Source organism: Zea mays, chromosome 9 (genome assembly GCF_902167145.1).
Source record: "Zea mays cultivar B73 chromosome 9, Zm-B73-REFERENCE-NAM-5.0, whole genome shotgun sequence".
Classification (NCBI taxonomy): Eukaryota; Viridiplantae; Streptophyta; class Magnoliopsida; order Poales; family Poaceae; genus Zea; species Zea mays.
Genome location: NC_050104.1, coordinates 117412439 through 117484527, shown reverse-complemented (window position 1 = coordinate 117484527; position 72089 = coordinate 117412439). Strand labels below are relative to the sequence as shown.

Here is a 72089-nt window from a genome sequence, read left to right as displayed (position 1 = left end):
TCTTCTTCCCCATTTCTTGTTCTCATCACCTTTGTAATCAAAGCAAGAGACACCAAGTTGTGGTGGTCCTTGTGTGGTCTAAGTGACCCATTTGATTGAGGAGAAAAGCTCGTCGGTCTTTGTGATCGGTGGAGAGAGGGAAAGGGTTGAAAGAGACTCGGTCTTTATGACCACCTCAACGGGGAGTAGGTTTGCAAGAACCGAACCTCGGTAAAACAAATCACCGTGTCATCCGCTCTATTTCTTTGGTTGATTTGTTTTCACCCTCTTTTTCAGACTCGACTTTATTTCTAACGCTAACCCCGGCTTATAGTTGTGCTTAAAGTTTATAAATTTCAGATTTGCCTATTCACCCCCTTTAGGCGACTTTCAATTGGTATCAGAGCCGGTACTTCATTAGAGCCTAACCGCTCGAAGTAATGTCGGGAGCTCAAGCCAAGAAGGAGATGGTGACCGGCGAGAAACCCGCCACAAGCCACAGGAAAGCTCCATCGGGAGAGTCCGGCAACAAGATGAAGGGATCCCCTTCACACAACAAGTCGCATCGGAGTGGCGAGAAGAAAAAGAAAATGAAGAAGGTGGTCTACTACTGTTGGGGACTTGTTCTCAAATGCTAGGAATTAAGAACAAGGCAACATAAAAAGTGTTAAGTGTTAAAGTCCTTCGTCCTTCGAAGCATTATGTCCCTTCGGGAAATAATGAGTTTCGGACGAAGGTCCTAAGAGACATACCTTCGTAAACATAACAAGTAATGACGAAGGATTCATATAAAGCATAAAATATAATATAAGCATCATCATAGAATCATTTCTATTTTATTAACATGGAAAAATAGAAATGATTTCAAATTACAAATGTACCTTCGGTCCTGAGAGAAGATAAAAAGTACAAGCGTGACGCAAAAGCAAATGCCAAGTCAGCCTGAACAGTACGGGAGTACTGTTCATCTATTTATAGACGCGGGACGCAGCCCACGTAAAATTACATTTATGTCCATTACATTTGTCAATGACTTATGGAAACCTGACAAGGTCCACGTAGTCTTTTCATCTTTAAGTCGGTTCCCCTCTCTGCTATCGCGCCGAAGCTTCCCTGCGCACAGCTTCGGCTGTGCACCATTCTTCGTGGAGCTTTGGTAATCAGCCCGTCCTTCGTCTGGTTCAGGCTTCGTCCTGACCGCACTTCATGTTCGTAATTCTGAGTCCGAAGGTACCTGTTCACATAATCCACTTGGAAAACATTGTCAAATCATGTTTTTGAGGACCTTCGGAGGACGAAGGCCCCCAACAGTAGCCCCTCGCAATATTAATTTGTTTGAAATAATAAATTCAGATTGCGATATGAACGAAGGCTTTATGCCGAAGGTCCGAAAAAACACCTTCCCTTTGCTAGAATAGCAACATTCAATGACAAGTGGGGTCTTTCAACTTTCAACGCATCAAGCGTATAAATACGGCCATACCGCAAACTTATTTTGCACGCTTTCTGGCCAACCACTCTTGCTCACTCATTTTTTAGCTCTTGTGCACTGTGATCTGCTAAGCTTTTAGCTTTGAAGCTTCGGCTTTGAAAACAGTTTTTTAGTGTTTCCGAAGATGTCTGAAGCTGCTAAGAAGGCTGCTGCTGAAATGAAGCTGAGTCTTGATGAAGAGAAGAACTTAGGGTTTCTTATAGCAATGTCGAAGACCAACACAGAAAAGATCACCAGGGAAATTCTGGAAGGGCTGTCTGAAGATACTGGTGACAGTGAAAGTTATGACGTGGACAGCGGTGGCGAAGACTCCGAAGATCGCCCCTGGCGACCAAGCCATTCAGTTTATGGTAAATCAACTATCAAAGAGAATCATCTTGTTAATATGAGAGGAAGGTATTTCCGGGATCTGTCCATTGTGAGGGCGGACGAAGGGGAAAAGACTTGTCCACACCCTGAAGAAAATGAAGTTGTGGTGTACCGAAGCTTTTTGAAAGCCGGATTGCGATTCCCCTTGAGCAGCTTCGTCGTGGAGGTGTTGAAAATCTTCGAAGTCTATCTTCATCAACTTACTCCAGAGGCTATTATAAGGCTAAATATCTTCGTGTGGGCCACGAGAAGCCAAGGTCTGAAGCCTGACGCAAGAAGCTTCTGTAATGTTCATGAATTATTATATGAAACAAAACCTTGGGGCAAAGAACAGTACCATAACAACTTTGGCTGCTACAACTTCGTCTCTCGGTCCGGGGCAAGCTGTCCCGTACCAACCTTTCGGAAGAGATGGCCCGGGGATTGGATGACAGAATGGTTTTATGTGAAGAATGACTTATCAGCACGAGAAGACATCAAAGGTATAATTATGCGTCCTATTTGGCAAAGCTTCGGCCTACGGAGGCCGAAGGTTGAAATGAACGAAGCCGCCGAAGAGTGCCAAAGAGCCTTCGGCGTTGTCTGCTCTTTTATAGGAACAAGGGACTTAGTACAAGAGCATATTGCCTTCAGGGTGTGGCCGCTTGCGGAGAAATGGGAAATGCCACAAGAAATCGTTAAAAAGGCCGACGAAGGTGGACTCGTCAGGTTTAAGTACACTTTTAAATTTGAAGATAAATTTATTGAGCCAGACGATGAGTGGTTGAAAAGCATTGACAATTTAAGTGATGAGCTGCTTGGGACATACTCGAAGGCCGAAGATACTGCAATGTCAGCAGCCTTCGGAGGCCGAAAAAAGAAAAGGCTGAATCGGGTATTTGATGCCATCGGGTTTGTCTACCCTGACTATTGCTACCCCATTCGAAGGCAGAAGAGAAAAAATACAACCTCTGCAAAAGAAGAAACTGCAGCTGCTCCTAGCGAGCCAGAACCGAAAAGGAAGAAGATAAAGGTTCTTACTTATCGACCGCGTTATATTGAACCAGCTTCGGTGCCTGAGTTTACCGGAGAGACTTCTTCGGCCACCGAAGCTGAAAAACCAGCCGAGCCAACTTTGCTGCCAGAAGTCACAGAAACAGCCGAAATACCAACGAAGACAAAATTGGAGCAATCAAAAATTTTGTTATCAGAAACGAAAGAGAAGGCCGAAGCGCCATTCACAGAAAAAATGGAAGAGGTAAAGGAAGCAACCGAGGACTCCAAAACATCAGAAGTTTTGAGTCCTGTGGCAAACATTGAAACAGTAAGTAATCAAAAAGTGCCAGCAGTGACTCCGAAAAGAAGGAGAATGGCTAATGTGCTAGATGTGCTGGAAACGATCAAATCTTCAAGCACCCCTCCGAAGAAGGCTGCCGTCACTCCTGAAACAACAGTCGAAACTTCGGGTTCTAAAGCTCCAGAGCAAGATACTGAAGCCGAAGCTGGGCCCTCAGAGCCCTCAAAGGCAAAGACCTTGGAAAGTGAGGCAGAAAAAATAACAAAGCCAACTTTTGCTGAAGGAACTGGTGTTGTTACCCCCGAAGCATCCAAAATTCGTGATTATATTTTTCGTCATGCTTCGGGGAAAAAATTAACAGAAAAAGAAGAACAAGAGGCCCAACACTATGCCCAAAAGTTGAAATATCCAAAGGGGGCGTTGATATTTAATGGCAGTGGAGAAGAAGATTTCTTGTATTGCCTCCCCGACAGCAAGGAAATTTCTGTCTGTCGGGAGATGAGCAGAAGCTTCGGATTTCCAACTTTAGAAGACGGACTTTCGGTGCTGTCAAAGAACGATCTGGCTGACAGCCTAGCTTACAACAGTTTAAAGGTGCGACAAATGGAATTCTTATATTTTTGTTGAATTCAAAATTTTTCGTTTGTTTAAAACTATTAACACAGACATATTCCTGTCTGCAGGGCCTGATACTCAGCAATGCCCTCAGAGCACAGAAAGATGCTGAGGACGAAGGATGTACTATGGCCCTGAGCAACCTTCGTTCCGAAGTAATTGAACTGAGGAACGAAGGTCTCGAAAAAGACAAAATATTGCATTCCTTAATAAATAAAATGAAAGAAGACGAAGCTATTTTCAAAGGTCAGGCCGAAGCTCAGAAGTGTGAAATTGAAAATGTAACACCCGGATTTTAGGGATCCAAAACCCGGGGTTAACATAAACACCAGGTATGCTGGGACCAAGTCTCATACATATGATGTATAGTGGCACAGGATCGAATGTCACATCTTTATATATAACAGGAATTCTATACAAAATAAACAATTACATTATAAGGAGACAACGGTCCAGCAACCCAAAGTTGACTGGGAGACGACGACCTAGACCTCTCACGAACTCACCGCAGCATCCTCCATGAGCATCATCCTGCAGTACCTGGTCTTGACCTGTGGTGTATGTGAGACAGCAAGAGTGAGCTCACATACGTTCATCGCTCAACAAGTTGTGGGGAATAATGTGCATGAACTCGCCAAAGGTGGGAGCTCACGGGAAGTGTAAGGCTTACCAAAGAAGATGGTTAGAGCTGAGCATTGCTTTTAAAGTTGGTCAAAATTTTATTAGCAGTTACTAAGTATAAGTAAATACCAAACCCAATTAAGTAGTAGAACAAAAATAACAACTTCACCCGCGATGCAATGCATATGACAAATTGAATTTAGTTCCATAATTTAATCATCAGAGAGTCCTGAGCTGCTCATGACCGTGAGCTCGGCTAGTATACCAGTTTTACACTCTGCAGAGGTGGTACCCTTTACCCACAAGTCATGTTACCCATCTGCCAAGGGATCACGACTTCCCATACACCTCTACCGAGGAGGCGAGGCAGGGTAACACTACGAGGCCTTTACAAAATTCCACTAGCTTCAGAAAACCCGCTACAGTTTATAGGAAGCTCCAATGCAGGAATCCCTTGCAGGACCGCCATCGCAGCAAAATCCTCCCGAGGGCCTCCCTACACTGACCACTCCCCTACTGCCCTTGCCCCTTTCGGGTAAGGTAGTCCTCCACTAGCTTTCCTAATTAGTCAGCCAAGGGCGTCCCATTAAACCCTTGTGGTGGCACGTGGTTCTCAAGTTAAGCTCTATGTTCCAATTAACATTTAATGATCTTGTCATGAACATAAATAAAATAACAACATAATTGGAACATAGATGTAATGAAATATTAACCCAAAACCATATAAAGCAGTAGCAGAACTACCCAAGTGATTCAGGGGTAAACAAGGTATTCAGGACGAACAAACTAGGGTGACCTATTGGGTCCCATCAAAATTAACCTATGCAGATCATTATGATTAATCAGAACAGGAGTGGGTAAAAGAAGTGATCAAGGGCACAACTTGCCTGGGACTTGAGAATCCAGGTACCAGGATGATCTTCAGGTGACACGTGACCTCGCTCTAGTCGTAGCAATACAAACAAACATTGTATAGGCAAAATTAACATTACACCAAACATAAGTACAAACTGAATAATAATAATCTACGCGTTGCTACGAGGTCGTAGGAACAAGAATCACTAAATTCGGAGTTACAGTTAGAAAGTTATGGATTTCTGAAGTTATTTAGCACATAGAACAGATTAATTCAAATGAACAATTTTAATTCAAGTTTCATAGCTAAACAGTGTTACTAGTTGATATACAATATTAAAACAAAATTATAGAAACTGGAACGGGTCAATTCGGAGTTAGAATGAATTAAATACGGATTAAACAAGTTTATGGATTTATTTTTATACTAAAAACCTATTTTCTAATCCATTTATTCAATTTATCCTATCACTGGACTGCGCCTTAATTAAACAGAAGCGCAGGGGGCTCGGGGATAAAATTCCTAAGACTCAGTGTACACCGTCAGAGGACGGCGGGTTGATTACACAAAACCCCGAGGGCTCTTTAGCAACTCGGCTGGCTGAAGGGGTATCTCAAGATCTCGGCCGCCCGATCTAGAGTGAACGGCTTTGATTAGATTCTGCCCCCACGCTAACTGGTACGCAGCAGAACCGTTGGATCCCAGATCTTCGATCAGAAATCCACGTGACTACCAAGCCGTACGTAAGAGGATCGACGATCAGGATTGAATCGTGAAGGGGGTATCCCGGGTTTCAATCCCAACCGTCCAGAACCCCATCCACGGCCGCGGGTGTTTCATCTCTCCCTAACCAGGCCGACGGCGGCGCCAGAGTGTATGTCGCGGCGGCGGACATCGCTGGAGCAACCGCAGTTCCCACCAGACAGTCTAGTTCGATCCCCGCGCGGTGCACAACGAAGAGGAGGAGGTGGTAAACACTAGGAGAGAGGCCATACCGCCGATGGCGCATTGGAGACCCCCCAGCCGCGGCGACCGGTGGATACGCGGAGGAGTTCGTACTCCGACGAGGAATTGCGGCGCCGCCTGCCCACAACCGTGCCCGGAACGACCCGGTACACCACCAGTGCGACACTCCGAAGCTTCCAGGCCCAAATCTGAGGCCTCGTCGATGGAGCACCCGTGGTTCTACGTCGGCGGCATTCTCATCTCCTTGGTGCGTGGCGAAGCTAGGCGATGGCGCCCTCGGCTGTGGTTTGGGTACCGAGGAAAGGCATAGGTCTTATAGGAGGCGGGTCCGGGTTTGGTTGCGCTCGGCCTGCGGGAATCGCGCGCGAGCGGAGCTCGTACGTTAGTTGGGGAAGAAGACGACGACGCTGACGACCCGGGCGATACGGACGATTCTGTTGAAGAAGGGACGACTGACCGCATGGGCCCACACGGCAGTGAACTGCAGAGCGCGAGCGCGAGCGAAACAAACTGGCAGCTGGGGCCCGCCGAACGGTGACAGACAGGGCTCCACGCGTGGCTGAGTGAAGGAGTCTGGGTGGCTGACAGGTGGCCCCGGCCTGTCGGCGCGAAGTGGAGATGGTATTGGGCTGCGCGGTCTGGGAAACTAGATGGGCCAGAAATGGGGTCAGCCGGCCCAAACAGGATTTCTTCTTTTTTCTTTTTTTTTCTCTCTCTTTTCAAATTCAAGTTGTGTTCAAATTTTAATTCAAACCCTTGTGACCAAATATTCTCAGATGATATTGCGCCAGAAACAGAACTACTTTGAAGATATATTATTATTTATATTATTTTTATATCTTTTCTCTTTTTGGTTTCACTTCTAGAATTTCTTTTCCAAACTCTAGAATTTCTTTTAGGATTTAATTTCCCCATTGGGGTATTAACATAATTATTATTATTTTTTTGTTTACCATATTTTTATATCATCACAAAATGCACACAAAGTAAGATCCAGCATGATGCACAGGTTGTTTATGTGCCACTTGTTAATTATTCACTTTTCAATGTGGTTATTCACATGTACCAATGAGTAGTGGCAACACATATAGGGAGAATAATCTTAGTTCTTATGCTTTTACAAATTTGGGTATTACAAATCCTACCCCCCTTAAAAATAATCTCGTCCTCGAGATTAGTAAGAAAAGGGATATAGAAAGAATGGTTTGCAATTGAGATTTTAGGTTCAAAATTTAAGAGTCTTTTTTAGTCTTTAATACTGATTAGTATGTGATTAGAAAAGCATTAGCATCTTTTATTTCTGGCCATCTAGTAGACAAGATTTGGTTAGAGCAAGGATAGGTTGAGGCAATAAAGGCAGGGCAAGCAAAGACTTCATCTTGGATGGTGGATCTTGATCCATCTGAAGTTCTGATTCAATACATATCCTTCCTTGTCGAGGTTGACCTTCTTCTTTCCTTCGGTCTTGGCGTGATCATCTGAGTTAGGAACATATTGTTAAGATATATGTGGGTAGGATGGATTACATGGCGTAGGTAGGTCAGAATCTCTGTTGGGTTAAAACAGAGGGGTTATGCAACCATCGGATGGTCAGGTAGTTGTGTATGGTCAAGTTAGTCCAATGCACCAATTTATCTTAGGACATATTTATAGGAGTATGGTCTAATCTATTTCATCACTATGAACTTGCTAAGTAGCTGACCTTAAATTAGCTCAACTTAAGGTTAGACTTCGTTAGCTTAGATGGATCTATCACACAAGATTGAATCTAGGTTAGATTGGTATGACTAGTTTGACTAAATAAGATCTAATTAATCTGCATTAGATCATGGTTGTTAAACTAGGGTGGATAAGTATGCTTATTAGGATAAGATGAAATAGAATCTTTTGAGATTAGTTAGATCTATTAAGATGAGATAAGATCTTTTTAAGATAAGATGAATCTATTAAGATAAGAGAGAATCTTATTAAGATAAGATGAATTGGTTAGAATGAGATCTTTTAGGATATGATAAATCTCTTAGGCTAGATATATTCCAATGGGAATAATCTAGGTTGTCTAGTTATTTTATAAATATATTTCATACCTATGTGTAGAGGGTTCAATAGCTATATGCAAGATGGAATTAGTTGTGTAACCTGTTTTGTAGGTCAAGTTTGTTGGATAGGGTCGAGTTGATCTAAGATCTCAAACTTTTTTATAGAAGCAGGGTCTAATGTATTCCACCAGAATTGACTATTTTGCTAGGTAACTCATTTTAGATTGGATCATAATAGGTTAGATGAAGTCTAGATTAGATTGATATCACCAGTTTAGACAAAAACAATATCTAATTACTTTAGATTAGATCATGGTTGCTACTAGTGTGGGGTAAATATGCTTATTAGGGCAAGATGAATTCATAAGGACAAGGTAGAATCTTTTGAGGCCAGTTAGATTTATTAGGATAGGATAGAATCTTTTCAAGACAAGATGAATCTATTAATAGTAATAGAGTATCTTTTAAGATAAGATGGATCTATTAAGATAAGTTAAGACCTTTTTGAGATAAGATAGATCTATGAGTGTAGGATAGAATCTCTTGAGATGAGATGAATCTATTAAGATGAGGGAGAATTTCTTTTAAGATAAGATGGGTATTGTTAGGCTAGTTACTTTATTGAAAGATAATTTAGTTTGTCTAGTTATTTTATATATATATTCTTATACCTATATGTATATGCAGATGCAATTGTGGACATTATTCCACAACCCATCACACTCAATCAAAGATCCAAATCAGACAAGTATCATAAGAACAAACATTTAATCACATAGATAAAAATAGTTTTGTCTTTGTTCCTAAGAGTAGGTCTCCTATTCCTAAAGGTCACTTTAGGCACAGGATTTCAAAGTGTGAAATCCACATTTGTCTTTAGAAAGAAAAGGTAAGAATAATCAGAGCAAAGCGGAAATAGATGAGAAAAGATTAAGAAAAGTTTCGAAAGAATCAGAGTAGCAAAGGTAAGTAGACAATGGTTGTCCAGTTCTATCTAGGTTTCGTCCTACAGTCAACATTCCTCTGATACCACTTCTGTAACACCCGGATTTTAGGGATCCAAAACCCGGGGTTAACATAAACACCAGGTATGCTGGGACCAAGTCTCATACATATGATGTATAGTGGCACAGGATCGAATGTCACATCTTTATATATAACAGGAATTCTATACAAAATAAACAATTACATTATAAGGAGACAACGGTCCAGCAACCCAAAGTTGACTGGGAGACGACGACCTAGACCTCTCACGAACTCACCGCAGCATCCTCCATGAGCATCATCCTGCAGTACCTGGTCTTGACCTGTGGTGTATGTGAGACAGCAAGAGTGAGCTCACATACGTTCATCGCTCAACAAGTTGTGGGGAATAATGTGCATGAACTCGCCAAAGGTGGGAGCTCACGGGAAGTGTAAGGCTTACCAAAGAAGATGGTTAGAGCTGAGCATTGCTTTTAAAGTTGGTCAAAATTTTATTAGCAGTTACTAAGTATAAGTAAATACCAAACCCAATTAAGTAGTAGAACAAAAATAACAACTTCACCCGCGATGCAATGCATATGACAAATTGAATTTAGTTCCATAATTTAATCATCAGAGAGTCCTGAGCTGCTCATGACCGTGAGCTCGGCTAGTATACCAGTTTTACACTCTGCAGAGGTGGTACCCTTTACCCACAAGTCATGTTACCCATCTGCCAAGGGATCGCGACTTCCCATACACCTCTACCGAGGAGGCGAGGCAGGGTAACACTACGAGGCCTTTACAAAGTTCCACTAGCTTCAGAAAACCCGCTACAGTTTATAGGAAGCTCCAATGCAGGAATCCCTTGCAGGACCGCCATCGCAGCAAAATCCTCCCGAGGGCCTCCCTACACTGACCACTCCCCTACTGCCCTTGCCCCTTTCGGGTAAGGTAGTCCTCCACTAGCTTTCCTAATTAGTCAGCCAAGGGCGTCCCATTAAACCCTTGTGGTGGCACGTGGTTCTCAAGTTAAGCTCTATGTTCCAATTAACATTTAATGATCTTGTCATGAACATAAATAAAATAACAACATAATTGGAACATAGATGTAATGAAATATTAACCCAAAACCATATAAAGCAGTAGCAGAACTACCCAAGTGATTCAGGGGTAAACAAGGTATTCAGGACGAACAAACTAGGGTGACCTATTGGGTCCCATCAAAATTAACCTATGCAGATCATTATGATTAATCAGAACATGAGTGGGTAAAAGAAGTGATCAAGGGCACAACTTGCCTGGGACTTGAGAATCCAGGTACCAGGATGATCTTCAGGTGACACGTGACCTCGCTCTAGTCGTAGCAATACAAACAAACATTGTATAGGCAAAATTAACATTACACCAAACATAAGTACAAACTGAATAATAATAATCTACGCGTTGCTACGAGGTCGTAGGAACAAGAATCACTAAATTCGGAGTTACAGTTAGAAAGTTATGGATTTCTGAAGTTATTTAGCACATAGAACAGATTAATTCAAATGAACAATTTTAATTCAAGTTTCATAGCTAAACAGTGTTACTAGTTGATATACAATATTAAAACAAAATTATAGAAACTGGAACGGGTCAATTCGGAGTTAGAATGAATTAAATACGGATTAAACAAGTTTATGGATTTATTTTTATACTAAAAACCTATTTTCTAATCCATTTATTCAATTTATCCTATCACTGGACTGCGCCTTAATTAAACAGAAGCGCAGGGGGCTCGGGGATAAAATTCCTAAGACTCAGTGTACACCGTCAGAGGACGGCGGGTTGATTACACAAAACCCCGAGGGCTCTTTAGCAACTCGGCTGGCTGAAGGGGTATCTCAAGATCTCGGCCGCCCGATCTAGAGTGAACGGCTTTGATTAGATTCTGCCCCCACGCTAACTGGTACGCAGCAGAACCGTTGGATCCCAGATCTTCGATCAGAAATCCACGTGACTACCAAGCCGTACGTAAGAGGATCGACGATCAGGATTGAATCGTGAAGGGGGTATCCCGGGTTTCAATCCCAACCGTCCAGAACCCCATCCACGGCCGCGGGTGTTTCATCTCTCCCTAACCAGGCCGACGGCGGCGCCAGAGTGTATGTCGCGGCGGCGGACATCGCTGGAGCAACCGCAGTTCCCACCAGACAGTCTAGTTCGATCCCCGCGCGGTGCACAACGAAGAGGAGGAGGTGGTAAACACTAGGAGAGAGGCCATACCGCCGATGGCGCATTGGAGACCCCCCAGCCGCGGCGACCGGTGGATACGCGGAGGAGTTCGTACTCCGACGAGGAATTGCGGCGCCGCCTGCCCACAACCGTGCCCGGAACGACCCGGTACACCACCAGTGCGACACTCCGAAGCTTCCAGGCCCAAATCTGAGGCCTCGTCGATGGAGCACCCGTGGTTCTACGTCGGCGGCATTCTCATCTCCTTGGTGCGTGGCGAAGCTAGGCGATGGCGCCCTCGGCTGTGGTTTGGGTACCGAGGAAAGGCATAGGTCTTATAGGAGGCGGGTCCGGGTTTGGTTGCGCTCGGCCTGCGGGAATCGCGCGCGAGCGGAGCTCGTACGTTAGTTGGGGAAGAAGACGACGACGCTGACGACCCGGGCGATACGGACGATTCTGTTGAAGAAGGGACGACTGACCGCATGGGCCCACACGGCAGTGAACTGCAGAGCGCGAGCGCGAGCGAAACAAACTGGCAGCTGGGGCCCGCCGAACGGTGACAGACAGGGCTCCACGCGTGGCTGAGTGAAGGAGTCTGGGTGGCTGACAGGTGGCCCCGGCCTGTCGGCGCGAAGTGGAGATGGTATTGGGCTGCGCGGTCTGGGAAACTAGATGGGCCAGAAATGGGGTCAGCCGGCCCAAACAGGATTTCTTCTTTTTTCTTTTTTTTTCTCTCTCTTTTCAAATTCAAGTTGTGTTCAAATTTTAATTCAAACCCTTGTGACCAAATATTCTCAGATGATATTGCGCCAGAAACAGAACTACTTTGAAGATATATTATTATTTATATTATTTTTATATCTTTTCTCTTTTTGGTTTCACTTCTAGAATTTCTTTTCCAAACTCTAGAATTTCTTTTAGGATTTAATTTCCCCATTGGGGTATTAACATAATTATTATTATTTTTTTGTTTACCATATTTTTATATCATCACAAAATGCACACAAAGTAAGATCCAGCATGATGCACAGGTTGTTTATGTGCCACTTGTTAATTATTCACTTTTCAATGTGGTTATTCACATGTACCAATGAGTAGTGGCAACACATATAGGGAGAATAATCTTAGTTCTTATGCTTTTACAAATTTGGGTATTACAGAAAACCTTCGTAAACAATTAGCCAGAGCTAAAGAGGAATGCATACTTGAAGAAACAAGGCGAGAACTCAGCGACCAATGGGCAAATCATTTAGAAGAAACTGTTAAAGAGCTTCGGTCAGCCAAGAAGAAATGCTTCGACAAATCTATAGAGTGTGTCAAGCAAATAAAAACTAGCTTCGCCAGCGTTGGCGCATTTTCGCAAGAAGAAAACTTTATAAGAGGTAACCCCGAAGGTCCCCTGGAATGGATCAATCATGAGGCGGAGGCCTTCGAGGAAATCCTGAGTAGCCGCGGTGACATCTGCGCTTTTTCTGGTGCCAGAGGGATTGCCACTATTTTGGAGGGGAAAGGATGTGAACATGTAAAGATTTTATCGCAGTCCGAAGCCACCTTGTCCACTGAAGATATAAAAGATCCTTCAGCCGAAGCTAGCGCGGTTGGGGGAAAATTTTTCACCGACATCTGGGACAACGGTGGTAGAAAAATGGCCCAAGAAATCATTCAGAAAAGCGAGAAAGGGATTCATGAGGCTAGAAAAGTAGCCGAGGCTGCTGAGAAAAACGCAGAGCCCGAAGGGCAAATAGGTACTAGCGAATAGTTTTCATTGCATTATAACTTTTAATTTTATAGTTCGTTCGCGATCTGTAATAATGATGTAATAGTATCCCGTCCTCACTCAGATCCTACTAAAGCATCTTCGGGCCCTCAGCCTAAAGATGACGACGAAATTAAAAAGATGGCCGAAGCTATCATGGATCAGGTTGTCGATCGACTGCTGAACGAAGCTGCAGAGATAGTACTTAGAGAAGACTAAGTGCTATTGCAAAAAACATTTGATATATGATTTGTGTAATATTCTGTAGTCCTGTATGTAATATACTTGTTTTATGATTCAATTCTTTACGATGCATGAAACTTTAAACACGTACCATTTTTGAGTCTTCGACGAAAAAACACCTTCCCTTCTTTTCATGCTTCGTGAAGAAGAATTTATCATTTATCACGACAATATCCATAGTGTTCTGATAAGAAATATCCAAGCTTCGTAAAAATAATCTCCGAAGCTATACCTCGAAAATCAATATTGTTTCTCCCTGTAACTTGGCATGATTTGCCCTTTTTCAAAGCATTTTCCGAAGATCGATAACATGCCCCCTTCTTGTGCCACATGCAGCATGATGTATGATGATTATGCTATGCAAAATGATGTGATGATGTTATGTTATGCAAAATGATATTTTGTGCCGAAGATACGCACATTCCTGCAATGGGGCACAATCTTTTGTATCAATACTGACTTTTTCATTATAAGCCTCCCTTAGGAGCTTCTTCGCCTTTTACTTCAGCGGAATCAGCGTTTATTTTTCGCTGTAAGTTCTGCATCCCCTTAGGAACGTCTTTGGAACTTCTTCGCCTTTTACTTAGGCGGTATAAGCTCTGCATTCCCTTAGGAACGTCTTTGGAGCTTCTTCGCCTTTTACTTAGGCGGTATCAGCGTTGACTTTTCGCTGTATGCTCTGCATTCCTTTTGGAACGACTTTGGAGCAGAAAACTTACACTGCGCTCCCTTCGGAACGACTTTTTGTGACTTCGTCAGACTTACTCTGCGTTCCTTAGAACGACTTTTTGTTGCTTCGAAGGATTTTCGATAGTCCGAAGGTCCTTTTTATTATCACAAACCTGTGAAGAAAACATATTTTTCTTGTAGGAATCAACGAAACTAATTACATGAAATTTAAACAATGTCCTTTATTACAAAAAATAAAACTGAATGAAAAAGATTGCTATTAAGGTAGGATATTTGTCAATAGATGTGTTTTGACTCTGGCACGGTGCTGTTGACCGTGCGAGCTTCGGACTGTTCTCTGAAGTCCCTTTGATGTGGAGCATATTGGCTCCCTTCTGGCTGCTGGCCTTGTTGCAACGGAGGTGGAGGCGGGGGCTGTTGCCAGGAAGCTGAAGGCTGACTTGCCGAAGCAGCAGAGAGTGCAGGATGGTTGCCCACATATTCTGGGATGTAGGGCGAATGATACGAAGCAGTGTGCATGACCTGCTTCGGCTGAGCCTGTTGCGCGGCAGCTTCGGCTATCTCTTTTTGCTTCTGAATGGTAACATGACACATCCTGGTAGTATGACCTTTGTTTTCACCACAGAATAAGCAAAATATTCTTCTGGGTTGATCCCCGAATCTTCCGCCGAAGCCCCTGGCGCCTCTGCCTCTTGGAGCTGGTGGTCGGAAGGAGCTTTGCTGTTGCCCCGAAGCCTGTGAGGAGCACTGCGGTCTGTTCTGCTGACTCCCCTTATCATCATTCTGAGTGGAGTTGTGGATGGACCTGACATGCCTCGGATAGGATCTTCCTCCGAAGCCCCTGGTCATTTCGGAAAATCTGAAGGCCTCCTCCCTTCTTTGGCGAAAGTCATTGTCAGCACGAATGTACTCGTCCATCTTTTGGAGCAGCTTCTCCAGGGTCTGAGGAGGCTTCCTAGCAAAGTATTGAGCAGCAGGTCCAGGACGAAGCCCCTTGATCATGGCTTCGGTGACAATTTCATTGGGCACCGTTGGTGCCTGCGCCCTCAAACGCAAGAACCTTCTGACATACGCCTGAAGGTATTCTTCATGATCCTGAGTGCACTGGAACAAGGCTTGAGCAGTGACCGGCTTCGTCTGAAATCCTTGAAAGCTGGTCAATAACATATCCTTCAGCTTCTGCCATGAAGTGATCGTTCCTGGCCGAAGGGAGGAATACCAGGTCTGAGCAACACTCCTGACGGCCATAACGAAAGACTTTGCCATTACTGCAGCATTGCCACCATACGAAGACACTGTTGCTTCGTAACTCATCAAGAACTGCTTCGGGTCCGAATGGCCATCGAACATGGGAAGCTGGGGTGGCTTATAGGACGAAGGCCAAGGTGTAGCCTGCAGCTCAGCGGACAGAGGAGAAGCATCGTCGAAAACAAAATTTCCATGATGAAAATTATCATACCAGTCATCTTCATTGAAGAAGCCCTCCTGATGAAGGTCTTTTTGTTGAGGCCTTCGGTTCTGCTCATCGTGGGTAAGATGACGGACTTCTTCAGAAGCTTCGTCTATCTGCCTCTGCAGCTCAGCTAGCCTGGCCATCTTCTCCTTCTTCCTCTGCACCTGTTGATGTAGCATCTCCATGTCCCTGATCTCTTGGTCTAGTTCATCCTCCTGAATCGTCGGGCTGACAGCCTTCCTCTTCTGGTTTCGGGCCTCCCGGAGAGAGACGGTCTCCTGGTTGGGGTCCAGCGGTTGCAGTGCTGCAGCCCCAGTCGCTGAAGCTTTCTTCGGTGCCATAGCGAGGGTCTATAGCTTCCGAAGGTGTTCAAAAAACTCGAAGTGGAAGTGAGTTCACCGGAGGTGGGCGCCAATGTTGGGGACTTGTTCTCAAATGCTAGGAATTAAGAACAAGGCAACATAAAAAGTGTTAAGTGTTAAAGTCCTTCGTCCTTCGAAGCATTATGTCCCTTCGGGAAATAATGAGTTTCGGACGAAGGTCCTAAGAGACATACCTTCGTAAACATAACAAGTAATGACGAAGGATTCATATAAAGCATAAAATATAATATAAGCATCATCATAGAATCATTTCTATTTTATTAACATGGAAAAATAGAAATGATTTCAAATTACAAATGTACCTTCGGTCCTGAGAGAAGATAAAAAGTACAAGCGTGACGCAAAAGCAAATGCCAAGTCAGCCTGAACAGTACGGGAGTACTGTTCATCTATTTATAGACGCGGGACGCAGCCCACGTAAAATTACATTTATGTCCATTACATTTGTCAATGACTTATGGAAACCTGACAAGGTCCACGTAGTCTTTTCATCTTTAAGTCGGTTCCCCTCTCTGCTATCGCGCCGAAGCTTCCCTGCGCACAGCTTCGGCTGTGCACCATTCTTCGTGGAGCTTTGGTAATCAGCCCGTCCTTCGTCTGGTTCAGGCTTCGTCCTGACCGCACTTCATGTTCGTAATTCTGAGTCCGAAGGTACCTGTTCACATAATCCACTTGGAAAACATTGTCAAATCATGTTTTTGAGGACCTTCGGAGGACGAAGGCCCCCAACAACTACGAGACCGATTCTTCATCACCTTCTACATCCGACTCCGACACGCCGTCCGTCACTTCTAAGCGCCATGAGCGCAAGAAGTTTAGTAAGATCCCCCTACGCTACCCTCGCATTTCTAAACATACTCCTTTACTTTCCGTCCCATTAAGCAAACCACCAGTTTTTGATGGTGAAGATTATAGTAGGTGGAGTGAAATGATGAAGTATCATCTAACCTCACTCCACACAAGCATATGGGACATTGTTGAACTTGGAGCACAGGTACCATCCGCAGGGGATGAAGATTATGATGCGGATGAAGTCGCCCAAACCTGGCACTTCAATTCCCAAGCAACTACTATACTCGTCACCTCTCTAAGTCGAGAGGAGTATAATAAGGTGCAAAGGTTGAAGAGTGCCAAAGAAATTTGGGACGTACTCAAGACCACGCACGAAGGATACGAGGTGACCAAAATCACTAAGCGGGAAACGATCGATGGGGAGCTCGGTCGGTTCATGCTCAACCAAGGAGAGGAGCCACAAGCCATGTACAACCGGCTCAAGACCTTGGTGAACCAAGTGCGCAACCTCGGGAGCACAAAATGGGATGACCATGAAATGGTCAAGGTTATTCTAAGATTACTTGTTTTTCTTAATCCTACACAAGTACAATTAATTCGTGATGATCCTAGATATAAGCTAATGTCTCCCGAGGAAGTTATAGGAAAGTTTGTGAGCTTTGAATTGATGACCAAAGGCTCCAAACAAATCATCGAGCGAGGCGCCACCTCCACACCCGAGGTGCAACCCGTCGCATTCAAAGCGACGGAGGAGAAGAAAGAAGAGTCTACACCAAGTAGACTCCCCATCGACGCCTCCAAGCTCGACAACGAGGAGATGGCGCTCATCATCAAGAGCTTCCGCCAAATACTCAAGCAAAGGAGGGGGAAGGATTACAAGCCCCGCTCTAAGAAAGTTTGTTACAAGTGTGGTAAGCCCGATCATTTTATTGCTAAATGTCCATTATCTAGTGATAGTGACAGGGACAACGACAAGAAGGGAAAGAGGAGGGAAAAGAAGAGATACTACAAAAAGAAGGGCGGCGATGCACATGTATGCCGGGAGTGGGACTCCGATGAGAGCTCCACCGACTCCTCCTCCTCCTCCGACGCCGCAAACATCGCCGTCAACAAGGGTCTCCTCTTCCCCAACGTTGGCAACAAGTGCCTCATGGCAAAGGACAGCAAAAAGAAGGTAAAATCTAGAGCCTCCACTAAATATGCAACATCTAGTGATGAGGATAACTCTAGTGATGATGAAGATAATTTGCTTGCTCTTTTTGCCAACCTAAACATGCAACAAAAAGAAAAAAATTAAATGAATTAATAGGTGCTATTCATGAGAAGGATGAACTCTTGTATAGCCAAGAGGACTTCCTTATTAAGGAAAATAAGAAGCATGTTAAGGTTAAAAATGCTTATGCTCAGAAAGTAGAAAAATGTGAAAAATTAACTAGTGAGCTAAGAACTTGCCATGATACTATTTCCAACCTTAGAAATGAGAATGCTAAATTAATTGCTAAGATTGAGAAATTAAATGATTGTGATGATTCTCTTGTCAAACTTAAAAATGATAATGCTAATTTGATTACTAAGATTGACAAGTTGAATGAATCAATTGCTATCCTTAAGATAGAAAATGATAAATTGATTACTAAGGCTAAGAATTTAAATGTTTGCAATGATATTGTTTCCAATCTAAGAAATGAAAATGTCATGTTACATGCTAAGATTGATGAATTAAATGTTTGCAAACCCTCTACATCCACCATTGAGCATGTTACTATTTGTACTAGATGTAGAGACATTAATGTTGACGCTATCCATGATCACCTAGCTTTAATTAAACAACAAAATGATCACATAGGTCAACTTAGTGCTAAAATTAATGAGCATGACTTAGAAAATGAAAAATTTAAGTTTGCTAGAAGTATGCTCTATAGTGGGAGACGCCCTGCATTAAGGATGGCATTGGCTTCCAACAGGGAGGCAATGTTAAACTTAATGCCCCCAAGAAATTATCTAATTTTGTTAAGGGTAAGGCTCTCATGGTTCAGGATAACGAGGGATACATTTTATATCCTGTTGGTTATCCCGAACACAAGATTAGGAGAATTCATTCTAGGAAGTCTCACTCTGGCTCTCATCATGCTTTTATGTATAAGAGTGAGTCATCTAGTTCTAGGCAATCCACTCATGTTAAATTGCCTAAAAAGAAATCTCCTATTGCATCAAATGAACCCAATGTTTCATTTAAAACTTTTGATGTTTCTTATGTGCTTACTAACAAATCAGGCAAAGTAGTTGCCAAATATGTTGGGGACAAACACAAGGGCTCCAAAACTTGTGTTTGGGTATCCAAGGTGCTTGTTTCTAATGTCAAAGGACCCAAAACCGTTTGGGTACCTAAGAACAAGGCCTAAACTTGTTTTGTAGGTTTATGCATCCGGGGGCTCAAGTTGGATCATTGATAGCGGGTGCACAAACCACATGACAGGGGAGAAAAGGATGTTCTCCTCCTACGAGAAAAACGATGATCCCCAAAGAGCTATTACATTCGATGATGGAAATCAAGGTTTGGTGACTTTGGTCAAAGGACTTGGTAAAATTGCTATATCACATGACCATTCTATTTCCAATGTTTTTCTTGTAGATTCTTTAGATTACATCTTGCTTTCAGTTTCTCAATTATGCAAAATGGGCTACAATTGTCTTTTTACAGATACATGTGTTACTGTCTTTAGAAGAAGTGGTGATTCAGTAGCATTTAAGGGAGTATTAGAGGGTCAGCTATACTTAGTTGATTTTAATAGAGTTGAACTCGATACTTGCTTAATTGCTAAGACTAATATGGGTTGGCTCTGGCATCGCCGACTAGCCCATGTTGGGATGAAGAATCTCCACAAGCTTCTAAAGGGAGAACACATTTTGGGACTAACCAATGTTCATTTTGAGAAAGATAGGGTTTGTAGCGCATGTTAAGCAGGGAAGCAAGTTGGTGTTCATCATCCACACAAGAACATCATGACGACCGACATGCCGCTTGAACTACTCCACATGGATCTATTCAGCCCGATAGCTTACATAAGCATCGGCGGGAGTAAGTACTGTCTAGTTATTGTGGATGATTATTCTCACTTCACTTGGGTGTTCTTTTTGCAGGAAAAAACACAAACCCAAGAGACCTTAAAGGGATTCTTGAGATGGGCTCAAAATGAGTTCGGCTTAAGGATCAAAAAGATTAGAAGCGATAATGGGATGGAGTTCAAGAACTCTCAAATTGAAGGCTTTCTTGAGGATGAGGGCATCAAGCATGAGTTCTCTTCTCCCTACACACCACAACAAAATGGTGTAGTGGAGAGGAAGAATAGAACTCTACTTGACATGGCGAGGACCATGCTTGATGAGTACAAGACTTCAGACCAGTTTTGGGCGGAAGCAATCAACACTGCTTGCTATGCCATCAACCGACTCTACCTTCACCGAATCCTCAAGAAGACATCCTATGAACTCCTCACCGGTAAAAAGCCCAATATTTCATATTTTAGAGTCTTTGGTAGAAAATGTTTTATTCTTATTAAAAGAGGTAGAAAATCTAAATTTGCTCCTAAGGCTGTAGAAGGCTTTTTACTTGGTTATGACTCAAACACAAAAGCATATAGAGTCTTTAACAAGCCCACTGGACTAGTTGAAGTTTCTTGTGACATTGTGTTTGATGAGACTAACGGCTCTCGTGTAGAGCAAGTTGATCTTGATGAGCTAGATGATGAAGAGGCTCTGTGTGTCGCGCTAAGGAACATGTCCATTAGGGATGTGTGTCCTAAGGAATCCGAAGAGCCTCCACAAGCACAAGATCAACCATCATCTTCCATGCAAGCATCTCCACCAACTCAAGATGAGGATTAAGCTCAAGATGATGAAACTGAAGATCAAGAAGAGCCACCTCAAGAGGAGGACAATGATCAAGGGGGAGATGCCAATGATCAAGACAAGGAAGATGATCAGGGTCCAAGACCGCCACACCCAAGAGTCCACCAAGCGATACAACGAGATCACCCCATGAACTCCATCCTAGGCGACATTCATAAGGGGGTAACCACTTGATCTCGTGTTGCTCACTTTTGTGAACATTACTCTTTTGTGTCTACTATTGAGACATACAGGGTGGAAGATGCATTAAGAGATTCGGATTAGGTGTTGGCAATGCAAGAGGAACTCAACAACTTCACGAGGAATGAGGTATGACATCTTGTTCCACGTCCTAATCAAAATGTTGTAGGAACCAAGTGGGTCTTCTGCAACAAGCAAAATGAGCATGGTGTGGTGACAAGGAACAAAGTCCGACTTGTGGCCAAGGGATATTCACAAGTCGAAGGTTTGGATTTCGGTGAAACCTATGCATCCGTAGCTAGGCTTGAGTCAATTCGCATATTACTTGCCTATGCTACTTACCATGGCTTTAAGCTTTATCAAATGGACGTGAAAAGTGCCTTCCTCAATGGACCAATCAAGGAAGAGGTCTATGTTGAGCAACCTCCCGGCTTTGAAGATAGTGAGTATCCTAACCATGTGTATAAACTCTCTAAGGCGCTTTATGGGCTCAAGCAAGCCCCAAGAGCATGGTATGAATGTCTAAGAGATTTTCTTATCACTAATGGCTCCAAAGTGGGCAAAGTCGATCCTACTCTCTTTACTAAAACTATTGCAAATGATTTGTTTGTATGCCAAATTTATATTGATGATATCATATTTGGGTCTACTAACAAATCTACTTGTGAAGAGTTTAGTAGGATAATGATTCAAAAGTTCGAGATGTCGATGATGGGGGAGTTGAAGTATTTTCTAGGATTTCAAGTGAAGCAACTCCAAGAGGGCACCTTCATCAGCCAAACCAAGTACACTCAAGATATACTCACCAAGTTTGGAATGAAGGATGCTAAGCCCATCAAGACACCCATGGGAACCAATGGGCATCTCGACCTCGACACGAGAGGTAAATCCATAGATCAAAAGGTATACCGGTCGATGATAGGATGTCTACTCTATTTATGTGCATCTCGACCGGATATTATGCTTTCTGTATGCATGTGTGCAAGATTCCAAGCCGATCCTAAGGAAGTTCACCTTAGGGCCGTGAAACGAATCTTGAGATATTTAGTTCATACACCTAAGTTTGGTATTTGGTACCCCAAGGGATCCACCTTTGATTTAATAGGTTATTCAGATGCTGATTCGGCAGGGTGTAAAATTGATAGAAAGAGCACATCGGGGACTTGTCAGTTCTTGGGAAGATCCATGGTGTCTAGGGCTTCAAAGAAACAAAACTCAGTAGCTCTTTCAACCGCCGAAGCCGAGTATATTGCCACAGGCCATTGTTGCGCGCAATTGCTTTGGATGAGGCAAACCCTCAGGGACTATGGCTACAAATGAACCAAAGTCCCTCTCCTATGTGATAATGAGAGTGCAATCCGCATGGCGGATAATCCCGTTGAGCACAGCCGCACTAAGCACATAGCCATTCGGTATCACTTTTTGAGGGATCACCAACAAAGGGGGGGTATCGAGATTGCTTATGTTAGCACCAAAGAACAATTAGCCGATATCTTTACCAAACCATTAGATGAGAAAACCTTTACCAAACTTAGGCATGAGCTTAACATTCTTGATTCTCGGAATTTTGATTGATACTTTGCACACATAGCTCATTCATATACCTTTGACCATATCTCTTTCATGTGCTATGACTAATGTGGTTTTCAAGTGTATTTCATGCTAAGTCATAGATTAAAAGGGAAATGGAGTCTTCGGCGAAGACAAGGCTTCCACTCCACTCTACCGATATTATTTTCCCTTTGCCGTCACTCCGCTTCGCTCTCCACACTGGTATAATTCTTCACTCATATATTGTTTGCCAAAGGGGAGAGAATTTCAAAGTGCTCTAAAGACTCCGTTTTTGGCGATTAATGCCAAAGGGGGAGAGAGTATCAGCCCAAAGCAAAAGGACCGCACCACCATGCCAATTTCAAATCTTTCGAAACAAGTTTAAGTTTTTAAATGTTTTTCAATTAGTATCTTTGAAATTAGTTTTCCTCTAAGAAATTCTATCTCAATTGGTAAAACCCTCTTGAACACTAAGAGGAGAATTTCATTAAAGGGGAGTTTTGTTTAGTCAAAGGAAAAGCATTTGAAACAGGGGGAGAAAATTTCAAATCTTGAAAATGCTTCTCAAAATCCTATTTATATACCTTTGACTATTTGCAAAAAAGACTTTGAAAAGAATTTCCAAAAGAATTTGCAAAAACAAAACAAGTGGTGCAAGTGTGGTCCAAAATGTTAAATAAGAAGAAAACAATCCATGCATATCTTATGAATGTTTATATTGGTTTAATTCCAAGCAACCTTTACACTTACCTTATGCAAACTAGTTCAATATTGCACTTATATATTTGCTTTGGTTTGTGTTGGCATCAATCACCAAAAAGGGGGAGATTGAAAGGGAAATAGGGTCAAACCTTTTCCTAAATGATTTTGGTGGTTGAATTGCCCAACACAAATAATTGGACTAACTAGTTTGCTCTAGATTATAAGTTCTACAGGTGCCAAAGGTTCAACACAAACCAATAAAAAGTCCAAGATTGGGTTTAAAAGAAAGGAGCAAAAGACAACCGAAGGTTGCCCTGGTCTGGCGCACCGGATTGTCCGGTGTGCCACCGGACAGTGTCCGGTGCATCAGGGAGATCCACTCTGAACTGCTCAGCTTCGGGTTTTTGGGGAGCCACTCTGCTATAATTCACCGGACTGTCCGGTGTAGCCCCAGACTGTCCGGTGTGGCATGCGGAGCAACGGCTAACAGCGCCAACGGTCGTCTGCAAAAGTGAACAGTGCGTGAACAGTGCGCGGACAGCGCGCGCAGAGTTAGAGCAGGCGCCAGAAGGCGCACGGGACAGTGAATAGTGCCTATCCGGTGCACCACCGGACTGTCCGGTGGACCCACCTGTCAGAGCTCCAACGGTCAAACCCTAACGACTTTTAGTTGTGCTTAAAGTTTATAAATTTCAGATTTGCCTATTCACCCCCCTCTAGGCGACTTTCATATGGTATGTCACATCTATGGGCATTGGGCCTCTGTCATTCAGTATGATGTAGTTGGTAGCCGGTGGTTTGACACTGCTTTTAAACATACCCGTTTGTGAGACACTCGAGGGAGAAGCGTTATGTGATCTAGGGAGCGGCTCCGACAAAAATTCCTCCAACAAAGTGGACAATGGATGATGGCTACGAGGACTTCGGTCTCAAAACCCATGCTCCCTAGCATAGCAATCAACATGAATAATCAATATAATCTGGATAAAGTTATAAACATAGAATGCAACTGTAACGAAGGCGAGTACCATCGAAATGCACATTGACTTCGGTCCAATCTATTGTCGATCCCTAGCCTTCCTAGGACTGCTTTACTGCCTCCTTGACCACCCTACGCCATTGTCCCCTCCATGATGAAATAAGAACGACGTTGAGATTCGAGGAGAACAGATGAAACCATAGAATGATCCACTACCTACCTCTCGGTCTGGGAATAGAGCTGTATCGACCCATTCGAAGGCGTTGCGGAGGTTATTGGCGCGACGGGGCGAGTGCCATTTGTCTCTAGAGATGAGCAGCATTAGACAACGTGCCTCCGCCTCCTTCCCCTCCCAATTGATGCCACGACTCTACCCCGCGACCTCGTGAAGAGGCGCGCGGGTGCAGACGACACAGAAGTCGCGCTGCCGCACCCGTGCACCCACACGGCTGACGATGGCAGCTGAGACCCACCACCATCCTTATCATCTCTCACGCGCCCACTCCTGCCACAACTTTAGTCGTATGAATTTTTCTCATTGCGTCTCTGCTTCAACCACTAGCTAGAGGGTGGCGGTAATTCCAGCAGCGAGACGAGCGTGCGACGTGATGCACGAGCGGCACGAGGGACGTGGATGGCGGGCGGGCAGGCGATAGTTGCGAGTGAGGCGAGCGGGCGGCGGTGTGACACACGTCACATGGGAATGGGGGCCAATGCACGAACAATGGGGGGGGCACAATTGTTGACCCTTGAAACTGCTGCATTATAATAGTAGAGAAAAGAAAAGAAATGTTGTACCATGCAAAAGTTCTAATGGCATGTTTACATAAATCTATGTAACCTATCACATGTTTTAGGGTTTAGAAAACGACAGATTCCTTCCGACGCGATAACTTGGCAGATTCTACATTGACGTTGATTTGGATGTTTTTTCACATAAATGATTCTTACATATACAAGCCGAAAAGTGAAATATTTGCTAGAAGCTGATTCTGACATCCAGAATCCGGTCAGAAGTGAAACAAACATGACCATAGAGCATTGGTGTGACATGACGAACTCAGCCGTTCGGACGCTTCTTATCGCTGTATTTGAGTATGAGTTTATCTCTAGTAGCCCTCTCGTAAATAGTGATGTCTTAAAAAATATTGTTTTAGACACTCGTATAGACGATCTACGATCTGCTGGACAGGGACAGACAGGCCGGCGATGTAGGCTGCGTCACTGCGTGTGGATCGTGCTGTTCTGACGGCATGTGAACGTGAACCCTTTGCATGCACCAGCGGTACGGCGAGGCGGGCCGCCGAGACGCGCCCCTGACCGATTTGCGAAGGAAGGAGAACCGACCCAACCCATCCAGCATCCCGGCTGCCGCGTCCGGGCTGAGGCCTGAGGTTCATAAGTCATGCGCCATGCCACATCGCGTCCAGCGTGTATAAGCGAGGACGCCCTCCGCCGCCGCCTCGACTTCTCGCTCTCCTCCTCCGCCGCCGCTCCAGACTCCAGTGCGCGTCGCGTCGCGTCGCGTCGCGCTGCACTTGTAGCTGGATTGCATGATCCACCACAGCAATCTTCTTCCCCTCGTCTAAACCCTCGCGCCCCGCCCTGTCCTCAAAACCCCTCATTAGTCGGTCGATGGCAGACGAGGATGCCGCCGAGACCGTCGGCGCCGCGTACATGACGGTCCCGCCGCCGCTGGTTATGCCGGACGCCGCAGTGCCTCCGCCGGTGGCGGCAGAGACCGTCGCCACTCTGCCGCCCGTTTCCGATGACGACACGGAGGCCGCCGTCGCGGCTATGTTGGTCGTTCTGCTTCCTCCACCGCCGGAGCAAATGGTGGCGATTCCTCAACCTTTCTCCTCTGAATCCGTGAGGAGCCCTCCGATCAAATGCTTATGTTCAAATTTCTCTTGTGCGATCGCTGGGGTTTTGGGCTCTTTCGATGTGTGTTTTGCGAGCGCCTAGCTTCACCGTTGCGGGTTCGGTTCTCTTAACTGCCCCGCAACCTTTCTCTCTGGGGTTCATCACTGGCAAGGAGACGAACCTGGTTAGTTTTTGAAATTGGAAGAGTTTCGTGTCGCCTTGCTGCAATTATTCCAAGTGTGTCAAGCGAGTCCAGTTTCAACTGCTCTTGCTGCAATTTATATGGTTATATGCTCTCGAAGTCCAATGTCACTATGAAAGCTTTATATTCTTAAAAGTTACTATACTAGCTACCTCCGTCCTAAAAAGGATGCAATTCTACTTCTATCTCTATCCTTAGTCAATTCATTTAAAGGTTGACTAAATCTGTCTCTGTAGAAAAGAGTATCAATATTTACGGCACAATATAGTTATGCTACGAAAATTTATTCCATGTCAAATCTAACAACATATCATAAATTTTGATGCATTTTTATATAAACTTGGTCAAACTCAAAATTGCTCAGTATTATGCTAGAATTGCATTCTTTTCAGGATGGAGGGAGTATATCTATATGGTGAGGAATCCCTAGTTGATGATATAGTCAATATGATGATTTTATTTTATGATCCATCGACCTTTCTTTTGATCTGTAAAATTGATTGTGCTATGGATGATGAGCATATATATGAGGAAATGCTTTTTTGGTGGGCCATGAATTGGAAATTTTGGATTCTATGCCTATTTCAGTAGTATATTACTTGATTATTTAGTTTCTCAATAGGTCAGTGATATCAAGGAAAATGAAACTTACCATGACCTTTGTTAGTTGGTGCTTCCCTCTAGTGATAGTGAATCCTATCATACACTAAAGTTTCTCAAGCTTATTTCTTGGTATATACAAGTTCTTGTTCCCCAGGTTCTGATTTTTTCACCATTTTTATTATTTACTTTCAGAAGCTGCCTGAGGTGACCGTTCAGGCTTTGGGACATTTACTAGAAGAGGAGCATCCAGTCATGGTAGAACAAATTATCATATATCATGCCTTCTAACAGAACTGTAACCATCTACTTCTGACACATGTGAATTTGATAACCATTTTTACTCCGTGTCTTTTTTTTGGTTTTCTTTGACCCATTACGTAGGCTGTATCTGATAACAAGGAAAGTGAGAAACAAATACCACGTCCACCACCATGTCCTTCAGGAGAACAGCAAAAACCTAAGGTAACAAGTATTTCAGCATTAGATGTTTCTCAAAATATGACAGTGTCTTTTTCCAATCGACCCATATTTACTCCTTTATTCTGGTCCTCCGTTGGCCTGGGCTAGAAATGAAGGAAGATACCTTGGTATTTTCAGTTCAGTATTCTATTTGTGCTTCCTAAACATCTTCGTGGCAGCAAATGAGCATTGCATTGGCCACAACCCTGCAGTGGCGGAGGGAAGGGGGGGCCTGGCACCCCCAACATTTCTATGCCTCCCACAATATAGTTATTTATGGTTTTGGTTTTAAACTGCGTTATTTGGTGTTACCGATGCTATTTTAATCTACCAACTCAGGATTTTGTTAATTTTTTTAACTTTCTTACCAATTGTACTCATCATGTTGACCCTGTTATTTGCTCCCGTGTAGTCATAAAAAAACTAGAGCATGTGATTCCTATTGTTAGGCTGTTAGCTATCCAAAATGTCAAAATGACTAATCTCTACTATATTAAAGCAGCAGTTTCAACGGTCGTCCTGTATCGTATTTTTACAAATAACCCCTCACATCTATCTCAAATTAACCCGCTGCACCCTTCCGTGCAGACAACCTTCACGTCCGGTCCGTTAGCCAGTCTAGCGTAAAATGTTAAAAAAGTGGTGTAGGAGGTGGGGTTTGAACCCACCCCCTGTTGGAAGAAAGGCGGGAGACACTAAGTGAAGCCGTCTAAACAGTAGAACATCATGCTTAGGTGTTTTTAATATTGAATATAAATTGTACATATGTATATACGATTTTTTGTAAAATAAAAAAATATAATCGTGCCAGACCGGGTCAGCACTACGGGCTGAGGCTATGGCCCAAGCACGACACGACGCTCGTGCCGGGCTGGCCTAGGCACTATTAAATGGGTCGTGCCCCAGGCCGCCCGCCAGACACGACCCATTTGACCATCTATACCTTCGCACGATAATGATGGTCCTCGGCTCAGTTGCCGCCACCTCGTTCGCCATCCTGCTTCTTTTCTTTCTCCCCTCATGCCTTCGCCTCCTCCACCCATTCTCGGCAGAGGGCGTGGAAGCGACGCCTCCTCCCCGTATTCATCTGACACCAGCCCCAACACCGACCCACGCAATGGCTATTGCACATAGGGATGACAATCGGGTGGGTAGTACGCGGATATATAGTTCACGAATCCATAGCCGCGAGACAAAACTCAACCCATATCTGTACCCATAAACGTTCGTGGGTATGGATCTCTACCCATATCCGTACCCATCGGGTATCTGTTATCTAGCGGATACCCGTTACCCGCCCGCCCACTACAATTTTAGCATTCAACATCAACAACAATTTTATCACATTTCAAAAACAATTATCATTCCAGCAGCATCAAATGATAATTTCAACATGTCGTGGATAAAAAATGAAAAATGAGAATTAAGGATAATATATTAAATCCAGATGGCCCACATTTCAGATATCCATTGGGTAACGAGTATGGATACTGGATGTCCATACCCGCAAAAAAAAATATCCACGGATACCTTATTATATCCATAACCGTACCTGTGGATACCAAATTCCACCATATCCATATCCAATGGATAATTATCCACAGTTATTTACCCATACCCGTACCCATTGCCATCCCTAATTGCATGTCCACGAGGATGTTTCACAGCATGCACGCACCATTGTTTTCACTGTCCTTGGACGTCCCATTCGTCTTCTCGGCCTTCGCCCTGTTCTTCCTCCCCAACTTGTTGCCCCCGCCCACGGTTGCAGCCGCGAGCCGACCGACGCTCGTCGACGCGGGTACAGGCGAGTCGGTCTTGCTCCTGGCCTTTCTTCGTGCGTGCTGTCGAGGAGGACACGGTGGCGCCTGTCACACTTAGGTTATCTTGGCGATGAGGAGTCCAGATCTGAGATATTGGACAAACAAGGCCCGTAGCGCGGCAGCAGTCGACATATGCTACAGAGTTGGTGGTGTTGTTGTGTCGCCTCGGCGGGTCCAGGGCTGGGTAGGCACTCGCATTCTCTCGCCCTTCTCGGACTGACGCCTGATGCGGGTGCCTCTCAGTTTGGAGCTGCTCCGGCTGGGTTCTTTCTTCGCTTACGTGCTCTCTCCCTATATGTATCTAGCGGTATACTACCTATACGGGAAGGACGCACCTCTGGTGTACCAATTATCGTGCCTACGGTAAACGCTGGGTAGCCAAGTGTGGAGAGGATAACTGCTGAAAGCATATAAGTAGTAAGCCCACCCCAAGATGAGTGCTCTCTCCTCCGACGTCCCTTGAGCCTCCGGTAGCACAGCCGATACTGCGACGGGTTCTCCACCCATACGAGGATGAAGCGACAGAAGTATGGAAATAGGATAAGGTAGCGACGAGACGAGCCGCTTAAATAGGTGTCAAGTGGAAGTGCAGTGATCTATGCAGCTGAGGCATCCTAACGAACGAACGATTTGAACCTTGTTCCTACACGACCTCATCAAATCGATCAGGCACTTGCCATCTATCTTCATTGTTCAACTCTTTGATGAAAAGAAAAGATGAAAAAACCAAAAAAAAGCTCCGGCAACGAACAAGTATGACTGCCTCTTCCCTTCCCTTCCTGCTTTATGAAACCTTGGAAGTGGGGGAGGCGAAGGATGGGGGTCCCTGATTTGCTGTCTATGGTACCCGTTCGATGGTTCGGCATCGGCTGTTTACATGATCTTTCCCTTACCACGATGTCGACTCGGTTAGTCAAATAAAAAAAATTATGCAGGGAGCAGAGACAATCAATAAAAAATTATCTTTTTGGTGGATAGTTTACGTGGGTATTGTTGTGAGCCGTCGCAATCCACGGGCAACCGACTAGTTACTTTACAAAAAGGGAGTTGCATCAGCCTCATCATTCTTGTTTACATATGGAAGTACCATCCACTAAAGTAAGGGATATTTTTTCTTGCAAATTGCAGTGATCAGATTTGCTCCGTATTGCATACTCGTTCTTCACTTTTCTAGGAGAGTTACATGTACACATTTGGATGTACAAACAAATATCACTTATATGGTGTTATATTCTGTTCCATTTGTTTACAGGACGATGGTGATCTTTCAGATGATTCCCCTAGTAACTCTACTAACCAAAGTGATCATATTGATGGTGAACATCATTACAACATTCCAATATATCGTCCGTACAAGTACGATCCATATCGATTTATGTGTAGAAGAGAGAGAAGAAACCACTGGAATGATGACTATCCATATATGTGTGGCTTTCAAAACCCATGGAATCCCAAGGTAAGTTTTTAAGCCATCTACTATTTTAACTATTCTGTACAAGTCATTCTTTAAGCATCTCAGAATACATTGTACTTCTGATTTGTCATTTAAACCTTCTTCATGTATATTTGCAGTCTTCCTCTTTCAGATTAGACACTGCAAATTTCATTGTATATGTTTTTGGTATTTTGTTATTTTAGTCATTCTTTTCCATTTGGATTGTTTGATTTACACTTCTTTTCTTCCTTTTGTGGTTCTGCCAGACTTCCCTTCATACTGATGATTATTGGAGTCCTTGGCCCTCTCCTGAGCCTGACCAGAGAATGGAAAGATACAATTCAGTAAGCTGGGCTTGTGTTGCACTTTCATGCTTTACACTTTTTTTCTGTCTTGATACTGAGCATTGCAAATTTCGTTATTTATTTTTGATCCTTTGTTATCCCAGTAGTTTCTTTCCATTTTCAATATCTGTTGTTGACATCTTCCATTTTGTTCTGTCTTAGGGGAGTTGTTGGTCTTGGCCCTCTCCAGAACCAGACTGTGAGAAGGAAAGGTACACTGTGGTAAGCTAGACTTCTGCTGTTTTATGGCTACTTCAGTTCTATTCCACTTGAAATCAAGTAAGTTATGAACTGAATTGTGTTGCTTGCACAGGCTGCTGGGTTATCCAATCCTCATTTGTGGACATGTTTTCTTAATTGTGTACTCCAATGTATGGTTCACACTGTTCCTCTTCTATTGAAGCTTCGGAAAGCTGATCATCCAGATCCATGTCCTCGTAAGGTTTCTAGTGCAGTCATCATGAAATTGCTGAGCATCTTGTCTCCATTCTTACATGTTATGTGATTTAATTTGGGATTCTGTAGGTGTTTCTATTGGATTCTGTTGTTATTGCTCCCTAAAACATCATGTCGATGAATGTATGAGGCTCTCTGGTAGTTCTTTCTACCCTGAGATTTTCGTTAATCACCTGAAATGTACGTTTTCCCAACCAACCTTTCTAGTCGCTTCACTCATGCTTATTTCTCTGCCTCTGCCTTGCACGGCTGGTTGCTATGCCTGTAGTATGTGTTCCATTTTTTTAGTTGTGCTGTTACGTGCAGCAAAATTGGTATTGTCCACATGAACTCTACTATATGGTAATGTAGCATATAACATTTGTTTGGTGGTTAAGTTTTATATCGGATTTGCTAGCTACATAATCTATCCTTTCTGTCCTAAGTTATCCAATGAAGCTGCACCCCCCTTTACAATAAGTGTTCTCCCTTGTAGTTGTTTAGTCTCGTGGAAATTTGAGATTTTTTGGACTACCTGAAACACGTTTCAACTGTACTTCAATGGGATGGTGATAGTTTGAACTGAATATATTTCTTCATGTGTGATTGGCAGCAATTTCATCAAATTTTAGGAGTGGAGTACAACAAGATGCGCAGGAGTTCCTCCGCTGTTTGCTTGATAAATTGGATGAGGACTCCATTGCTCCCAGGTTCTCTGAAGAATCCTCTTCCTCTGAAGAATCTTCTTCTACTGAAGAAGGTAGTGTCGTAAAAGAAATATTCAGTGGGTGCCTGAAAAGCCAGGTGTGTTCTGTTGATCCTGACAATCTCAAATGCTTTGTTATTGAGTGCTTATATATTTATATACTTTTTCCTATTTTTACTTAGCTGCGATGCCCAGAGTGCAATCATTATTCAGATAAATCTGAACCTTTTCTCGATCTAAGCTTGGATTTGAACATGGTGGAGACTCTAATGGATGCTTTACAATCCTTTACAAATACTGAGTTAATCAAAGACTTTATGTGTGATGGATGCAAATCTCGTGTTAACCTGGAGAAGCACTTCAAGATAGAGCAGGCACCTGAAGTGCTTGTAATTCATCTCAAGCGATTCACTAATTTTGAGTCTAAGATTCGGGACAAGGTTAAGTTCCCAATAGAGCTGGATATAAACTCCTTTATGAGTTCTTCGGATGATGTGAGCTGCAGTTTCTTATAAATTTATTTTACCACCAACCATTATTTGGCTCACGTCCGGCTATGTTGCAGACACTGCAGAAGTACGATTTGTATGGAGTTGTAGAACACCTCGGTGCATATGGCAGCGGTCACTATGTTTGTTATATCCGGTCATCTGAAGCTGATTGGTACAAATTTAATGATGACAAGGCAAGAGAATTTACCTGCTGTCAATAAAATATTATTTTGTTCTCTAAGCTGCCGTTCAGTTGCATACTTGCATGGTTGTGACCTTTCAGCTGTGCAGGTCTGCAAATGTTCTGTGGCTAGCGCTTTGGACAGCGCAGCATATCTTCTTTTCTATGTGAAGCAAGGTTCATCCCCGTGGTTCTCTACCTTACTCGAGAAAGAAGACAAGTGTCCACTGGCTGGTTCTGTAAGCTTGGAAGAACAAGGCGAAACTGCTCCCTTCAACAAAGAAGGGCAGGCCCGGTACAACAATGAGAGTTGTCTTGTTGAGTCACCGGGTCCACATTTGTGGAGAAAAGACTTGCCTCAATTTATCCATTCCTCAGACCCCACTCATGCATCTAGCACTGGGTCTGCCAACAAAGAAGAGGAGGCGGCATCTTCTCATGGGCAAGGCAAAATTGCTCGCAATAACAAAGAAGAGGCGACAACTTCTCTTGAGCAAAGAAATGGATCTACTTTGCTGGACTTATCTGAACAGTTACAAAGGAATGGAAATGTCAATACCTTGTCGGATGCATCAGACAAACTGGAAGAAGGCTGCAGGATGGGTGAAACGTCAACGGGAACACAAGGGCCTAGCTGTCTGATTGGATCAGGCGACAAGAATGGCCATGCCGATGGGTGTTGGGAGCCATCAGGTAAGATGAAAGATGTCAGCCCAGGGGGGTCACTGAACAAGAAGGAAGCGAAACCAATGACATGTGGATCTGTAGAAGTTGAAGTTGATCATGCAGTTACACAGGGAGGCTCTCCTCGGAATGAGAACAATTGCCACTCACTTCAACTTTCACATAAGCACAAAGACAACTGTGACTTCTTAGAAGTTGATCATGCAGTTACACAGGGAGTCTCTCCTCAGATCAATGAGAACAATTGCCACGTACTCCAACTTCCACATGATCGCAGAGACAACTTCTGTCGCAGGAGTCTCTCCTTGCAAGGTAAGGATGACCTCATTCCTATGTTAACGGGAATCAATTGATAGTTCTAATACAAAGTGTGCACAGTGCTAGATTTGAATGTTACTTTGTAGAGAGTAGTTGTGTTATAGTAGACTTACTTTTCTTATCTTGCTTTTTTATAGTAGATGAAATCGGGGGTTGCTGTGGAGCACCATCTACGGGGATGGGCGCCTCAAACTCAGAGAACGAAAGAGTAGAGCCCATATCCAACGAGTTGAGAGACGACAACAGAGACACTAGTAAGGGCAAGTGCAAACGGCTCTAGGCGAGTCATTCGTGCATAGACCAGGAGCATGGAAATATCCCTGTGTGTGTGTTTTTTTTTGTAATGCAGCTACTCACTCTGTATTCTTGAGCGAAACACACTATATGTTTATACCCTGTGGCTGTTGCTCACTCTTGATACCTTGCGCCGTGGATGTTCTAAACACACAGAATAGGAAGAAAGCCCCATGTGTAAAACAATCGATTTGCCATGCACCAAGATATGCTTGCCATGCGTGTATTTTGTTTTTCCTCTTTTAAGTTTAATACGGTTAACAGATACAACATTTTTTATACAGAGACTTTTTTTACTACTGAAACACGTATACTTTTTTTCTTTCACTCCACTTGCTTGACACAATTCACGCGCCTTTGTTTCACACAGGTTGTGGGGAAGAACGCAGAGGAAGAGGAGGCGGCGAGAGTAAGAAGCGGAAGTCTGCCAATGGTGGTCGGTCCAAGGCATTAAGGAAGCGCATGAAGAGGACACACCGTACCGTAGCAAGGCATTTCGCTTTCTGTAGGTGGAGAGCAGTGGCAGGTACAGTATGGAAATCGAAGACGAGGCGAAGGTGACGTCGGTTGGCTGGCGACTGACCAGCAACTATTCCACGGCGCCTATAGGTAGAAGAACCGGCAGGGGCTTTTGTAATGCACACAAGTATCTCGGATAGAGTTTAGGGATAAAATGAGCAAGAACAGAGTGGAGGAATGGGGAAGTCACGGTTGATGTCCATGGGACTTTGGGCACTTTTTTGCATCTTTTTTGCATTTTAGCTTTTTTGGTTTTTTTTTGCACAACTATACCCTTTGCAGTTTCATTTCAAAAAATGGACCCTTGATTTGGCGCTGTCTGTGAAAGTAGAAACTGTTGTGCGAGAATGAAAAATGAGAACTGTGTCTTTATTGCTCAATACATATGTATTTATACATCTCCTTGAACAACGGAAGAGAGAAGCGTCCGTGCAAACGTGGTAGGGGCACGTCCCTTGGAGCCATGCAGACCATGAGCCGTCTGTTTCTTTCGTGGGGTCACATCCGTCAACATGAAGAGAATGTGCAAAGGACACGTTCTTTGGAGCCCATGGCTGGAAGCGATAAGCAACTGCTTATCATTCATAATATTCCCTCTTAAACAGCTGTCCATTATGTATATCCTTCTTAAAACCTGTAAGTAAAAAGGTGGTTTGCAATAATATACCGTGTAATACTCCAGAAAAACCCAGTGGAAAAATTTTGGAGAAAATCAACAGTATATGATATGTCTTTGGTGTCTCTATCGAAAAACCCTAGCGGGAAAAATCAAGAGACCGACATATGCTTATGTTGACATTGCCTCATTAAAAACCTAACATGAGAAAACATGATAGTAAAACTCATATAGGAAAAGAGTACAATGTGATGCTAGTATTAGGTTAATCAAAAGATACTTCCCCTGATGCAAGCAAATCTCTAAGTTGACGCATACTGAAAGGGAAATAGGATCAAACCATTTCCTATAAATGTTTTGGTGGTTGAATTGCCCAACACAAATATTGGACTAACTAGTTTGCTCTATATTACATATTCTACACGTGCCAAAGGTTCAACACAAACCAATAAAAAATCTAAGTTAGGGTTCAAAATAAAAGAGCAAAAGAAACCGAAGTGAACCCTGGTCTAGCGCACCGGACTGTCCGGTGTGCCACCAGACAGTGTCCGGTGCACCAAGGTGGATCGACTTCAAACTCTTCACCTTCGGGTTTCTAAAGCCGCCCTCCGCTATAATTCACCGGACTGTCCGGTGGGTCACCAGACTGTCCGGTGTGACAGCGGAGCAACGGCCGCCAGCGCAACGGTCGACTGACAACTGAACAGTGCGCGGACAGTTCGCGCAGAGTCAGAGCAGGCGCCAGAAGGCACACCGGACAATGAACAGTGCCTGTCCGGTGCGGCACTGGACTGTCCGGTGCGGCACCGGCCTGTCCGGTGGCCCAAGCTGTCAGAGCTCCAATGATCGAAACCGTCAAAACCCTAACGGTTGGGTGACGTGGCTGGCGCGACGGACATGAAAGGGAAATGTGCCCTTGGGCCATTTCTAAGTATTTTGGTGATTTAGTGCCCAACACAAGTGCCTAAGTGTAAAAAGGTGGACAAAGTACACATCAAGGATAAAGGTATGTTTCTCAGACTTAGTACATTATTTTATGGACTAATGTATTGTGTCTAAGTGCTGGAAACAGGAAAAATTCAATTGAAAATGTCTTGGCTCGAGCAGCCAAGATTCTGCTCAGTCTGGGAACACCGGACTGTCCGGTGGTGCGCCGGACAGTGTCCGGTGCGCCAGGCTGGCTCGAGCGAAGTGGCCGCTCTCGGGAATTCACCGGCGACGTACGGCTATAATTCACCGGACTGTCCGGTGTGCACCGGACTGTCCGGTGAGCCAACGGTCGGCCGGGCCAACGGTCGGCCGCGCAATCTGCGCGGGACACGTGGCCGAGCCAACGGCTAGAAGGGGGCACCGAACTGTCCGGTGTGCACCGGACATGTCCGGTGCGCCAACGGCTCTCAGGCTGCCAACGATCGACTGCGCCATTTTTGGAAGGAAATCGGGCACCGGACAGTGTCCGGTGTGCACCAGACTGTCCGGTGCGCCAGTCGACAGAAGGCAAGATCAGCCTTCCTAGAATGCTCTCAACGGCTCCTAGCTGCCTTGGGGCTATAAAAGGGACCCCTAGGCGCATGGAGAAGGACACCAAGCATTCCTACAACATTCCTAAGCACCAAGACCTCGATTCCGCGCATTTGTTTCATTGTGATAGCATATAAAGCTCTAGTGGAGTTGTGAACTCATTGAGTTGTGTTGTGAGCTCTTGTTGCGACTTGTGTGCGTGTTGACACTCTGATTCTTGTGTCTTGTGTGCGTTGCTAATCCTCCCTTGCTCTGTGCTTCTTTGTGAACTTCAAGTGTAAGGGCGAGAGGCTCCAAGTTGTGGAGATTCCTCGCAAACGGGATTGAGAAAAGCAAGCAAAACACCGTGGTATTCAAGTGGGTCTTTGGACCGCTTGAGAGGGGTTGATTGCAACCCTCGTCCGTTGGGACGCCACAACGTGGAGTAGGCAAGCGTTGGTCTTGGCCGAACCACGGGATAACCACCGTGCCATCTCTGTGATTGATTTCTTGTGGTTATTGTGTTTTGTTGAGACTCCTCTCTAGCCACTTGGCATTTACTGTGCTAACGCTTAACCAAGTTTTTGTGGCTTAAGTTTTCAAGTTTTACAGGATCACCTATTCACCCCCCCTCTAGGTGCTCTCAATTGGTATCAGAGCCGTTCTCTTCACAAAGGGACTAATCGCCCGAAGAGATGGATCCTAAGGGGAAGGGAATCGTGATCAACGACAAAGAGAAGGAGTCCTTCGTCAACGAGCCTAAGGATGATAAGCCTACCGACTCGGGCTCGGGCCATAGACACAAAGATGGAAGGAAGAAGAAGTCGAGACGCATCAAGGAGATCGTCTACTACGACGGCAGTGATGAATCCACTTCTTCTCATAAGGACAACGACGACAATGACTACGACAAACGAAAGACGGTTAACTCAAACTTTTCTTTCGATTATTCGCGTATTCCTCAAAGTTCAAATTCACATTTGCTCTCCATTCCTCTCGGCAAGCCTCCACACTTTGATGGGGAAGACTACGGATTTTGGAGCCACAAAATGCGTAGTCACCTATTCTCTCTTCATCCAAGCATATGGGAGATTGTTGAGAATGGAATGAAGTTTGATAGCTCGGATAGTCCTATTTTTATTAATGAACAGATTCATAGAAATGCACAAGCCACTACTGTGTTGTTAGCATCCTTGTGCAGGGACGAATACCATAAAGTGAGCGGCTTGGACAATGCCAAGCAGATCTGGGACACCCTCAAGATTTCTCATGAGGGGAACGATGTCACCTTGCTCACCAAGATGGAGTTGGTGGAGGGAGAGCTTGGACGATTCGCGATGATAAGGGGCGAGGAGCCAACCCAAACATACAACCGGCTCAAGACCCTTATCAACAAAATAAGGAGCTACGGAAGCACGCGATGGACGGACCACGACGTCGTTCGATTGATGCTAAGGTCCTTTACCGTTCTTGATCCTCATTTGGTGAATAATATTCATGAGAATCCCAGGTACACCAAAATGTCGCCCGAAGAAGTCCTTGGAAAATTCGTAAGCGGGCGAATGATGATCAAGGAGGCAAGATACGTGGACGACGCATTGAATGGTCCAATCAACGAGCCTCAACCCCTTGCTCTCAAGGCAACAAGAAGCAAGGAGGCGCTACCTAGCAAGGTGGCACAAATTGAGGCGGCCGGACTTAATGATGAAGAGATGGCCCTCATCATCAAAAGATTCAAGACGGCGCTAAAGGGTTGCAAGGGGCAGCCAAGCAAGACCAAGACAAAGGGGAAGCGCTCATGCTTCAAATGTGGTAAGCTTGGTCATTTTATGCTAACTGTCCCGACAATGATAGTGATCAGGATCAAGGGAACAAGAGGGAGAAGAAGAAGAACTATAAGAAGGCAAAGGGCGAGGCACATCTTGGCAAGGAGTGGGATTCGGATTGCTCCTCGTCCGACTCCGACAATGAAGGACTCGCCGCCACCGCCTTCAACAAGTCATCCCTCTTCCCCAACGAGCGTCACACATGCCTTATGGCAAGGGAGAAGAAGGTATGTACTCGAAACTCTACTTATGCTTCTTCAAGTGAGGACGAATCTAGTGATGAGGATGAAATAGATTATTCATGTTTATTTAAGGGCCTAGATAGAACCAAGGTAGATAAAATTAATGAATTGATTGATGCCTTGAATGATAAGAATAGGCTTTTAGAAAAACAAGAGGACTTGTTGTATGAAGAACATGACAAATTTGTAGAAGCACAAAAATCTCATGCCTTAGAAGTTAAGAGAAATGAAATGCTTTCTTGTGAATTATCTTCTTGCCATGAGACAATTTCTAGCTTAAGAAGCATTAATGATGATTTGAATGCTAAGTTAGAAATAGCTAGTAAATCAACAACTTGTGTAGAAAATGTTGTTATTTGCAATAGATGTAAAGATTTTGATATTGATGCTTGTAGTGAACACATAGCTTCTATTGCAAAGTTAAATGATGAAATGGCTAGTCTTAATGCTCAACTTAAGGCTAGCAAAAGTGATTTTGATAAACTAAAATTTGCTAGGGATGCCTACACGATTGGTAGACACCCCTCAATTAAGGATGGGCTTGGCTTCAAGAGGGAAGCCAAGAACTTAACAAGCCATAAGGCTCCCATCTCCGCCAAGGAGAAAGGGAAGGCCCCTATGGCAAGTAGTACTAAAAAGAACCATGCTTTTATGTATAATGATAGAAGACAGTCTCATAGGAGTTGTAATGCTTTTGATTCACATGCCTATGATTCTTATGCTATGTTTGCTCCCAGTTCTTCCTATATGCATGGTAGAGATATGCCTAGGAAAAATATTCATCATGTGCCTAGAAAGAATATTGTTCATGTTCCTAGAAAAATTATGAATGGACCCTCTACAATTTATCATGCTTTAAATGCTTCCTTTGCTATTTGTAGAAAGGATAGGAAGATAGTTGCTAGGAAATTAGGGGCAAAATGCAAGGGTGATAAAACTTGCATTTGGGTCCCTAAGACAATTGTGACTAACCTTGTAGGACCCAACAAGAGTTGGGTACCTAAGACCCAAGCCTAAATTTGCCTTGCAGGTTTATGCATCCGGGGGTTCAAGCTGGATTATCGACAGCGGATGCACAAACCATATGACGGGGGAGAAGAAGATGTTCACCTCCTATGTCAAGAATAAGGATTCCCAAGATTCAATCATATTCGATGATGGGAACCAAGGCAAGGTGAAAGGCTTAGGCAAGATTGCAATATCAAATGAACACTCTATCTCTAATGTGTTTTTAGTTGAGTCTCTTGGATATAATTTACTATCTGTTAGTCAATTATGTAATATGGGATATAATTGTCTATTTACAAATGTAGATATGTCTGTCTTTAGAAGAAGTGATGGTTCATTATCTTTTAAGGGTGTATTAGACGACAAACTCTATTTAGTTGATTTTGCAAAAGAGGAGGCCGGTCTAGATGCATGCTTAATTGCTAAGACTAGCATGGGCTGGCTGTGGCATCGCCGCTTAGCACATAATGTGGGGATGAAGAACCTTCACAAGCTTCTAAAGGGAGAACACGTGATAGGTTTGACTAACGTGCAATTCGAAAAAGATAGACCTTGTGCAGCTTGTCAAGCAGGTAAACAAGTGGGAGGAGCACATCACAGCAAGAATGTGATGACCACTTCAAGACCTCTGGAGCTGCTGCATATGGACCTCTTCGGACCCGTCGCCTATCTGAGCATAGGAGGAAGTAAGTATGGTCTAGTTATTGTTGATGACTTTTCCCGCTTCACTTGGGTGTTCTTTTTGCAGGATAAGTCTGAAACCCAAGGGACCCTCAAACGCTTCCTAAGGAGAGCTCAAAATGAGTTTGAGCTCAAGGTAAAGAAGATAAGAAGCGACAATGGGTCCGAGTTCAAGAACCTTCAAGTGGAGGAGTTCCTTGAGGAGGAGGGGATCAAGCACGAGTTCTCCGCTCCCTACACACCTCAGCAAAATGGTATGGTAGAGAGGAAGAACAGGACGCTCATTGATATGGCGAGGACTATGCTTGGAGAGTTCAAGACCCCCGAGCGTTTTTGGTCGGAAGCCGTAAACACGGCTTGCCACGCCATCAACAGGGTCTACCTTCACCGCCTCCTCAAAAAGACTTCATATGAGCTGCTAACTGGTAACAAACCCAATGTGTCTTACTTTCGTGTATTTGGGAGCAAGTGTTATATTCTTGTGAAGAAAGGTAGAACCTCTAAATTTGCTCCCAAAGCTGTAGAAGGGTTTTTATTAGGTTATGACTCAAATACAAAAGCGTATAGGGTCTTCAACAAATCGTCGGGTTTGGTTGAGGTCTCTAGCGACGTTGTATTTGATGAGACTAATGGCTCTCCAAGAGAGCAAGTTGTTGATCTTGATGATGTAGATGAAGAAGACGTTCCAACGGCCGCGATACGCACCATGGCGATTGGAGATGTACGGCCTCAGGAACAATTGGAACAAGATCAACCGTCTTCCTCAACTATGGTGCATCCCCCAACCCAAGATGACGAACAGGTACCTCAAGTGGAGGCGCATGATCAAGGGGGAGCACAGGATGTTCAAATTGAAGAGGAAGAAGCATCTCAGGCACCTCCAACCCAAGTTCGAGCGACGATTCAAAGGGATCATCCCGTCGACCAAATATTGGGTGATATTAGCAAGGGATTAACTACTCGTTCAAGATTAGTTAATTTTTGTGAGCATTACTCTTTTGTCTCTTCTATTGAGCCTTTCAGGGTAGAAGAGGCCTTGCTAGATCCGGACTGGGTGTTGGCCATGCAGGAGGAACTCAACAACTTCAAGCGCAATGAAGTTTGGACACTGGTGCCTCGTCCCAAGCAAAATGTTGTGGGAACCAAGTGGGTGTTCCGCAACAAACAGGACGAGCACGGGGTGGTGACGAGAAACAAGGCTCGACTTGTGGCAAAAGGTTATGCCCAAGTCGCAGGTTTGGACTTTGAGGAGATGTTCGCTCCTGTGGCTAGGCTAGAATCAATTCGTATATTGCTAGCATATGCCGCTCACCATTCTTTCAGGTTGTACCAAATGGATGTGAAGAGCGCTTTCCTCAACGGGCCGATCAAGGAGGAGGTGTACGTGGAGCAACCCCCTGGCTTCGAGGATGAACGGTACCCCGATCACGTGTGTAAGCTCTCTAAGGCGCTCTATGGACTTAAGCAAGCCCCAAGAGCATGGTATGAATGCCTTAGAGACTTCTTAATTGCTAATGCTTTCAAGGTTGGGAAAGCCGATCCAACTCTTTTCACTAAGACTTGCGATGGTGAACTTTTTGTGTGCCAAATTTATGTCGATGACATAATATTTGGTTCTACTAACCAAAAGTCTTGTGAAGAGTTTAGCAGGGTGATGACGCAGAAATTCGAGATGTCGATGATGGGCGAGTTGAACTACTTCCTTGGGTTCCAAGTGAAGCAACTCAAGGACGACACTTTCATCTCCCAAACGAAGTACACGCAGGACTTGCTAAAGCGGTTTGGGATGAAGGACGCCAAGCCCGCAAAGACTCCGATGGGAACCGACGGACACACCGACCTCAACAAAGGAGGTAAGTCCGTTGATCAAAAAGCATACCGGTCTATGATAGGGTCTTTACTTTATTTGTGTGCTAGTAGACCGGATATTATGCTTAGCGTATGCATGTGTGCTAGATTTCAATCCGATCCTAAGGAGTGTCACTTAGTGGCTGTGAAGCGAATTCTTCGATATTTAGTCGCTACGCCTTGCTTCGGGATCTGGTATCCAAAGGGGTCTAACTTTGACTTGATTGGATACTCAGATTCCGACTATGCTGGATGTAAGGTCGATAGGAAGAGTACATCAGGGACGTGCCAATTCTTAGGAAGGTCCCTGGTGTCGTGGAACTCTAAGAAACAAACTTCCGTTGCCCTATCCACCGCTGAGGCCGAGTATGTTGTCGCAGGACAGTGTTGCGCGCAACTACTTTGGATGAGGCAAACCCTCCGGGACTTTGGCTATAATCTGAGCAAAGTCCCACTCCTATGTGATAATGAGAGTGCTATCCGAATAGCGGAAAATCCTGTTGAGCACAGCCGCACAAAGCACATTGACATCCGACATCACTTTTTGAGAGACCACCAGCAAAAGGGAGATATCGAAGTATTTCATGTTAGCACCGAGAACCAGCTAGCCGATATCTTTACCAAGCCTCTAGATGAGAAGACCTTTTGCAGGCTGCGTAGTGAGCTAAATGTCTTAGATTCGCGGAACTTGGATTGAATTGTAGCATACATGTGTTTATGCCTTGATCATGTTCATTCTGCATTTTGTTGCTTATTGTGGTGCTTAAGTTGTACAAGCACTCCCTGGATCTCACAAGTCCTTGTGCAAGTGATGCACATACTTAGGGGGAGGTGTGTTACAACTTGACCCTTTGAAAACTAACCATGTGATTGAGTTTGTTTTAGTCTCAAAGGAGGATTGAAAGGGAAAAAGTGGACTTGGACCATGAAAGACTTCCACTGCACTCCGATGAGAGGGTAACTTATTCCAAGTTCATCTCATGTACTCTTATTGCCTTTGTATTCTCATTTGAAGATTTTGGTGAGGCAATGGGGTTAAAGGGCCAAGATTGATCCCGTTTTGGTGCTTGATGCCAAAGGGGGAGAAAATAAAGGCCAAAGCGATAAATGGATCAGCTACCACTTGAGAGATTTTGAAAATAGTAAAATAGACCTTTTGGTTTGTCAAAACTCTTTTATTGTCTCTCTTGTCAAAAGTTGGCTTCTTGTGGGGAGAAATGTTGATTATGGGAAAAAGGGGGAGTTTTTGAAATTCCTGATAAATTTCTTTAGGAATACCTCTCTTTATGTCTCTACAAGTGGATTTGATTTAGAGATAGGAAATTGAGTTTGATTTGCAAAAACAAACCAAGTGGTGGCAAAGGACGATCCATATATGTCAAAATTGAATCAAAACAATTTTGGGTTCTTATTTGAATTGATTTTGTACTTGTTCTACTTGCTTTATGTTGTGTTGGCATAAATCACCAAAAAGGGGGAGATTGAAAGGGAAATGTGCCCTTGGGCCATTTCTAAGTATTTTGGTGATTTAGTGCCCAACACAAGTGCCTAAGTGTAAAAAGGTGGACAAAGTACACATCAAGGATAAAGGTACGTTTCTCAGACTTAGTACATTATTTTATGGACTAATGTATTGTGTCTAAGTGCTGGAAACAGGAAAAATCCAATTGAAAATGTCTTGGCTCGAGCAGCCAAGATTCTGCTCAGTCTGGGAACACCGGACTGTCCGGTGGTGCACCGGATAGTGTCCGGTGCGCCAGGCTGGCTCGATCGAAGTGGCCGCTCTCGGGAATTCACCGGCGACGTACGACTATAATTTACCGGACTGTTCGGTGTGCACCGGACTGTCCGGTGTGCACCGGACTGTCCGGTGAGCCAACGGTCGGCCGGGCCAACGGTCGGCCGCGCAATCTGCGCGGGACACGTGGCCGAGCCAACGGCTAGAAGGGGGCACCGGACTGTCCGGTGCGCCAACGGCTCTCAGGCTGCCAACGGTCGACTGCGCCATTTTTGGAAGGAAATCGGGCACCGGACAGTGTCCGGTGTGCACCGGACTGTCCGGTGCGCCAGTCGACAGAAGGCAAGATCAGCCTTCCTAGAATGCTCTCAACGGCTCCTAGCTGCCTTGGGGCTATAAAAGGGACCCCTAGGCGCATGGAGAAGGACACCAAGCATTCCTACAACATTCCTAAGCACCAAGACCTCGATTCCGCGCATTTGTTTCATTGTGATAGCATATAGAGCTCTAGTGGAGTTGTGAACTCATTGAGTTGTGTTGTGAGCTCTTGTTGCGACTTGTGTGCGTGTTGACACTCTGATTCTTGTGTCTTGTGTGCGTTGCTAATCCTCCCTTGCTCTGTGCTTCTTTGTGAACTTCAAGTGTAAGGGCGAGAGGCTCCAAGTTGTGGAGATTCCTCGCAAACGGGATTGAGAAAAGCAAGCAAAACACCGTGGTATTCAAGTGGGTCTTTGGACCGCTTGAGAGGGGTTGATTGCAACCCTCGTCCGTTGGGACGCCACAACGTGGAGTAGGCAAGCGTTGGTCTTGGCCGAACCACGGGATAACCACCGTGCCATCTCTGTGATTGATTTCTTGTGGTTATTGTGTTTTGTTGAGACTCCTCTCTAGCCACTTGGCATTTACTGTGCTAACGCTTAACCAAGTTTTTGTGGCTTAAGTTTTCAAGTTTTACAGGATCACCTATTCACCCCCCCTCTAGGTGCTCTCAGCCCATCGACAGTAGCCCTCCCCAATGGCTGTTTTGGTGGTTGGGGCTATAAATACCCCCAACCACCACCATTCAAGGCATCCAAGTTTCCAGCATATTGCATTCAATACAAGAGCTCTAGATTTCACTCCAAGACACAAACAAGAGATCAAATCCTCTCCAAAGTCCAAAACCACTCCAAACACTTAGTGACTTGTGAGAGAGAGATTCTCATGTTCATTTGAGTTCTTGTCGCTTGGGTCGCTTTCTTCTTCCTCCATTCTTGTTCTTAAGACACTTGTAGTCAAAGCAAGAGACACTAAGTTGTGGTGGTCCTTGTGAGGGGTCTAAGTGACCCGTTTGATTAAGGAGAAAGCTCACTCGGTCTAAGTGACCGTTTGAGAGAGGGAAAGGGTTGAAAGAGACTCGATCTTTGTGGCCACCTCAACGGGGACTAGGTTTGTAAGAACCGAACCTCGGTAAAACAAATCACCATGTCATCCGCTTCATTTGGCTTGATTTGTTTTTCACCCTCTCTTTCGGACTCGGTTTTATTTCTAACGCTAACCCGGCTTGTAGTTGTGTTTAAAGTTTGTAAATTTCAGTTTCCGCCTATTCACCCCCCTCTAGGCGACTTTCAATTGGTATCAGAGCCTGGTGCTTCATTAGAGTTTAACCACTCGAAGTGATGTCGGGATAACACGCTAAGAAGGAGATCGTGACCAGTGGTGACAAGTCTACAAGCCACAGGAAGGCTCCATCGGGGGAGTCCGGCAACAAGATGAAAGGATCCCCTTCACATGCCAAGTCGCATCGGAGCGGCGACAAGAAAAAGAAGATGAGGAAGGTGGTCTACTACGAGACCGATTCCTCGTCGCCATCCACCTCCAGCTCCAACACTCCGTCCGTCACTTCTAAGCGCCATGAGCGCAAGAAGTTTAGTAAGATCCCCCTACGCTATCCTCGCATTTCTAAACGCACTCCTTTACTTTCCGTCCCATTAGGCAAACCACCGGTTTTTGACGGTGAAGATTATTGTATGTGGAGTGATAAAATGAGGCATCATCTAACCTCACTCCACGCTAGCATTTGGGATATTGTTGAGTTTGGAGCGCAGGTACCATCCGTGGGGGATGAAGGATATAGGATATGATTCGGACGAGGTCACCCAAATCCGGCATTTTGACTCCCAAGCCACCACTATACTCCTCGCCTCTCTATGTCGAGAGGAGTATAATAAGGTGCAAGGGCTTAAGAGTGCCAAAGAGATTTGGGACGTCCTAAAGACCGCACATGAAGGGGATGAGGTGACCAAAATCACCAAGCGGGAGACGATCGAGGGGGAGCTCGGTCGATTCATCCTCAACCAAGGAGAGGAGCCACAAGCCATGTACAACTGGCTCAAGACCTTGGTGAATCAAGTGCGCAACCTCGGGAGCACAAAATGGGATGACCATGAAATGGTCAAGGTTATTCTAAGATCACTCGTTTTTCATAATCCTACTCAAGTTCAATTAATACGTGGTGATCCTAGATATAAGCTAATGTCTCCCGAGGAAGTGATAGGAAAGTTTGTGAGCTTTGAGTTGATGATCAAAGGCTCCAAACAAATTGTCAAGCAAGGCGGCACCTCCACGCCCGAGGTACAACCCGTCGCATTTAAGGTGACGGAGGAGAAGAAAGAAGAGTCTACATCAAGTAGGCTCCCCATCGACGCCTCCAAGCTCGACAACGAGGAAATGACGCTCATCATTAAGAGCTTCCACCAAATCCTCAAGCAAAGGAGGGGAAGGATTATAAACCCCGCTCCAAGAAAGTGTGCTACAAGTGTGGTAAGCCCGATCACTTTATAGCAAAATGTCCTATTTCTAGTGACAGTGACAGGGGCGATGACAAGAAGGGAAGGAGGAAGGAAAAGAAGAAGTAATACAAGAAGAAGGGCGGCGATGCCCACGTGTGTCGGGAATGGGACTCCGACATGAGCTCCACCGACTCCTCCTCCGACGAGGACGCCGCCAACATCGCCGTCACCAAAGGCCTCCTCTTCCCCAACGTCGGCCTGTCACACCCAGATTTCAGGGGCACCAAGACCCGGGCGCGAACATAATCACCAGGTGTGCTAGGACCAAGTCTCACACATATGATGAATCATAGCACAGGATCGAATGTCACATCTTTACTATATAATAGGAGTTCTGTACAAAATAAATACATAATTACATTATAAGGAGACAACGGTCCAGCAACCCAAAGTTGACTGGGAGACGACGACCTAGACCACTCATGAACTCATCACAGCATCCTCCATACGCCTCACCTGTTCTTGACCTGTGGGGGGTGTGAGATAGCAAGAGTGAGCTCACATACGTTCATAGCTCAACAAGTTGTGGGGAATAATGTGCATGGACTCGCCAAAGGTGGGAGCTCATGTGAAGTGTAAGGCTTACCAAAGAGGATGGTTGAAGCTGAGCATTGCTTTTAAAGTAGGTCAAAATTTTATTAGCAATGACTAAGTATAAGTAAATACCAAACCCAATTAAGTAGTAGAACAAAAGTAACAACATCACCTGCGATGCAATGCATATGACAATTTGAATTTAGTTCCATAAATTAATCATGTGAGGGTCCGAGCTGCTCATGACCGTGAGCACGGCTAATATACCAGTTTTACACTCTGCAGAGGTTGCGCATCTTTACACAAGTCGTGTTACCCATTTGCCACGGGGTTGTACGGGCCCCATACACCTTTACCAAGGAAGCGAGGCAGGGTAACATTACGAGGCCTTTACAAAGTTCCACTAGCTTCAGAAAACCCGCTACAGTTTATAGGAAGCTCCAATGCAGGGATCCCTTGCCTGACCGCCATCGCAGCAAAATCAACCAAGGACCTCCCTACACTGACCACTCCCCTACTGCCCTTGCCCCTTTCGGGTAAGGTAGTCCTCCACTAGCTTTCCTAATTAATCAGCCAAGGGTGTCCCATTAAACCCTTGTGGTAGCACTGTTTTCCCGGGTGGTCGCTCCATGTTCTAATTAACATAATGATCTTATCATGAACAGTAAGTAACAACTGATAACAAAAGTATGAATAATGTGTATCTCAATGCCCAAATCCACATAAAGCACTAGCAAGTACTACCCAGAAGTTCAGTGGTAAACAAGGCATAAAGATAGACAAACTAGGGTAATCTATTGGGTCCCATCAAAATTAACCTATGCAGATCATTATGATTAATCAGAACATGAGTGGGTAAAAAGAAGTAATCAAGGACACAACTTGCCTGGGACTTGAGATTCTAGGTACCAACTTGCTCTTCAGGTGACTCGTAACCTCACTGCTAAACGTAACAATATAGACAAACATGGTGTAGGCAAAATTAACATCACACCAAACATGTAAACAAAATACATAGTAATAATCTACACATTAAAATAAGATTCTAGGAATAGGAATCATTAATTTTTGAGATATATATTTTAAGTTATGAATTTATGAAGTTATTTAATGCTTCACATAGACTAATTCAAGTGAACAATTTTAATCTAAGTTTCATGGCTAAACAATGTTACTAGTTGATAGACAATATTAAAACAAAATTATTGCCACTGGGATGGATTAATTTGGAGTTAAAATGAATTTAATATGAATTATTCAAGCTTCTGAATTTATTTCTAAACTAAAAACCTATTTCTGAATTGTTTTATCCCTTTTATTATCTGATTGGACTGGGGACACTATTCTGCGAGAGACTAGAGGCTGATTTATAAGAAACCGGGGCCCAACCGTAATTACTTTATACTAGGAGAGGACTACGGGTTAATATTTAGATTAGACATGGACTCTTTTGAATAAGAACACGGCTGAAAGGGTGTCGGTGGATCACGGCCGTTGGATCAACGATGGAGGGCCCAAATTAAATCCACATACACGTCGAACCGGTACGCGCCAACAGCTGCTGGATCGAGATCCAATGGCCCAGATTTTATGAGACCCAAGCCAACCACATCCACCCGATTAGATCGAACGGTGTAGATAACCCTGGGCGAGGCCTTATCCCACACTCGATCACAACCGTATGCCAAGAATCCAATGGTCCCAGCGCATCGCCCACCCCAGTCCTCACCGGCGGCGGTGCCCGAGCGCATGCCGCGACGGCGGACATTACCGGAGAGCGTCCAAACCTCGCTGAGGGCTCCAAACAACCATTCAAGCGGCGCTACACCATCCAGGGAATACTACGAATCTAAAGGGAGAGTCCTCACCTGGATTCGAGGTGGAGATGCGACTGGTTGTAGATGTCGAGCGGACCTAAGATGGAGCCCGATTCCGGTGAACAATCACAGTACGCCGGCAAATTCCCTCGCTCAGCCAGGTTACCCACACGTGCAAGGAGCACCCGTCGATCAACCCCATCCAGTGATTCAGCTCCCTGACGGCGTTACACCTAGTTCCGCGCGCGACGACGCTGAGTTGGTTGGGCAGCAGCTTCTGTCTTCCTCACGATGACGACGGTGGTATGGAGGAGGTTCTCAGGTGCTCGGCTGATTTTATATGCAGAGGGGAAGCGCGACAGAGGCGATGGTGCCAGCTCGACGGAAAGAAGGGGGTGACGGGACGTATCTTATAGGGCCGCGGAGCGCCCGACTTGGTTTGGGGTGCGCTAAACCCGCGAGATCCGCGCGGTGGTTTCGGTGCGGGGAGGTTGAAGACGCCCTGACGCCGCGGACCCACAGGCAGAAGCTCCCGTGCGGCAAAGGAGCCGGCTAGTGCGCGTCTACGGACTGGTAAATGGGACCCACATGCCATAGACGCCAAGGAAGTGGGGAGTAGAAGGGCTGCGTAGAAGTAATGTTGGGCCAGGAGTGAGGATTCGGCCCATGAGCCAAGGGAGAGCTTTTTTTTATTTCTTTTCTTTTTATTTCATTCCAATTCAAATTTTCCATTTCAAATTTAAATTCCAATATTGCGTCAAATTTATCCCCAAATTAAAAGTGCAAATTGAACTACCAAAAAATGAGATAAATTTATTTATTTATAATTTATTTTGGTGTTGTATAATATTCTTTTCTTTCCTTTTCTATTTTCAACCCAAATCTCAATTTTAGGTTTTACTTCGAATCTTCTTCTCATTATTATTATATTTTATTCCTATTGTTGTTATTTTTTTATTAAGTGCACAACTAACTAAAACTCCAACATGATGATGGTTTATTTGGATTTTTAATAAGGGACTATTCTCTCGTAAATATGATTTGGTACATGTCTCAATGAACGGATGGCAAATCACATAAGGAGATCAACTCTTTTATAAATCTTATAATTTGGGTATTACACGGCCACAAGTGCCTCATGGCAAAGGACGACAAAAAGAAGAAAGTAAAATCTAGAGCCTCCACTAAATATACGACATCTAGTGTTGAGGGTAGCTCTAGTGATGATGAAGATGATTTGCTTGCCCTTTTTTCCAACCTTAACATGCAACAAAGGAAAAAATTAAATGAATTGATAGGAGCTATTCATGAGAAGGATGAACTCTTGGATAGCCAAGAGGAATTCCTTATTAAGGAAAACAAAAGGCATGTTAAAGTGAAAAATGCTTATGCTCAGGAAATGGAAAAATGTGAAAAATTAACTAGTGAGCTTAGCATTTGCCATGACACTGTCTCTAACCTTAGAACTGAGAATGCCAAATTGCTTGCTAAGGTTGAGAAGTTAAATGGTTGTGATGATTCTCTTGTCAATCTTAAAAATGATAATGCTAGTTTAATTGCGAAGATTGATAAATTAAATGAATCACTTTCTAGCCTTAAGATTGAGAATGATAAATTAATTGCTAAGGCTAAAGATTTCTATGTTTGCAATATTTTTCCTGTCTTAGAGATGAAAATGCCATGCTAAAATCTAAGATAGATGAATTAAAATCTTGTAAACCCTCTACATCCACTGTTGATCATGTTTCTATTTGCATGAGGTAGAGATATTAATGTTGATGCTATTCATGATCACCTAGCTTTAATTAAAGAACAAAATGATCACATAGCTCAACTAACTGCTAAAATTAATGAGAATGAGATAGAAAATGAAAATTTAAATTTGCTAGGAGCATGCTCTATAATGGGAGACGCCCTGGCATTAAGGATGACATTGGCTTCCAACAGGGAGACAATGTCAAGCTTAATGCCCCTAAGAGATTGTCCAATTTTGTTAGGGGCAAGGCTCCCATGGCACATGATAACGAGGGTTACATTTTATATCCTGCTGGTTATCCTGAGCATAAAATTAGGAGAATTCATTCTAGGAAGTCTCATTCTGGTTCTCATCATGCTTTTATGTATAAGAATGAGACATCTAGTTCTAGCCATTCTAACCATGTTAAAATGCCTAAAAAGAAATCTCATGTTGCATCAAATGAACCTAATGTTTCATTTAAGACTTTTGATGCTTCTTATGTTTTAGCTAACAAATCAGGCACAGTAGTTGCCAAATATGTTGGGGGCAAACACAAGGGCTCCAAGACTTGTGTTTGGGTACCCAAGGTCCTTGTTTCTAATGTGAAAGGACCTAAGACCATTTGGGTACCTAAGAACAAGGCCTAAACATTTTTTGTAGGTTTATGCATCCGGGGGCTCAAGTTGGATCATTGATAGCGGGTGCACAAACCACATGACAGGGGAGAAAAGGATGTTCTCCTCCTATGAGAAAAATGATGATTCGCAAAGAGCTATCACATTCGGGGATGGAAATCAAGGTTTGGTCAAAGGACTTGGTAAAATTGCTATATCTCCTGACCATTCCATTTCCAATGTTTTTCTTGTAGACTCTTTAGATTATAACTTGCTTTCAGTTTCTCAATTATGCAAAATGGGTTACAACTGTCTTTTTACGGATATAGGTGTTACTGTCTTTAGAAGAAGTGATGATTTAGTAGCATTTAAGGGAGTATTGGAAGGTCAGCTATACTTAGTTGATTTTAATAGAGCTAAACTCGATACTTGTTTAATTGCTAAGACTAATATGGGTTGGCTCTGGCATCGCCGACTAGCTCATGTTGGGATGAAGAATCTTCACAAGCTTCTAAAGGGAGAACACATTTTGGGACTAACAAATGTTCATTTTGAGAAAGACAGGGTTTGTAGCGCATGTCAACTAGGGAAGCAAGTTGGTACCCACCATCCACACAAGAACATCATGACGACCGATAGGCCGCTTGAGCTACTCCACATGGATTTATTCGGCCCGATCGCTTACATAAGCATCGACGGGAGTAAGTATTGTCTTGTAATTGTGGATGACTATTCTCGCTTCACTTGGGTATTCTTTTTGCAAGAAAACTCTCAAACCCAAGAAACTCTAAAGGGATTCTTAAGACAGGCTCAAAATGAGTTCGGATTAAGGATCAAGAAAATAAGAAGCGACAACGGGACGGAGTTCAAGAACTCTCAAATAGAAGGCTTTCTTGAGGATGAGGGCATCAAGCATGAGTTCTCTTCTCCCTACACACCTCAACAAAATGGTGTAGTGGAGAGAAAGAATATAACTCTACTTGACATGGCGAGGACCATGCTTGATGAGTACAAGACTCCGAACCGGTTTTGGGCTGAGGCGATTAACACTGCGTGCTACTCCATCAACCGGCTCTACCTTCACCGAATCCTCAAGAAGACATCCTATGAACTCCTCACCGGTAAAAAGCCCAATGTTTCATATTTTAGAGTCTTTGGTAGCAAATGTTTTATTCTTGTTAAAAGAGGTAGAAAATCTAAATTTGCTCCTAAGGCTGTAGAAGGCTTTTTACTTGGTTATGACTCAAACACAAGGGCATATAGAGTCTTCAACAAATCCACTGGATTAGTTGAGGTTTCTTGTGACATTGTGTTTGACGAGACTAATGGCTCCCAAGTGGAGCAAGTTGATCTTGATGAGCTAGATGATGAAGAGGCTCCGTGCGTCACACTAAGGAACATGTCCATTTGGGATGTGTGTCCTAAGGAATCCGAAGAGCCTCCACAAGCACAAGATCAACCTTCATCTTCCATGCAAGCATCTCCACCAACTCAAGATGAGGATCAGGCTCAAAATGATGTTGATGAAGATCAAGAAAATGAACCACCTCAAGAGGAGGACAACGATCAAGGGGGAGATGAAGTTGATCAAGACAAGGAAGATGATCAGGGTCAAATACCACCACACCCAAGAGTCCACCAAGCGATTCAAAGAGATCACCCCATGAACTCCATCCTCGGCGATATTCATAAGGTGGTAACAACTCGATCTCGAGTCGCTCATTTTTGTGAACATTACTCGTTTGTTTCCTCTATTGAGCCATACAGGGTAGAGGATGCACTAAGAGATTCAGATTGGGTGTTGGCAATGCAAGAGTAGGTCAACAACTTCACGAGGAATGAGGTATGGCATTTAGTTCCATGTCCTAATCAAAATGTTGTAGGTACCAAATGGATATTCCGCAACAAGCAAGATGAGCATGGTGTGGTGACAAGGAACAAAGCCCGACTTGTGGCCAAGGGATATTCACAGGTCGAAGGTTTGAATTTCGGAGAAACCTATGCACCCGTAGCTAGGCTTGAATCAATTCGCATATTACTTGCCTATGCTACTTACCATGGCTTCAAGCTTTATCAAATGGACGTGAAAAGTGCATTCCTCAATGGACGAATCAAGGAAGAGGTCTATGTTGAGCATTCTCCCGGCTTTGAAGATAGTGAGTACCCTAACCATGTGTATAAACTCTCAAAGGCGCTTTATGGGCTCAAGCAAGCCCCAAGAGCATGGTATGAATGCCTAAGAGATTTTCTTATCACTAATGGTTTCAAAGTCGGAAAAGCCGATCCTACTCTCTTCACTAAAACTATTGCAAATGATTTGTTTGTATGCCAAATTTACGTTGATGACATCATATTTGGGTCTACTAACAAATGTACTTGTGAAGAGTTTAGTAGGATAATGATTCAAAAATTCGAGATGTCTATGATGGGGGAGTTGAAGTACTTCTTAGGATTTCAAGTGAAACAACTCCAAGAGGGCACCTTCATCAGCCAAACTAAGTACATTCAAGACATACTTACCAAGTTTGGAATGAAGGATGCCAAGCCCATCAAGACACCTATGGGAACAAATGGGCATCTCGACCTCGACACGGGAGGTAAATCCGTAGATCAAAAGGTATATCAGTCGATGATAGGATCTCTACTCTATTTATGTGCATCTCGACCGGATATTATGCTTTTCGTATGCATGTGTGCAAGGTTCCAAGCCGATCCTAAGGAAGTTCACCTTAGGGCCGTGAAAAGAATCTTGAGATATTTAGTTCATACACCTAAGTTTGGTCTTTTGTACCCCAAGGGATCCACTTTTGATTTAATTGGTTATTCAGATGCTGATTGGGTAGGGTGTAAAATTGATAGGAAGAGCACATCAGGGACTTGTCAGTTTTTGTGGAGATCTCTGGTGTCTTGGGCTTCAAAGAAACAAAATTTAGTATCTCTTTCTACCGCCGAAGCTGAGTACATTGCCGCAGGCCATTGTTGCGCGTAATTGCTTTGGATGAGGCAAACCCTCGGGGACTATGGCTACAAATTGAGGAAAGTCCCTCTCCTATGTGACAATGAGAGTGCAATCCGCATGGCGGATAATCCCGTTGAACACAGCCGCACTAAGCACATAGCCATTCGATATCACTTTTTGAGGGATCATCAACAAAGGGGGGATATCGAGATTGCTTATGTTAGCACCAAAGAACAATTAGCCGATATCTTTACCAAACCACTAGATGAGAAAACCTTTACCAAACTTAGGAATGAGCTAAACATTCTTGATTCTCGGAACTTTGATTGATACTTTGCACATATAGCTCATTTATGTACCTTTGATCATATTTCTTTTATGCCTATGACTAATGAGTTTTCAAGTGAATTTCTATTAAGTCATAGATTGAAAGGGAAATGGAGTCTTCGGCGAAGACAAGGCTTCCACTCCACTCTATCTGTATTATTTACCCTTCACCGTCACTCCACACCGCTCTCCACTTTGGTATAATCTTCACTCATATTCATTTGTACCATTGGGGAGAAAGTAAAAAGGGCTCTAAAGAGTCCATTTTTGGCGATTCATGCCAAAGGGGGAGAGAAATATAGCCCAAAGCAAAAGGACCGCACCACCACCAATTTCGAAGTTTAAAATGAAGTTTTCAATTGGTATCTTATGATGAAATATTTAAAGGAGGCCTTTTCAATTGGTTAGTATATTTCAAATTGATATCTAAAAATAGTTGATCTTTTAATTGGTAAAACCCTCTTGAACACTAAGAGGAGAATTTCATCCAGGGGGAGTTTTGTTGAAGTCAAAGGAAAAGCAGGGGGAGAAATTTTCAAATCTTGAAAAATGCTTCTCGCAATCTTATTCATATACCTTTGACTATTTGAAAAAAGACTTAGAAAAGATTTTCCAAAAGAATTTGAAAAAACAAAACAAGTGGTGCAAGCGTGGTCCAAAATGTTAAATAAAAGAAAACAATCCATGCATATCTAATGAAAGTGTAAAATTGGTTTAAATTCAAGCAACCTTTGCACTTACCTTCTGCAAACTAGTTCAATTCTGCACTTATATATTTGCTTTGGTTTGTGTTGGCATCAATCACAAAAAAGGGGGAGATTGAAAGGGAAATAGGATCAAACCCTTTCCTATAAATGTTTTGGTGGTTGAATTGCCCAACACAAATATTGGACTAACTAGTTTGCTCTAGATTACATATTCTACAGGTGCCAAAGGTTCAACACAAACCAATAAAAAGATCTAAGTTAGGGTTCAAAAGAAAGGAGCAAAAGAAACCGAAGTGAACCCTGGTTTGGCGCACCGGACTGTCCGGTGTGCCACCGGACAGTGTCCGGTGCACCAGGGTGGATCAACTTCAAACTCTTCACCTTCAGGTTTCTGAGGCCGCGCTCCGCTATAATTCACAGGACTGTCTGGTGGGTCACCGGACTGTCCGGTGTGACAGCGGAGCAACGGCCGCCAGCGCAATGGTCGACTCTAATAGTCGACTGACAACTGAACAGTGCACGGACAGTTCGCGCAGAGTCAGAGCAGGTGCTAGAAGGCGCACCGGACAGTGAACAGTGCCTATCCAGTGTGGCACCGGACTGTCCGGTGGCCCAAGCTGTCAGAGCTCCAACGGTCGAAACCGTCAGAACCCTAACGGTTGGGTGACGTGGCTGGCGCACCGGACAGTGTCCGGTGCGCCCATCGACAGCAGCCCTCCCCAACGGCTGTTTTGGTGGTTAGGGCTATAAATACCCCCCAACCACCACCATTCAAGGCATCCAAGTTTCCAGCATATTGCATTCAATACAAGAGCTCTAGAATTCACTCCAAGACACAAACAAGAGATCAAATCCTCTCCAAAGTCCAAAACCACTCCAAACACTTAGTGACTTGTGAGAGAGAGATTCTCGTGTTCATTTGAGTTCTTGTCGCTTGGATCGCTTTCTTTTTCCTCCATTCTTGTTCTCAATACACTTGTAATCAAAGCAAGAGACACCAAGTTGTGGTGGTCCTTGTGAGGGGTCTAAGTGACCCATTTGATTAAGGAGAAAACTCACTCGGTCTAAGTGACTGTTTGAGAGAGGGAAAGGGTTGAAAGAGACCCGATCTTTGTGACCACCTCAACGGGGACTAGGTTTGCAAGAACCGAACCTCGGTAAAACAAATCACCGTGTCATCCGCTTCATTTGCCTTGATTTGTTTTTCACCCTCTCTTTCGGACTCATTTTTATTTCTAACGCTAATCCTGGCTTGTAGTTGTGTTTAAAGTTTGTAAATTTCAGTTTCCGCCTATTCACCCCCCTCTAGGCGACTTTCACATACCAATACTCTTAACACATATCCGAAATGTGGAATAAGGTAGCGACTTAGTGAATAAGTCTACGAGATTGTCACAAGACTTAGTTTGCATGACCTTAATCTCACCATTCTGTTGAAGTTGGTGAGGATAGAATAACTTGGGGGAGATATGTTTGGTGACATTGCTCTTGATATAACCTTGTTGCATCTGAGCAACACAAGTTGCATTATCTTCATAGATAATGGTGGGTGATTCAATAGAATGAATCCCACATGATGATTGAATGTGACTAATCACCCTTCGAAGCCACACACATTCACGTGAGGCTTCATACAAGGCAATAATTTCTGAGTGATTAGTGGATGTTGTTACTAGAGTTTGCTTGGATGACTTCCAAGAAATAGCAGTTCCACCATTCAGAAATACAAACCTAGTTTGAGACCTTCCATTATGGGGGTCTGAAAGATAACCAACATCTGTGTACACTACGAGGCTAGGATCTTGGTTTCTTCCGTAAAATAGACCGAGATATGCCGTGCCATGGAGGTATCGAAGAATATTTTTGATTCCAGTCCAATGGCGTTTGGTAGGGGATGCATTATGTCTAGCAAGTAAATTTACTGCAAAAGCAATATCAGGTCTTGTATTGTTTGCTAGATACATAAGTGCTCCAATTGCACTAAGATATGGGTACTTAGGACCCAAAATTTCTTCTCCTTCGTCTCGTGGTAAAAAAGGATCCTTGTCCCTTTCTAGGGTACGGACGATCATAGGAGTCGTAGATGGATATGCTTTATCCATATTGAATTTACTCAATACTTTCTGCGCATAAGCAGACTAATGAATGAGAATGCCCGTGGGAAGGTGCTCAAGTTGCAAACCCAAGCAAAATTTGGTTTTACCCAAATCCTTCATCTCAAATTTCGTCTTTAAAAGATTGCGTGCCTCATCAATATCACGTTTATGGCCGATGATGTTCAAGTCATCCACATATATTGGTATGATGCAGAAACCTGTAGAAGATTTCTTTATAAAGAAACATGGGCAATCACCACTGTTAGAATAATCTGTCACACCCGGATTTCGGGGCACCAAGACCCGGGCGCGAACAATCACCAGGTGTGCTGGGACCAAGTCTCACACATATGATGAATCATGGCACAGGATCGAATGTCACATCTTTACTAAATAACAAGAGTTCTATACAAAATAAATAAATAATTACATTATAAGGAGACAACGGTCCAGCAACCCAAAGTTGACTGGGAGACGACGACCTAGATCTCTCACGAACACATCACAACATCCTCCAAGCGCCTCATCCTGTGGTACCTGTTCTTGACCTGTGGGGGGGTGTGAGACAGCAAGAGTGAGCTCACATACGTTCATCGCTCAACAAGTTGTGGGGAATAATGTGCATGAACTCGCCAAAGGTGGGAGCTCACGTGAAGTGTAAGGCTTACCAAAGAGGATGGTTAGAGCTGAGCATTGCTTTTAAAGTTGGTCAAAATTTTATTAGCAATTACTAAGTATAAGTAAATACCAACCCAATTTAAGAAGTAGAACAAAAGTAACAACATCACCTGCGATGCAATGCATATGACAAATTGAATTTAAGTTCCATAAATTAATCATGTGAGTGTCCGAGCCGCTCATGACCGTGAGCACGGCTAGTATACCAGTTTTACACTCTGCAGAGGTTGCACATCTTTACCCACAAGTCGTGTTACCCATTTGCCACAGAGTTGATCAGACTCCATACACCTCTACCAAGGAAGCGAGGCAGGGTACCACTACGAGGCCTTTACAAAGTTCCACTAGCTTCAGAAAACCCGCTACAGTTTATAGGAAGCTCCAATGCAGGAATCCCTTGCAGGACCGCCATCGCAGCAAAATCCTCCCGAGGGCCTCCCTACACTGACCACTCCCCTACTGCCCTTGCCCCTTTCAGGTAAGGTAGTCTTCCACTAGCTTTCCTAATTAATCGGCCAAGGGCGTCCCGTTAAACCCTTGTGGTAGCACTGTTTTCCCGGGTGGTTCTCCATGTTCCAATTAACATAATGATCTTAACATGAACAATAAATAACAACTGATAACAAAAGTATAATCATGAATAGTGTAATCTTCATACCCAAAACCACATAAAGCAATAGCAAGTACTACCCAAAAAGTCCAGTGGTAATCAAGGTATAAAGATAGTCAAACTAGGGTAACCTATTGGGTCCCATCAAAATTAACCTATGCAGATCATTATGATTAATCAGAACATGACTGGGTAGAAAGAAGTGATCAAGGGCACAACTTGCCTGGCACTTGAGATTCCAGGTACCAACTTGCTCTTCAAGTGACTCGTAACCTCACTGCTAAACGTAGCAATACAGACAAACAGTGTATAGGCAAAATTAACATCACACCAAACATAAGAATAAACTGTATAATAATATTCTACGCGCTGCTACGAGACCGTAGGATCTGGAACTACTGAATTCGGTGTTACGATTAAGAAGTTATGGTTTTCCGAAGATCCACGTGGCTAAATATAGCATAGACTAAGTGCAATATTTTAACCTATATTTCATGACAAAACAAAGTTACCAGATGATAATAAATATTATTGTGAGACTAATGCAACTAGAATGGATCAAAATGGAGTTACGATTATTGAGTTATGAATTTCTAAAGATTTAGTAGTGGTGTACAAAAGAAATTAAACACATAATTTTACCCTTAAGTTTCATAGTAAAATAAAGTTATTAGGAGATAAACAATATTAATATGAATTTATAGCAACTGGAACGGATCAAAAATAAGTTAAAATGAGTTAAATATGGATTAAACAAGTTTATGGAATTGTTTTTGTACTAAGAATCTTTTTTAAATGTTATTTCTCTATTTCCTGGATTGTGCACCAAATTCTGGGAAGTGCAGGGACTACGGTGCAAGAATTCCACAGACTCAGGGAGACACCCGAGCGGACTGCGGGTTCATTAGCGGTTTCCCCAGGGACTCTTATGCAAAAGAGACCAGCGAAGGGGGTATTGGTCAAATCTGGCCGCACGATTAGAAACCGAGCGCCAGGATTAAACTCCAAACTGCGCGAATCGGTACGCAATCAGGGTCCTTGGATCCCGATCCGACGATCCGCGTTTAATGAGTTCAAGATCGGATCTCCACCACCGGATACCGCATCAATGGTCACTGTTTGCTTCGGCTGAATCGGTATCAGGATCTAATCCTACCCGCACGTCTAGATCGGACGGCCAGGAGTTGTCCGCCCCCCCCGATCTAATCCTAACCGCACCATTCCCATCCAAGGGCTAAGCGCCCACTTCCCCCCTCTAGCCATTGCCAGCGGCGTTAACCAGAGCCGCGGCGGAGCTTGGCCGGAGCTGGGAATACCGAGGATCCCGACCCAAAATTCCCCCCTAATGCGACGATTTCTGGTGCGGAGATGAACGGAAGGTGATTAAGTGCATTTTTACTAGGGGTCGCGACACAGGTAGTTCCGGCCACGGGAGCGCGCGGTTCCACGGCAGCACCACGAGGCCGGCGGGAAATCGCCGACCACCCAGTGGTTCTTTCCCACTGTGAAGGTAGCCGAAAGACCACGGAGACTCGGTGAAGCCCCTCCCTCCCAGTCGCAGCAATCCGGGCGCGGCGTTGACGCGAATTCGGAAGTGGCGGCGGAATCTCTCCCTCGACTGCGACGGTGATGGGGCATGGTACGAGGGCAGGGTGGTGACGGTCCTCGATTTTATAGCCCCGAGGTAAGTCCGCGTGGGCGCCAGGATTTCAGCCGGGGAGGTTGGAGGTCAGGTCGCGAGCGGGAGCGAGGATTGCGGGCGCCGTTCGACCGAGTCAAGCGCGATTTCTGCGCGCTTCCGTGCGAGTCCGTAGCGCGGCTGGGGAAGAAGACCCGTGGCCCGTGGGTCCCACCGGTCATATGGCACAGAGAGGGGGTTCCGCACGGAGGGAGGTGGACTGCCACTGGCGAGGATCTCGGGCGTTTCTATTGTCGCCGCGCGCAGAGTCTGGAGCTTGCCCGAGTCACGCGGACGCAGCGAAGAAAGGGGAAGGGATAGAGCTGACGTGCGGGACCGACAATCCAGTGTGAGTCAAGAGCGAGCGTGAGTCGGACGAGTGGGCCCCAGATGTCAGTGGCCAGCAGATCAGTGCGGAAAAAGAGCGCAGTTGCGCGTGGGGGAGCAAGGTGGGCCGCGCGGGTCCAATGTGTAGATGGGCCGGAAGTGAAGCGCGAGGCCCATCTAACTAGGTTCGTCTTATTCTTTTATTTTCAATTCTTCTTCTTCTTTTTTTTTCTTTTAAATCCAAATTTGAATTCAAATCTCTGTTGTGAATTTGTACTTTAGATTAAATATTCAAACCAAATATTCCAATATGAAAAGGTACATTTATTTATATATTTTTCTATATACCTTATATATTCTCTTTTTCCTCAAATCCTCTTCTCGTTATTATTTTATTTTTATTTGTATTATGATTGTTTTAAATGCACAAGCAAAAATCCAATATGATGCATTGGTTTATTTGTGTCTTAATAAATATTTACTCATTTTGAAACATGAGTAGTCACATGTGATGATAATTAGAGATGCACTCACATATATAAAGGAAACAATTTCTTCTTTTATTCTTCCTTACAATTTGGGTATTACAAATCCTACCCCCCTTAAAAATAATCTCGTCCTCGAGATTTGTAAGAAAAAGGATATAATAGGTTTGGTCTAGAATTTTAGTTTCTCATTTGGTTTTGGGAATCAAAGTTTTGTTCAAGTTTTTTTTAACAGTTAGTAGATGATATGAATATTGTATGTCTAGATATTCATTAGGTCAGGTACGGTTATGGCAAGTAGAGGTTGTGGCAAGGGTATAATAAGGAAAGACTTCATCCTAAACTATGGATCTTGATACCGCTGGCGATTCAACTTGATCTTTGAAGTCTTGAGTTGATGCTTATCCTTCTTTGACATGGTTGGTCTTCTTTGGCCTTTATTTCTTGGAGTTGTCATCCGAGTTAAGGACATATGGCTAGGACATATGTGAGTAGGATGGATTGTATGGTGTAGGTAGGTTAGAATCTCTTGCTAGGTTAAAATTGTGGGGTTATGCAACTATTGGATGGTTAAGGTAGTTGCATATGGCCAAGTCGATCTGTCATTCTTAATTTAGTGCAGGGTGAACTAAGTTAAGACCCGTGCTATAGGAGTAGAGTCTAATCTATTTTATCAGTATTATCTAACATGTTTGATAAGTCACTTTAGATTAGATCAGATCTAGGTTAGATTGGTGTGACTAGTTTGACTAGATAAGATCTTAGTTATTTTAGGCTAGATCATGGTTGTTACACTAGCGTGGGATAAATATGCTTATTGGGGTAAGATGAATCCATAAGGATAAGGTAGAATCTTTTGAGGTCAGATAGATCTATTAGGATAAGATAAATCTTTTCAAGATAAGATGAGAATCTATTTTTTTAGGATAAGATGGATCTATGAGTGTAGGATAGACTTTTTCAAGATAAGATGGATTTTGCTAGGCTAGATTCTTTGATGAGGGATAACCTAGTTCATTTAGATATTTTTATAACCGTTTTTATATGTATATGCAGATGTGATTGTGGACATTACTCCACAACTAATCACACTCAATCAAAGATCCAAATCAAACAAGTATCATAAGAACAAACATTCAAGCATACAAATACCTATAAAAATAGTTTTGTTTTTGTTCCTAAGAGTAGGTCTCCTATTCCTAAAGTCACTTTAGGCACATGATTTCAAAGTGTGAAATCCACATTTATCTTTAGAATGAAATGGTAAGAATAATCAGAGTAAAGCGGAAATAGATGAGAAAAGATTAAGAAAAGTTTAGAAAAGAATCAGAGTAGCAAGGGTAAGTAAAGAATGGTTGTCCAGTTCTATCTAGGTTTCGTCCTACAGTCAACATTCCTCTGATACCACTTCCGTCACACCCGGATTTCGGGGCACCAAGACCCGGGCGCGAACAATCACCAGGTGTGCTAGGACCAAGTCTCACACATATGATGAATCATGGCACAGGATCGAATGTCACATCTTTACTAAATAACAAGAGTTCTATACAAAATAAATAAATAATTACATTATAAGGAGACAACGGTCCAGCAACCCAAAGTTGACTGGGAGACGACGGCCTAGATCTCTCACGAACACATCACAGCATCCTCCAAGCGCCTCATCCTGTGGTACCTGTTCTTGACCTATGGGGGGGGGGGTGTGAGACAGCAAGAGTGAGCTCACATACGTTCATCGCTCAACAAGTTGTGGGGAATAATGTGCATGAACTCGCCAAAGGTGGGAGCTCACGTGAAGTGTAAGGCTTACCAAAGAGGATGGTTAGAGCTGAGCATTGCTTTTAAAGTTGGTCAAAATTTTATTAGCAATTACTAAGTATAAGTAAATACCAACCCAATTTAAGCAGTAGAACAAAAGTAACAACATCACCTGCGATGCAATGCATATGACAAATTGAATTTAAGTTCCATAAATTAATCATGTGAGTGTCCGAGCCGCTCATGACCGTGAGCACGGCTAGTATACCAGTTTTACACTCTGCAGAGGTTGCGCATCTTTACCCACAAGTCGTGTTACCCATTTGCCACAGAGTTGATCAGACTCCATACACCTCTACCAAGGAAGCGAGGCAGGGTACCACTACGAGGCCTTTACAAAGTTCCACTAGCTTCAGAAAACCCGCTACAGTTTATAGGAAGCTCCAATGCAGGAATCCCTTGCAGGACCGCCATCGCAGCAAAATCCTCCCGAGGGCCTCCCTACACTGACCACTCCCCTACTGTCCTTGCCCCTTTCGGGTAAGGTAGTCTTCCACTAGCTTTCCTAATTAATCGGCCAAGGGCGTCCCATTAAACCCTTGTGGTAGCACTGTTTTCCCGGGTGGTTCTCCATGTTCCAATTAACATAATGATCTTAACATGAACAATAAATAACAACTGATAACAAAAGTATAATCATGAATAGTGTAATCTTCATACCCAAAACCACATAAAGCAATAGCAAGTACTACCCAAAAAGTCCAGTGGTAATCAAGGTATAAAGATAGTCAAACTAGGGTAACCTATTGGGTCCCATCAAAATTAACCTATGCAGATCATTATGATTAATCAGAACATGACTGGGTAGAAAGAAGTGATCAAGGGCACAACTTGCCTGGCACTTGAGATTCCAGGTACCAACTTGCTCTTCAAGTGACTCGTAACCTCACTGCTAAACATAGCAATACAGACAAACAGTGTATAGGCAAAACTAACATCACACCAAACATAAGAATAAACTGTATAATAATATTCTACGCGCTGCTACGAGACCGTAGGATCTAGAACTACTGAATTCGGTGTTACGATTAAGAAGTTATGGTTTTCCGAAGATCCACGTGGCTAAATATAGCATAGACTAAGTGCAATATTTTAACCTATATTTCATGACAAAACAAAGTTACCAGATGATAATAAATATTATTGTGAGACTAATGCAACTAGAATGGATCAAAATGGAGTTACGATTATTGAGTTATGAATTTCTAAAGATTTAGTAGTGGTGTACAAAAGAAATTAAACACATAATTTTACCCTTAAGTTTCATAGTAAAATAAAGTTATTAGGAGATAAACAATATTAATATGAATTTATAGCAACTGGAACGGATCAAAAATAAGTTAAAATGAGTTAAATATGGATTAAACAAGTTTATGGAATTGTTTTTGTACTAAGAATCATTTTTAAATGTTATTTCTCTATTTCCTGGATTGTGCACCAAATTCTGGGAAGTGCAGGGACTACGGTGCAAGAATTCCACAGACTCAGGGAGACACCCGAGCGGACTACGGGTTCATTAGTGGTTTCCCCAGGGACTCTTATGCAAAAGAGACCAGCGAAGGGGTATTGGTCAAATCTGGCCGCACGATTAGAAACCGAGCGCCAGGATTAAACTCCAAACTGCGCGAATCGGTATGCAATCAGGGTCCTTGGATCCCGATCCGACGGTCCGCGTTTAATGAGTTCAAGATCGGATCTCCACCACCGGATACTGCATCAACGGTCACTGTTTGCTTCGGCTGAATCGGTATCAGGATCTAATCCTACCCGCACGTCTAGATTGGACGGCCAGGAGTTGTCCGGCCCCCCCGATCTAATCCTAACCGCACCATTCCCATCCAAGGGCTAAGCGCCCACTTCCCCCTCCAGCCATTGCCAGCGGCGTTAACCAGAGCCGCGGCGGAGCTTGGCCGGAGCTGGGAATACCGAGGATCCCGACCCAAAATTCCCCCCTAATGCGACGATTTCTGGTGCGGAGATGAACGGAAGGTGATTAAGTGCATTTTTACTAGGGGTCGCGACACAGGTAGTTCCGGCCACGGGAGCGCGCGGTTCCACGGCAGCACCACGAGGCCGGCGGGAAATCGCCGACCACCCAGTGGTTCTTTCCCACTGTGAAGGTAGCCGAAAGACCACGGAGACTCGGTGAAGCCCCTCCCTCCCAGTCGCAGCAATCCGGGCGCGGCGTTGACGCGAATTCGGAAGTGGCGGCGGAATCTCTCCCTCGACTGCGACGGTGATGGGGCATGGTACGAGGGCAGGGTGGTGACGGTCCTCGATTTTATAGCCCCGAGGTAAGTCCGCGTGGGCGCCAGGATTTCAGCCGGGGAGGTTGGAGGTCAGGTCACGAGCGGGAGCGAGGATTGTGGGCGTCGTTCGACCGAGTCAAGCGCGATTTCTGCGCGCTTCCGTGCGAGTCCGTAGCGCGGCTGGGGAAGAAGACCCGTGGCCCGTGGGTCCCACCGGTCATATGGCACAGAGAGGGGGTTCCGCGCGGAGGGAGGTGGACTGCCACTGGCGAGGATCTCGGGTGTTTCTGTTGTCGCCGCGCGCAGAGTCTGGAGCTTGCCCGAGTCACGCGGACGCAGCGAAGAAAGGGGAAGGGATAGAGCTGACGTGCGGGACCGACGATCCAGTGTGAGTCAAGAGCGAGCGTGAGTCGGACGAGTGGGCCCCAGATGTCAGTGGCCAGCAGATCAGTGCGGAAAAAGAGCACAGTTGCGCATGGGGGAGCAAGGTGGGCCGCGCGGGTCCAATGTGTAGATGGGCCGGAAGTGAAGCGCGAGGCCCATCTAACTGGGTTCGTCTTATTCTTTTATTTTCAATTCTTCTTCTTCTTTTTTTTTCTTTTAAATCCAAATTTGAATTCAAATCTCTGTTGTGAATTTGTACTTTAGATTAAATATTCAAACCAAATATTCCAATATTAAAAGGTACATTTATTTATATATTTTTCTATATACCTTATATATTCTCTTTTTCCTCAAATCCTCTTCTCGTTATTATTTTATTTTTATTTGTATTATGATTGTTTTAAATGCACAAGCAAAAATCCAATATGATGCATTGGTTTATTTGTGTCTTAATAAATATTTACTCATTTTGAAACATGAGTAGTCACATGTGATGATAATTAGAGATGCACTCACATATATAAAGGAAACAATTTCTTCTTTTATTCTTCCTTACAATTTGGGTATTACAGAATAATCCTTATTCATAAGGAATTCCTTCAGTCGGTTGTACCACATTCTCCCTGACTGTTTTAAGCCATATAGAGATTTGGTGAGTTTGACACAAAACATGTTACGATTTTTGCCATTATTCGGCACAGGTATTCCATCAGGAACTTTCATGTATATGTCCGAATCTAGTGACCCATAAAGATATGCGGTCACGACGTCCATCAACTGCAGAAGTAGACGTTTTTGTACTGCCAATGAAATTAAATACCGGAAGGTTATTCCATTCATAACAGGAGAATATGTCTCATTGTAGTTAATTCCTGGTCTCTGGGTAAACCCTTGAGCAACTAATCTCGCTTTATATCTCACAACCTCATTGTTCTCATTCCGTTTTTGGGTGAAAACCCATTTGAATCCAACAGGATGGATTCTAGGAGGTGTAGGTATCACAGAGGTGAATACCTTTCTTTTTTCTAGTGAGGATAATTCAGAGTTAATTGCTTCCTTCCATTTGATCCAGTCCGAGCGTTGTTTACACTCTGCCATGGATTTAGGGTCTGGGCCAGATAGAAGGTTACCAGCTATGATTGATGAGAAACATGAATTGACGACCGTATTTTTACGATCATACAATTCTCTAGAACTAGTATAATTAATGGAAATCTCCTATACCCCATGAAAGTCTTCTTGATTCACAGGAAGAGTAGATACAGGGTGTTCCGATGTACCAGCAACATCTGAATTGTGCACATGGGTGCTGGTTTGTGGATGTACAATATCCACTTGGTGTCCATCAACTGGTGGTTGACTTTCGTTTACTGATTTGGAGGATCAAATGTTCCTCTCTTTCCTTTGACGCTTAGTAGAAGCATTATCCTACTTAGCAGCCCTCACCCTCTTCGGTTGAGGAGATGGCTGAATGGTTTTTCGTGGTACCTCCACTCGACTGGGCGCATTAAAAGTAGGATTCAAGGATTTTGTGACACCATTATAGTCAGTAAACGCATCAGGCAGATTATTAGCAAAGTGTTGCAATTCTATAATTTTCTGAACTTGAAGTTCAGATTCCTGGGTTTGAGGATCTGAGGACAGGATGGATTTGTCATCCCAATTGATTTCCTGGCATTCATTAGGATACTTGAATTCTCCCCCTAATGCCAGAAAATGGTCCTCGTTAAAGATGCATCAGCGAAACGAGCTGTGTACAAATCCCCTGTAAGGGGCTCTAGGTATTTGATGATCGATGGGGATTGATATCCCACATAGATGCCCAATTTCCTATGAGGTCCCATAGCTGTTCGCTGAGGCGGTGATACAGGGGTGTAGACCGCACATCCAAATTTCCACAGATGGGATATATTTGGAGGGTTTCCTCGTACCAGGTGCAACGAAGATGTGGTATGATATGCAGTTGGGCGAAGTTGAATAAGATCAGCAGCGTGTAAAACTGCATGACCCCAACAGAATGTAGGTAAATTGCATTCATGAAGTAAAGGTCTTGCGATAAGTTTGATTCTCTTAATAAGAGATTCAGGTAAACCATTTTGAGTATGTACATAAGGTACATAATGTTCAATGTGTATTCCTTGGGCCATACAATAATCATTGAAAGCTCTAGAAGAGAATTCAGCCGCATTATCTAGGCGGATTTTCTGGATTTGATGTTCAGGGTAATGTGCTTTCAATCGAATGACTTGCGTCATGATTTTAGCAAAAGCATGGTTATGTGTAGACAGAAGGCACACGTGTGACCATCGTGTAGATGCGTCAATTAATACCATGAAGTATCTGAACGGTCCAGATAATGGTTGTATGGGTCCACAAATGTCACCTTGAATTCGTTCAAGGAACCTGAGTGGTTCAGCATGAATCTTAAGAGGAGATGGCCTTAAGATTAGCTTTCCCGTTGGACATGATGTACATATAAAATTAGATGGTTTAGGGAATTTAGCAGACTTTAAATCATGACCGATGCAATTACCTGTGATTTTCTGCATCATCCCTATTCTAGGGTGACCAAGACGTGCATGCCAGGTCTTGAATGAATCGACATTCTGGAAAATCACTTTGTACGTAACATGAGGTACTGGTTATGTATGTGTAGTACAATCCAGATGGAAGTGAAGGTATTCTTTCCAGAATGTTAGCGCCATATTTAGAAGGTTTGGAAATGAGGATAAATTCCTCATTATTTTCTGTATGAGTAGAAATATGTAAACCATTTTTCCGAATATCTCGAAAACTCAGAAGGGTACGAGTTGAATCGGGATACAATAAAGCGTCCTCGATAGTGACTTGTGTACCCATAGGGAGCATAATAGTCGCTCGTCTAGAGCCAACTATTTTCGCATCGCGCCCATCGATTGTCAAAACATTTTCTGACCTCTTTGTGAGAGTTTGGAAATATTTTGTTTCCCGAAGAATAGAGTTGGTGGATCCACTGTCTACAAGGCATAATTATTCCTCCATTGGATTGACTTCTACATAATCTATATAATCAAGAATTGCAAGAACTCAATTAATTATACATTTAAGTACATACATAATTATACAGTAGAGTATAGAGTATACACACAAATACCAATGTCTAGGTACTTATTACAACACATTTTTTTCACACACTCATAGACTATAGATAGATGATATCTGGTGGAGCATAAGGATCCTAGTGGAGGTCTCCAAACACATCATGCGAAGCATATTCGATGATGGCATTGTCCAAGTCCATGTAATCAGTGTCGGTCAGAAGCGGAGGATTGGCCGTGCTTGGTTCCATTGTAGCCATGCTTGAGCAACCAGCTCCATCCTTCAAGTTAGGTGGGGTGGTGAAGTGAGCTTCATATCCCTGTCCTTCAGAATTTTTGCCCTTAAGAGATTGCTGGTACAGTGCCACTAAATGACGAGGAATGCGACACTTCTTAGTAGGATGGTTGAAGCATCCACACTTCTTACACTTCTCTTGCTTGGAAGTGGGGGTGTCTTTCCTTGGAGCCTTTGTATTTTGCTTATCCGGACGCTTGTTGCGTTTGCGCTTCTTTGAATTATCAGACTTCTTGGGATGATTTTTGGGGCCATCCCTTTTCTTCTCATTCTTCACAGCACGATGTATTTCAGGCATAGGAGCAGCTCCAACACGACGTTGCTTATGATTTTTCATCGTAAGCTCATCATGCTTTTCTGCCTGAAGTAGATCATGTATGAGTTCAGAGTAAGCCTGATAATTGCGAGAACGGTACTGATGCTGCAGGACCCTATCAGATGGGATCATAGTTTGAAGTGTTTTTTCAATCTTATCCGCATCTGATGGTTCCTTGCTGCAGAAACGCAAGCGAGCAACATGGTTGTAATCACTAATAGACTTATAGTCTTGCAGACGAATATGGGTCCATTCATGATTCGCCTCTGGTAAGATTACAGCCTTTTACTGCTCATATCTGTTTTTAAGAGATAACCATAATACATTTGGCTCTTCTTCCATCACATATTCTGCTTTCAGATCAGGATGGAGGTGATGTCTTATAATGTACAAAGCATTGTACTTATAAGCATCATGTAGTGGTTCAACCCTCTCGTTGGGAGGGAGTAATGCACTCAGAATATTCTTTGAGGCTAAGCTAATCTTGATATCCAACGCCCAGGTAGGATAGTTGTGACCATCAAGAGCAAGTTCTTCGAACTCGCGGGCCATGATCCTACAAAAGCAACCAGAGAATTTCATTAAGAAATCATCATGAGTGTGTTGTTCACAACATACATGTATTCTTGCTCGTATTGGATTAAATAGAAAAACCCAATTGAGATGAATAATATGCAATATAATGCGATATTGCATAGATGAATGATAATTTAAGGTCTCAATTGCAAAGCGATGCAAGAGATCAAAAATTTCATTATGTAGTATATAAAATATTCAGATGAAATTAAGTACTAGTAGTAACTTAATAAGATGAATATATGAGTAGCATCAATTGCGTATGGAATTTAATAAATAAATATTCTTGCTCGTATTAAGTTTTGAATAACTTAATTGAGATGAATATTAATTATTCTATATGTTCTATCAAAAATTAATTCTGCTCGTATTAAACCTTTTTGGTTAAATTGAGATGAATATTTTTTTAATTTGCATTTTAAGGAATGCAAAATAGAACACATGGCAATAAATATCATCTTTAAAGAAAATATTTATTGGCATCATTTCTAAATACTAAAACTTTGGAAAAATTCCTGACGCAAGCTGTTGATAAGAGGTTTAAGAACTGAGTCTTAAATTTCTAAACATCTGTAATGAGAGCAATCTAAAATTTCTAGAATTTAGAAGACTAGAATAGCTAAAATAAAATAGCTAACTAGGCCTAGGCGACATGGGCAAGTTGACCGACCCATATATGGGCGTGCGCGACCTCTTCAAAACCCTAACTGCCCATCAGCTGTCGCCGCCAGGGGCAAGCCGCCAGGGACAAGCCAGGTGCTGGGGCCGCGCCGTCCTCGCACCGCGCGCTGCTGTGGCGGGCGAGCCGCCGCGCCGCCTGCCGAGGCCGGGCCACGCGCGCTCTGGGCGCGCCACGTGCTGAAGTTGCGCCGGGCAAGCCGCCGCGCCATGGCAGCATCCGCTGCGCAGGACCGAGCACGCCGTGGCCGAGCGAGGCCACAAATCAGGGAAGACGATGAGGCGGGGAGCACGAGCACTCGCGGACGTCGTCGTCAGACGGTCTTGCGGTCGCAGACCATGACCCCGACGCACGTGGCCGTGGGGAAAGGTGGTGCGCGAGCCGACGGACCACCCTGTTGCCGCTTGGGCTCAAGAGCATCGGCGGTGAGGCTGTTCCCGATGGGCAGTCGTCGGGAGTCGGAGTAGGCAGCCGCTGCTGCACCCCGTTACCGACGACTAACGCGATCCTCTCATTGTCGGAGGAGGAAGAGGTGTCATCGACGGCAACGGTCGCAGTAGATGTTGATGCAATTTGGCCGACGGGGCGACCGCAAGGGCCGGTTGACTTCCGCGCAGTCAGCCGTGTCCGGGCACGAGGGCGCGCTGGAGAGGCGGCTTGAACGAGCAGTCCGCTCGATCGAACAGCGGGGGCAGAGGTGTCTGCATCCGTTGGAGGAGCCCGCGGTTGGCGAGCAGGACACGGCCCCCATCCATGGAGGGGGCAGTACTGCATCGGACAGAGCGGCTCCTGGGTCTCGAACTCACATAACCGCTCTGCGACCCGCTCCAACGAAGGCGATGGAGGACACACCCATCGGTCTTGACGTGGCGCTGGCGGTTGCTGCGGCAGGTGCTGCAGCGTTGCTAGGACCAGCGCCAGGATCACCACCTGTCCAGCGGACTCGCTCAGGGTCAAGTGTGGCCCGGGAGTCCTTCTTGCGGCGCTTCTTGGCATGGCGGCGACTGTGTCGATGCGCAACACGTAGAAGATGACGTGCGACAAGGTCAGCGCCTCGCCGGTGATGATTGCCATCGTTCAAAAACCGAAGGATGAAGGTAAGTGCTGATGACATGTTTTTTCCTTTGATGAAGAACCCCGACGGTTTTTTCCTTTGATGAAGAACTTCTTGCCTCCGGTCGTCTTCTTTTGGCCTTTGCTCTTTTTGTGAAAGCAAGTAGTGATGACGTGTGAAAGTAAAAACTGTTGCGCGAGAATGAAAAATGAGAACTGTGTCTTTATTGCTCAATACATATGTATTTATACATCTCCTTGAACAACGGAAGAGAGAAGCGTTCGTGCGAACGTGCTAGGGGCACGTCCCTTGGAGCCATGCAGACCATGAGCCGTCTGTTCCTTTCGTGGGGTCACATCCGTCAACATGAAGAGAACGTCCAAAGGACACGTCCTT

General features: G+C 44.0%; 1 protein-coding gene across 3 annotated transcripts; it reads left to right on the top strand.

The window, feature by feature from the left end:
- The first annotated feature begins 25407 nt into the window (after nt 1-25407).
- Nucleotides 25408-34696, top strand: LOC103638897 (ubiquitin carboxyl-terminal hydrolase 25). Of its 3 annotated transcripts, none has more exons than XM_008661681.3 (13): nt 25408-25897; nt 26889-26951; nt 27078-27158; nt 30231-30434; nt 30680-30757; nt 30920-30979; nt 31071-31194; nt 31283-31393; nt 31806-31996; nt 32081-32392; nt 32464-32583; nt 32681-33566; nt 34237-34696. In XM_008661681.3, exons 1-13 carry the CDS (start codon nt 25664-25666, stop codon nt 34425-34427), a joined length of 2655 nt encoding a protein of 884 aa, XP_008659903.1. In that variant the 5' UTR covers nt 25408-25663; the 3' UTR covers nt 34428-34696. The 3 variants fall into 3 exon arrangements, with proteins under 3 accessions (XP_008659903.1, XP_020400040.1, XP_020400041.1); XM_020544451.2 differs by lacking the exon at nt 34237-34696 and adding an exon at nt 33710-34145; XM_020544452.2 differs by lacking the exon at nt 34237-34696 and adding an exon at nt 33713-34127.
- Nucleotides 34697-72089: the final 37393 nt, after the last annotated feature.

What these genes read in the sequence shown, in the direction of transcription:
- LOC103638897 (XM_008661681.3), top strand. Translation starts at nt 25,664, where the DNA reads ATGGCAGACGAGGATGCCGCCGAGACCGTCGGCGCCGCGTACATGACG. An exon ending in AAAACCCATGGAATCCCAAG is followed by an intron (nt 30,435 to 30,679) that starts GTAAGTTTTTAA and finishes TGGTTCTGCCAG; the next exon opens with ACTTCCCTTCATACTGATGA. An exon ending in GTGGGTGCCTGAAAAGCCAG is followed by an intron (nt 31,997 to 32,080) that starts GTGTGTTCTGTT and finishes ATTTTTACTTAG; the next exon opens with CTGCGATGCCCAGAGTGCAA.